We start from the raw sequence: 72089 nt of genomic DNA, 5'->3' as shown, positions 1-72089 counted from the left end.
ACACAGATTCATCTCCTATGGGATATTAAACTCTTGATTACCAGTGATATAAATTTGAAAATCAAAGCTGATACTTTCAACCGGCCTGCTCCGACGTTTGCCAATCTTCAATTCAGGACTTTTCATGGAAAGTAAAATTTGTTATTACTAAGAACCTAGGTTGGAAAAATATTTTACAAAACTGACTTTATTAAGAATCCTGGACTTGTGTTAGACTTAATCAATGACAGTTGTTACTTTCATTTTAAGTCTAGTGAGAAAATATATTTATTAATGAACACTACTATAATAAGTAATAACATAAACGAAATTATTAATATAGGCTGTAATAAAGCAACTCAGGGTGTAAATAAGTGCAATTAAATGTGAGTGACCCAGAACCAGTAAGACAAAGACCATATCCGCTGTCACCACTGAAGTTAGCGAAACCGAGACGGATTGTTGACCAGTTGTTAGAAAAGAACGTAATAAAAGCGAGCGAGTCCAATTATGCGAGCCCTTCTTTTTTAGTCCATAAACAGGAACCAACAAATCAAGAATGGTGGTAAATTATTATAAATTAAATAGTAAGTTAAAAAGAGTTTAATATCCCATAGGAGATGAATCTGTGTTGTTCTTTATAACCTCTTGCCCATTGTCTAAAACCATCCCAGCCATACGCAGGCTGCTTGAAAGTATCAGCTTTGATTCTTAAATTTATATCACTGGTAATCAAGACTGCAATCTCATTTCCCATGCAAATCTGTTTTGTCTGCAAATAACAATTTAAGACAAGATCATCATTGTTTTAGATTTCCAAGGACTCCACAATCTCCCAGGACCACTTAGCCTCTTGGAAATGTATGCTACTATTGTTTTTCATACAATCGAGAATCCTCTGTACTTCCCTTGCAGATTGACAATCGTCGGAGTTTGTCTTTAATTTATCTAACTCTTTAACGACTGCCCATGGTATGACCACAACAGTTGGTATTATCAGATAATGGCCTCTGGAAACGAGGTTGTAAAAAACTTGCAATCATCTAAAACAGGACAAGTATCACAAACTAGGTACATTCTTGAATACAGTAGAACTGACAGAGGTGAAGTACTCAATGGCGACTTATTCCTCTGACTGACCATACTGACAGCACCATCTGAGGATTGTTCTTTGGCCTGGTATTTTGTCTCTTTCCATTCCATCTCTGACGTGGAGCTTCCTGTGCAAGTTTAAGGTTGTACACTGCTTTTGTCTCTTTTTCATAAGTTTACTTCTCAGGTCAAACGTTTTATTAGGAACATATTTAGTTTTGGAACTAATATGCGAGGTAGTAGTTTCACTGGGTGTAATTTGTATTCTGGATGTAATTGGAATATCATTCGGAGAGATCAACTTCGTTTCCAAAGGACATTATCTAGGAATACCAACTGTTGTGGTCATACCATGGGCAGTCGTTAAAGAGTTAGATCAATTAAAGACAAACTCCGACGTTTGTCAATCTGCAAGGGAAGTACAGAGGATTCTCGATTGTATGAAAAACAAGAGTAGCATACTTTTCCAAGAGGCTAAGAGGTCATGGGAGATTGTGGAGTCTTTGGAAATCTGAAACAATGATGATCTTGTCTTAAATTGTTATTTGCAGACAAAACAGATTTGCATGGAAAATGAGATTGCAGTCTTGATTACCAGTGACATAAATTTGAAAATCAAAGCTGATACTTTCAAGCAGCCTGCGTATGGCTGGGATGGTTTTAGACAATGGGCAAGAGGTTATAAAAAACAACACAGATTCATCTCCTATGGGATATTAAACTCTTGATTACCAGTGATATAAATTTTAAAATTAAAGCTGATACTTTCAACAGGCCTGCTCCGACGTTTGCCAATCTTCAATTCAGGACTTTTCATGGAAAGTAAAATTTGTTATTACTAAGAACCTAGGTTGGAAAAATATTTTACAAAACTGACTTTATTAAGAATCCTGGACTTGTGTTAGACTTAATCAATAACAGTTGTTACTTTCATTTTAAGTCTAGTGAGAAAATATATTTATTAATGAACACTACTATAATAAGTAATAACATAAACGAAATTATTAATATAGGCTGTAATAAAGCAACTCAGGGTGTAAATAAGTGCAATTAAATGTGAGTGACCCAGAACCAGTAAGACAAAGACCATATCCGCTGTCACCACTGAAGTTAGCGAAACCGAGACGGATTGTTGACCAGTTGTTAGAAAAGAACGTAATAAAAGCGAGCGAGTCCAATTATGCGAGCCCTTCTTTTTTAGTCCATAAACAGGAACCAACAAATCAAGAATGGTGGTAAATTATTATAAATTAAATAGTAAGTTAAAAAGAGTTTAATATCCCATTGGAGATGAATCTGTGTTGTTCTTTATAACCTCTTGCCCATTGTCTAAAACCATCCCAGCCATACGCAGGCTGCTTGAAAGTATCAGCTTTGATTCTTAAATTTATATCACTGGTAATCAAGACTGCAATCTCATTTCCCATGCAAATCTGTTTTGTCTGCAAATAACAATTTAAGACAAGATCATCATTGTTTTAGATTTCCAAGGACTCCACAATCTCCCAGGACCACTTAGCCTCTTGGAAATGTATGCTACTATTGTTTTTCATACAATCGAGAATCATCTGTACTTCCCTTGCAGATTGACAATCGTCGGAGTTTGTCTTTAATTTATCTAACTCTTTAACGACTGCCCATGGTATGACCACAACAGTTGGTATTATCAGATAATGGCCTCTGGAAACGAGGTTGTAAAAAACTTGCAATCATCTAAAACAGGACAAGTATCACAAACTAGGTACATTCTTGAATACAGTAGAACTGACAGAGGTGAAGTACTCAATGGCGACTTATTCCTCTGACTGACCTTACTGACAGCACCATCTGAGGATTGTTCTTTGGCCTGGTATTTTGTCTCGTTCCATTCCATCTCTGACGTGGAGCTTCCTGTGCAAGTTTAAGGTTGTACATTGCTTTTGTCTCTTTTTCATAAGTTTACTTCTCAGGTCAAACGTTTTATTAGGAACATATTTAGTTTTGGAACTAATATGCGAGGTAGTAGTTTCACTGGGTGTAATTTGTATTCTGGATGTAATTGGAATATCATTCGGAGAGATCAACTTCGTTTCCAAAGGACATTATCTAGGAATACCAACTGTTGTGGTCATACCATGGGCAGTCGTTAAAGAGTTAGATCAATTAAAGACAAACTCCGACGTTTGTCAATCTGCAAGGGAAGTACAGAGGATTCTCGATTGTATGAAAAACAAGAGTAGCATACTTTTCCAAGAGGCTAAGAGGTCATGGGAGATTGTGGAGTCTTTGGAAATCTGAAACAATGATGATCTTGTCTTAAACTTTTATTTGCAGACAAAACAGATTTGCATGGAAAATGAGATTGCAGTCTTGATTACCAGTGACATAAATTTGAAAATCAAAGCTGATACTTTCAAGCAGCCTGCGTATGGCTGGGATGGTTTTAGACAATGGGCAAGAGGTTATAAAAAAACAACACAGATTCATCTCCTATGGGATATTAAACTCTTGATTACCAGTGATATAAATTTTAAAATTAAAGCTGATACTTTCAACAGGCCTGCTCCGACGTTTGCCAATCTTCAATTCAGCACTTTTCATGGAAAGTAAAATTTGTTATTACTAAGAACCTAGGTTGGAAAAATATTTTACAAAACTGACTTTATTAAGAATCCTGGACTTGTGTTAGACTTAATTAATAACAGTTGTTACTTTCATTTTAAGTCTAGTGAGAAAATATATTTATTAATGAACACTACTATAATAAGTAATAACATAAACGAAATTATTAATATAGGCTGTAATAAAGCAACTCAGGGTGTAAATAAGTGCAATTAAATGTGAGTGACCCAGAACCAGTAAGACAAAGACCATATCCGCTGTCACCACTGAAGTTAGCGAAACCGAGACGGATTGTTGACCAGTTGTTAGAAAAGAACGTAATAAAAGCGAGCGAGTCCAATTATGCGAGCCCTTCTTTTTTAGTCCATAAACAGGAACCAACAAATCAAGAATGGTGGTAAATTATTATAAATTAAATAGTAAGTTAAAAAGAGTTTAATATCCCATTGGAGATGAATCTGTGTTGTTCTTTATAACCTCTTGCCCATTGTCTAAAACCATCCCAGCCATACGCAGGCTGCTTGAAAGTATCAGCTTTGATTCTTAAATTTATATCACTGGTAATCAAGACTGCAATCTCATTTCCCATGCAAATCTGTTTTGTCTGCAAATAACAATTTAAGACAAGATCATCATTGTTTTAGATTTCCAAGGACTCCACAATCTCCCAGGACCACTTAGCCTCTTGGAAATGTATGCTACTATTGTTTTTCATACAATCGAGAATCCTCTGTACTTCCCTTGCAGATTGACAATCGTCGGAGTTTGTCTTTAATTTATCTAACTCTTTAACGACTGCCCATGGTATGACCACAACAGTTGGTATTATCAGATAATGGCCTCTGGAAACGAGGTTGTAAAAAACTTGCAATCATCTAAAACAGGACAAGTATCACAAACTAGGTACATTCTTGAATACAGTAGAACTGACAGAGGTGAAGTACTCAATGGCGACTTATTCCTCTGACTGACCATACTGACAGCACCATCTGAAGATTGTTCTTTGGCCTGGTATTTTGTCTCGTTCCATTCCATCTCTGACGTGGAGCTTCCTGTGCAAGTTTAAGGTTGTACATTGCTTTTGTCTCTTTTTCATAAGTTTACTTCTCAGGTCAAACGTTTTATTAGGAACATATTTAGTTTTGGAACTAATATGCGAGGTAGTAGTTTCACTGGGTGTAATTTGTATTCTGGATGTAATTGGAATATCATTCGGAGAGATCAACTTCGTTTCCAAAGGACATTATCTAGGAATACCAACTGTTGTGGTCATACCATGGGCAGTCGTTAAAGAGTTAGATCAATTAAAGACAAACTCCGACGTTTGTCAATCTGCAAGGGAAGTACAGAGGATTCTCGATTGTATGAAAAACAAGAGTAGCATACTTTTCCAAGAGGCTAAGAGGTCATGGGAGATTGTGGAGTCTTTGGAAATCTGAAACAATGATGATCTTGTCTTAAATTTTTATTTGCAGACAAAACAGATTTGCATGGAAAATGAGATTGCAGTCTTGATTACCAGTGACATAAATTTGAAAATCAAAGCTGATACTTTCAAGCAGCCTGCGTATGGCTGGGATGGTTTTAGACAATGGGCAAGAGGTTATAAAAAAACAACACAGATTCATCTCCTATGGGATATTAAACTCTTGATTACCAGTGATATAAATTTTAAAATCAAAGCTGATACTTTCAACCGGCCTGCTCCGACGTTTGCCAATCTTCAATTCAGCACTTTTCATGGAAAGTAAAATTTGTTATTACTAAGAACCTAGGTTGGAAAAATATTTTACAAAACTGACTTTATTAAGAATCCTGGACTTGTGTTAGACTTAATCAATGACAGTTGTTACTTTCATTTTAAGTCTAGTGAGAAAATATATTTATTAATGAACACTACTATAATAAGTAATAACATAAACGAAATTATTAATATAGGCTGTAATAAAGCAACTCAGGGTGTAAATAAGTGCAATTAAATGTGAGTGCTCCAGAACCAGTAAGACAAAGACCATATCCGCTGTCACCACTGAAGTTAGCGAAACCGAGACGGATTGTTGACCAGTTGTTAGAAAAGAACGTAATAAAAGCGAGCGAGTCCAATTATGCGAGCCCTTCTTTTTTAGTCCATAAACAGGAACCAACAAATCAAGAATGGTGGTAAATTATTATAAATTAAATAGTAAGTTAAAAAGAGTTTAATATCCCATTGGAGATGAATCTGTGTTGTTCTTTATAACCTCTTGCCCATTGTCTAAAACCATCCCAGCCATACGCAGGCTGCTTGAAAGTATCAGCTTTGATTCTTAAATTTATATCACTGGTAATCAAGACTGCAATCTCATTTCCCATGCAAATCTGTTTTGTCTGCAAATAACAATTTAAGACAAGATCATCATTGTTTTAGATTTCCAAGGACTCCACAATCTCCCAGGACCACTTAGCCTCTTGGAAATGTATGCTACTATTGTTTTTCATACAATCGAGAATCCTCTGTACTTCCCTTGCAGATTGACAATCGTCGGAGTTTGTCTTTAATTTATCTAACTCTTTAACGACTGCCCATGGTATGACCACAACAGTTGGTATTATCAGATAATGGCCTCTGGAAACGAGGTTGTAAAAAACTTGCAATCATCTAAAACAGGACAAGTATCACAAACTAGGTACATTCTTGAATACAGTAGAACTGACAGAGGTGAAGTACTCAATGGCGACTTATTCCTCTGACTGACCATACTGACAGCACCATCTGAAGATTGTTCTTTGGCCTGGTATTTTGTCTCGTTCCATTCCATCTCTGACGTGGAGCTTCCTGTGCAAGTTTAAGGTTGTACACTGCTTTTGTCTCTTTTTCATAAGTTTACTTCTCGGGTCAAACGTTTTATTAGGAACATATTTAGTTTTGGAACTAATATGCGAGGTAGTAGTTTCACTGGGTGTAATTTGTATTCTGGATGTAATTGGAATATCATTCGGAGAGATCAACTTCGTTTCCAAAGGACATTATCTAGGAATACCAACTGTTGTGGTCATACCATGGGCAGTCGTTAAAGAGTTAGATCAATTAAAGACAAACTCCGACGTTTGTCAATCTGCAAGGGAAGTACAGAGGATTCTCGATTGTATGAAAAACAAGAGTAGCATACTTTTCCAAGAGGCTAAGAGGTCATGGGAGATTGTGGAGTCTTTGGAAATCTGAAACAATGATGATCTTGTCTTAAATTGTTATTTGCAGACAAAACAGATTTGCATGGAAAATGAGATTGCAGTCTTGATTACCAGTGACATAAATTTGAAAATCAAAGCTGATACTTTCAAGCAGCCTGCGTATGGCTGGGATGGTTTTAGACAATGGGCAAGAGGTTATAAAAAAACAACACAGATTCATCTCCTATGGGATATTAAACTCTTGATTACCAGTGATATAAATTTTAAAATCAAAGCTGATACTTTCAACAGGCCTGCTCCGACGTTTGCCAATCTTCAATTCAGGACTTTTCATGGAAAGTAAAATTTGTTATTACTAAGAACCTAGGTTGGAAAAATATTTTACAAAACTGACTTTATTAAGAATCCTGGACTTGTGTTAGACTTAATCAATGACAGTTGTTACTTTCATTTTAAGTCTAGTGAGAAAATATATTTATTAATGAACACTACTATAATAAGTAATAACATAAACGAAATTATTAATATAGGCTGTAATAAAGCAACTCAGGGTGTAAATAAGTGCAATTAAATGTGAGTGACCCAGAACCAGTAAGACAAAGACCATATCCGCTGTCACCACTGAAGTTAGCGAAACCGAGACGGATTGTTGACCAGTTGTTAGAAAAGAACGTAATAAAAGCGAGCGAGTCCAATTATGCGAGCCCTTCTTTTTTAGTCCATAAACAGGAACCAACAAATCAAGAATGGTGGTAAATTATTATAAATTAAATAGTAAGTTAAAAAGAGTTTAATATCCCATAGGAGATGAATCTGTGTTGTTCTTTATAACCTCTTGCCCATTGTCTAAAACCATCCCAGCCATACGCAGGCTGCTTGAAAGTATCAGCTTTGATTCTTAAATTTATATCACTGGTAATCAAGACTGCAATCTCATTTCCCATGCAAATCTGTTTTGTCTGCAAATAACAATTTAAGACAAGATCATCATTGTTTTAGATTTCCAAGGACTCCACAATCTCCCAGGACCACTTAGCCTCTTGGAAATGTATGCTACTATTGTTTTTCATACAATCGAGAATCCTCTGTACTTCCCTTGCAGATTGACAATCGTCGGAGTTTGTCTTTAATTTATCTAACTCTTTAACGACTGCCCATGGTATGACCACAACAGTTGGTATTATCAGATAATGGCCTCTGGAAACGAGGTTGTAAAAAACTTGCAATCATCTAAAACAGGACAAGTATCACAAACTAGGTACATTCTTGAATACAGTAGAACTGACAGAGGTGAAGTACTCAATGGCGACTTATTCCTCTGACTGACCATACTGACAGCACCATCTGAGGATTGTTCTTTGGCCTGGTATTTTGTCTCGTTCCATTCCATCTCTGACGTGGAGCTTCCTGTGCAAGTTTAAGGTTGTACACTGCTTTTGTCTCTTTTTCATAAGTTTACTTCTCAGGTCAAACGTTTTATTAGGAACATATTTAGTTTTGGAACTAATATGCGAGGTAGTAGTTTCACTGGGTGTAATTTGTATTCTGGATGTAATTGGAATATCATTCGGAGAGATCAACTTCGTTTCCAAAGGACATTATCTAGGAATACCAACTGTTGTGGTCATACCATGGGCAGTCGTTAAAGAGTTAGATCAATTAAAGACAAACTCCGACGTTTGTCAATCTGCAAGGGAAGTACAGAGGATTCTCGATTGTATGAAAAACAAGAGTAGCATACTTTTCCAAGAGGCTAAGAGGTCATGGGAGATTGTGGAGTCTTTGGAAATCTGAAACAATGATGATCTTGTCTTAAATTGTTATTTGCAGACAAAACAGATTTGCATGGAAAATGAGATTGCAGTCTTGATTACCAGTGACATAAATTTGAAAATCAAAGCTGATACTTTCAAGCAGCCTGCGTATGGCTGGGATGGTTTTAGACAATGGGCAAGAGGTTATAAAAAAACAACACAGATTCATCTCCTATGGGATATTAAACTCTTGATTACCAGTGATATAAATTTTAAAATCAAAGCTGATACTTTCAACCGGCCTGCTCCGACGTTTGCCAATCTTCAATTCAGCACTTTTCATGGAAAGTAAAATTTGTTATTACTAAGAACCTAGGTTGGAAAAATATTTTACAAAACTGACTTTATTAAGAATCCTGGACTTGTGTTAGACTTAATCAATGACAGTTGTTACTTTCATTTTAAGTCTAGTGAGAAAATATATTTATTAATGAACACTACTATAATAAGTAATAACATAAACGAAATTATTAATATAGGCTGTAATAAAGCAACTCAGGGTGTAAATAAGTGCAATTAAATGTGAGTGACCCAGAACCAGTAAGACAAAGACCATATCCGCTGTCACCACTGAAGTTAGCGAAACCGAGACGGATTGTTGACCAGTTGTTAGAAAAGAACGTAATAAAAGCGAGCGAGTCCAATTATGCGAGCCCTTCTTTTTTAGTCCATAAACAGGAACCAACAAATCAAGAATGGTGGTAAATTATTATAAATTAAATAGTAAGTTAAAAAGAGTTTAATATCCCATTGGAGATGAATCTGTGTTGTTCTTTATAACCTCTTGCCCATTGTCTAAAACCATCCCAGCCATACGCAGGCTGCTTGAAAGTATCAGCTTTGATTCTTAAATTTATATCACTGGTAATCAAGACTGCAATCTCATTTCCCATGCAAATCTGTTTTGTCTGCAAATAACAATTTAAGACAAGATCATCATTGTTTTAGATTTCCAAGGACTCCACAATCTCCCAGGACCACTTAGCCTCTTGGAAATGTATGCTACTATTGTTTTTCATACAATCGAGAATCCTCTGTACTTCCCTTGCAGATTGACAATCGTCGGAGTTTGTCTTTAATTTATCTAACTCTTTAACGACTGCCCATGGTATGACCACAACAGTTGGTATTATCAGATAATGGCCTCTGGAAACGAGGTTGTAAAAAACTTGCAATCATCTAAAACAGGACAAGTATCACAAACTAGGTACATTCTTGAATACAGTAGAACTGACAGAGGTGAAGTACTCAATGGCGACTTATTCCTCTGACTGACCATACTGACAGCACCATCTGAAGATTGTTCTTTGGCCTGGTATTTTGTCTCTTTCCATTCCATCTCTGACGTGGAGCTTCCTGTGCAAGTTTAAGGTTGTACACTGCTTTTGTCTCTTTTTCATAAGTTTACTTCTCAGGTCAAACGTTTTATTAGGAACATATTTAGTTTTGGAACTAATATGCGAGGTAGTAGTTTCACTGGGTGTAATTTGTATTCTGGATGTAATTGGAATATCATTCGGAGAGATCAACTTCGTTTCCAAAGGACATTATCTAGGAATACCAACTGTTGTGGTCATACCATGGGCAGTCGTTAAAGAGTTAGATCAATTAAAGACAAACTCCGACGTTTGTCAATCTGCAAGGGAAGTACAGAGGATTCTCGATTGTATGAAAAACAAGAGTAGCATACTTTTCCAAGAGGCTAAGAGGTCATGGGAGATTGTGGAGTCTTTGGAAATCTGAAACAATGATGATCTTGTCTTAAATTTTTATTTGCAGACAAAACAGATTTGCATGGAAAATGAGATTGCAGTCTTGATTACCAGTGACATAAATTTGAAAATCAAAGCTGATACTTTCAAGCAGCCTGCGTATGGCTGGGATGGTTTTAGACAATGGGCAAGAGGTTATAAAAAACAACACAGATTCATCTCCTATGGGATATTAAACTCTTGATTACCAGTGATATAAATTTGAAAATCAAAGCTGATACTTTCAACCGGCCTGCTCCGACGTTTGCCAATCTTCAATTCAGCACTTTTCATGGAAAGTAAAATTTGTTATTACTAAGAACCTAGGTTGGAAAAATATTTTACAAAACTGACTTTATTAAGAATCCTGGACTTGTGTTAGACTTAATCAATGACAGTTGTTACTTTCATTTTAAGTCTAGTGAGAAAATATATTTATTAATGAACACTACTATAATAAGTAATAACATAAACGAAATTATTAATATAGGCTGTAATAAAGCAACTCAGGGTGTAAATAAGTGCAATTAAATGTGAGTGACCCAGAACCAGTAAGACAAAGACCATATCCGCTGTCACCACTGATGTTAGCGAAACCGAGACGGATTGTTGACCAGTTGTTAGAAAAGAACGTAATAAAAGCGAGCGAGTCCAATTATGCGAGCCCTTCTTTTTTAGTCCATAAACAGGAACCAACAAATCAAGAATGGTGGTAAATTATTATAAATTAAATAGTAAGTTAAAAAGAGTTTAATATCCCATTGGAGATGAATCTGTGTTGTTCTTTATAACCTCTTGCCCATTGTCTAAAACCATCCCAGCCATACGCAGGCTGCTTGAAAGTATCAGCTTTGATTCTTAAATTTATATCACTGGTAATCAAGACTGCAATCTCATTTCCCATGCAAATCTGTTTTGTCTGCAAATAACAATTTAAGACAAGATCATCATTGTTTTAGATTTCCAAGGACTCCACAATCTCCCAGGACCACTTAGCCTCTTGGAAATGTATGCTACTATTGTTTTTCATACAATCGAGAATCCTCTGTACTTCCCTTGCAGATTGACAATCGTCGGAGTTTGTCTTTAATTTATCTAACTCTTTAACGACTGCCCATGGTATGACCACAACAGTTGGTATTATCAGATAATGGCCTCTGGAAACGAGGTTGTAAAAAACTTGCAATCATCTAAAACAGGACAAGTATCACAAACTAGGTACATTCTTGAATACAGTAGAACTGACAGAGGTGAAGTACTCAATGGCGACTTATTCCTCTGACTGACCATACTGACAGCACCATCTGAGGATTGTTCTTTGGCCTGGTATTTTGTCTCTTTCCATTCCATCTCTGACGTGGAGCTTCCTGTGCAAGTTTAAGGTTGTACATTGCTTTTGTCTCTTTTTCATAAGTTTACTTCTCAGGTCAAACGTTTTATTAGGAACATATTTAGTTTTGGAACTAATATGCGAGGTAGTAGTTTCACTGGGTGTAATTTGTATTCTGGATGTAATTGGAATATCATTCGGAGAGATCAACTTCGTTTCCAAAGGACATTATCTAGGAATACCAACTGTTGTGGTCATACCATGGGCAGTCGTTAAAGAGTTAGATCAATTAAAGACAAACTCCGACGTTTGTCAATCTGCAAGGGAAGTACAGAGGATTCTCGATTGTATGAAAAACAAGAGTAGCATACTTTTCCAAGAGGCTAAGAGGTCATGGGAGATTGTGGAGTCTTTGGAAATCTGAAACAATGATGATCTTGTCTTAAATTGTTATTTGCAGACAAAACAGATTTGCATGGAAAATGAGATTGCAGTCTTGATTACCAGTGACATAAATTTGAAAATCAAAGCTGATACTTTCAAGCAGCCTGCGTATGGCTGGGATGGTTTTAGACAATGGGCAAGAGGTTTCAAAAAACAACACAGATTCATCTCCTATGGGATATTAAACTCTTGATTACCAGTGATATAAATTTTAAAATCAAAGCTGACACTTTCAACAGGCCTGCTCCGACGTTTGCCAATCTTCAATTCAGCACTTTTCATGGAAAGTAAAATTTGTTATTACTAAGAACCTAGGTTGGAAAAATATTTTACAAAACTGACTTTATTAAGAATCCTGGACTTGTGTTAGACTTAATCAATGACAGTTGTTACTTTCATTTTAAGTCTAGTGAGAAAATATATTTATTAATGAACACTACTATAATAAGTAATAACATAAACGAAATTATTAATATAGGCTGTAATAAAGCAACTCAGGGTGTAAATAAGTGCAATTAAATGTGAGTGACCCAGAACCAGTAAGACAAAGACCATATCCGCTGTCACCACTGAAGTTAGCGAAACCGAGACGGATTGTTGACCAGTTGTTAGAAAAGAACGTAATAAAAACGAGCGAGTCCAATTATGCGAGCCCTTCTTTTTTAGTCAATAAACCAGGAACCAACAAATCAAGAATGGTGGTAAATTATAATAAATTAAATAGTAAGTTAAAAAAAGTTTAATATTCCATTGGAGATGAATCTGTGTTGTTCTTTATAACTTCTTGCCCATTGTCTAAAACCATCCCAGCCATACGCAGGCTGCTTGAAAGTATCAGCTTTGATTCTTAAATTTATATCACTGGTAATCAAGACTGCAATCTCATTTCCCATGCAAATCTGTTTTGTCTGCAAATAACAATTTAAGACAAGATCATCATTGTTTTAGATTTCCAAGGACTCCACAATCTCCCAGGACCACTTAGCCTCTTGGAAATGTATGCTACTATTGTTTTTCATACAATCGAGAATCCTCTGTACTTCCCTTGCAGATTGACAATCGTCGGAGTTTGTCTTTAATTTATCTAACTCTTTAACGACTGCCCATGGTATGACCACAACAGTTGGTATTATCAGATAATGGCCTCTGGAAACGAGGTTGTAAAAAACTTGCAAACTTCTAAAACAGGACAAGTATCACAAACTAGGTACATTCTTGAATACAGTAGAACTGACAGAGGTGAAGTACTCAATGGCGACTTATTCCTCTGACTGACCTTACTGACAGCACCATCTGAAGATTGTTCTTTGGCCTGGTATTTTGTCTCGTTCCATTCCATCTCTGACGTGGAGCTTCCTGTGCAAGTTTAAGGTTGTACATTGCTTTTGTCTCTTTTTCATAAGTTTACTTCTCAGGTCAAACGTTTTATTAGGAACATATTTAGTTTTGGAACTAATATGCGAGGTAGTAGTTTCACTGGGTGTAATTTGTATTCTGGATGTAATTGGAATATCATTCGGAGAGATCAACTTCGTTTCCAAAGGACATTATCTAGGAATACCAACTGTTGTGGTCATACCATGGGCAGTCGTTAAAGAGTTAGATCAATTAAAGACAAACTCCGACGTTTGTCAATCTGCAAGGGAAGTACAGAGGATTCTCGATTGTATGAAAAACAAGAGTAGCATACTTTTCCAAGAGGCTAAGAGGTCATGGGAGATTGTGGAGTCTTTGGAAATCTGAAACAATGATGATCTTGTCTTAAATTGTTATTTGCAGACAAAACAGATTTGCATGGAAAATGAGATTGCAGTCTTGATTACCAGTGACATAAATTTGAAAATCAAAGCTGATACTTTCAAGCAGCCTGCGTATGGCTGGGATGGTTTTAGACAATGGGCAAGAAGGTTATAAAAAACAACACAGATTCATCTCCTATGGGATATTAAACTCTTGATTACCAGTGATATAAATTTTAAAATCAAAGCTGATACTTTCAACCGGCCTGCTCCGACGTTTGCCAATCTTCAATTCAGCACTTTTCATGGAAAGTAAAATTTGTTATTACTAAGAACCTAGGTTGGAAAAATATTTTACAAAACTGACTTTATTAAGAATCCTGGACTTGTGTTAGACTTAATGAATGACAGTTGTTACTTTCATTTTAAGTCTAGTGAGAAAATATATTTATTTATGAACACTACTATAATAAGTAATAACATAAACGAAAATTATTAATATAGGCTGTAATAAAGCAACTCAGGGTGTAAATAAGTGCAATTAAATGTGAGTGACCCAGAACCAGTAAGACAAAGACCATATCCGCTGTCACCACTGAAGTTAGCGAAACCGAGACGGATTGTTGACCAGTTGTTAGAAAAGAACGTAATAAAACGAGCGAGTCCAATTATGCGAGCCCTTCTTTTTTAGTTCAATAAACCAGGAACCAACAAATCAAGAATGGTGGTAAATTATTATAAATTAAATAGTAAGTTAAAAAGAGTTTAATATCCCATAGGAGATGAATCTGTGTTGTTCTTTATAACCTCTTGCCCATTGTCTAAAACCATCCCAGCCATACGCAGGCTGCTTGAAAGTATCAGCTTTGATTCTTAAATTTATATCACTGGTAATCAAGACTGCAATCTCATTTCCCATGCAAATCTGTTTTGTCTGCAAATAACAATTTAAGACAAGATCATCATTGTTTTAGATTTCCAAGGACTCCACAATCTCCCAGGACCACTTAGCCTCTTGGAAATGTATGCTACTATTGTTTTTCATACAATCGAGAATCCTCTGTACTTCCCTTGCAGATTGACAATCGTCGGAGTTTGTCTTTAATTTATCTAACTCTTTAACGACTGCCCATGGTATGACCACAACAGTTGGTATTATCAGATAATGGCCTCTGGAAACGAGGTTGTAAAAAACTTGCAATCATCTAAAACAGGACAAGTATCACAAACTAGGTACATTCTTGAATACAGTAGAACTGACAGAGGTGAAGTACTCAATGGCGACTTATTCCTCTGACTGACCATACTGACAGCACCATCTGAGGATTGTTCTTTGGCCTGGTATTTTGTCTCTTTCCATTCCATCTCTGACGTGGAGCTTCCTGTGCAAGTTTAAGGTTGTACACTGCTTTTGTCTCTTTTTCATAAGTTTACTTCTCAGGTCAAACGTTTTATTAGGAACATATTTAGTTTTGGAACTAATATGCGAGGTAGTAGTTTCACTGGGTGTAATTTGTATTCTGGATGTAATTGGAATATCATTCGGAGAGATCAACTTCGTTTCCAAAGGACATTATCTAGGAATACCAACTGTTGTGGTCATACCATGGGCAGTCGTTAAAGAGTTAGATCAATTAAAGACAAACTCCGACGTTTGTCAATCTGCAAGGGAAGTACAGAGGATTCTCGATTGTATGAAAAACAAGAGTAGCATACTTTTCCAAGAGGCTAAGAGGTCATGGGAGATTGTGGAGTCTTTGGAAATCTGAAACAATGATGATCTTGTCTTAAATTTTTATTTGCAGACAAAACAGATTTGCGTGGAAAATGAGATTGCAGTCTTGATTACCAGTGACATAAATTTGAAAATCAAAGCTGATAATTTTCAAGCAGCCTGCGTATGGCTGGGATGGTTTTAGACAATGGGCAAGAGGTTTTAAAAAACAACACAGATTCATCTCCTATGCGATATTAAACTCTTGATTACCAGTGATATAAATTTTAAAATCAAAGCTGATACTTTCAACCGGCCTGCTCCGACGTTTGCCAATCTTCAATTCAGGACTTTTCATGGAAAGTAAAATTTGTTATTACTAAGAACCTAGGTTGGAAAAATATTTTACAAAACTGACTTTATTAAGAATCCTGGACTTGTGTTAGACTTAATCAATGACAGTTGTTACTTTCATTTTAAGTCTAGTGAGAAAATATATTTATTAATGAACACTACTATAATAAGTAATAACATAAACAAAATTATTAATATAGGCTGTAATAAAGCAACTCAGGGTGTAAATAAGTGCAATTAAATGTGAGTGACCCAGAACCAGTAAGACAAAGACCATATCCGCTGTCACCACTGAAGTTAGCGAAACCGAGACGGATTGTTGACCAGTTGTTAGAAAAGAACGTAATAAAAGCGAGCGAGTCCAATTATGCGAGCCCTTCTTTTTTAGTCCATAAACAGGAACCAACAAATCAAGAATGGTGGTAAATTATTATAAATTAAATAGTAAGTTAAAAAAAGTTTAATATCCCATAGGAGATGAATCTGTGTTGTTCTTTATAACCTCTTGCCCATTGTCTAAAACCATCCCAGCCATACGCAGGCTGCTTGAAAGTATCAGCTTTGATTCTTAAATTTATATCACTGGTAATCAAGAGTTTAATATCCCATAGGAGATGAATCTGTGTTGTTCTTTATAACCTCTTGCCCATTGTCTAAAACCATCCCAGCCATACGCAGATTGCAATCTCATTTCCCATGCAAATCTGTTTTGTCTCCAAATAACAATTTAAGACAAGATCATCATTGTTTTAGATTTCCAAGGACTCCACAATCTCCCAGGACCACTTAGCCTCTTGGAAATGTATGCTACTATTGTTTTTCATACAATCGAGAATCCTCTGTACTTCCCTTGCAGATTGACAATCGTCGGAGTTTGTCTTTAATTTATCTAACTCTTTAACGACTGCCCATGGTATGACCACAACAGTTGGTATTATCAGATAATGGCCTCTGGAAACGAGGTTGTAAAAAACTTGCAATCATCTAAAACAGGACAAGTATCACAAACTAGGTACATTCTTGAATACAGAAGAACTGACAGAGGTGAAGTACTCAATGGCGACTTATTCCTCTGACTGACCATACTGACAGCACCATCTGAGGATTGTTCTTTGGCCTGCTATTTTGTCTCTTTCCATTCCATCTCTGGTGTGGAGCTTCCTGTGCAAGTTTAAGGTTGTACACTGCTTTTGTCTCTTTTTCATAAGTTTACTTCTCAGGTCAAACGTTTTATTAGGAACATATTTAGTTTTGGAACTAATATGCGAGGTAGTAGTTTCACTGGGTGTAATTTGTATTCTGGATGTAATTGGAATATCATTCGGAGAGATCAACTTCGTTTCCAGAAGACATTATCTAGGAATACCAACTGTTGTGGTCATACCATGGGCAGTCGTTAAAGAGTTAGATCAATTAAAGACAAACTCCGACGTTTGTCAATCTGCAAGGGAAGTACAGAGGATTCTCGATTGTATGAAAAACAAGAGTAGCATACTTTTCCAAGAGGCTAAGTGGTCATGGGAGATTGTGGAGTCTTTGGAAATCTGAAACAATGATGATCTTGTCTTAAATTTTTATTTGCAGACAAAACAGATTTGCATGGAAAATGAGATTGCAGTCTTGATTACCAGTTTTATAAATTTGAAAATCAAAGCTGATACTTTCAAGCAGCCTGCGTATGGCTGGGATGGTTTGAGACAATGGGCAAGAGGTTATAAAAAAACAACACAGGTTCATCTCCTCTGGGATATTAAACTCTTGATTACCAGTGATATAAATTTTAAAATCAAAGCTGATACTTTCAACCGGCCTGCTCCGACGTTTGCCAATCTTCAATTCAGGACTTTTCATGGAAAGTAAAATTTGTTATTACTAAGAACCTAGGTTGGAAAAATATTTTACAAAACTGACTTTATTAAGAATCCTGGACTTGTGTTACACTTAATGAATGACAGTTGTTACTTTCATTTTAAGTCTAGTGAGAAAATATATTTATTTATGAACACTACTATAATAAGTAATAACATAAACGAAAGTATTAATATAGGCTGTAATAAAGCGACTCAGGGTGTAAATAAGTGTACTTAAATGTGAGTGACCCAGAACCAGTAAGACAAAGACCATATCCGCTGTCACCACTGAAGTTAGCGAAACCGAGACGGATTGTTGACCAGTTGTTAGAAAAGAACGTAATAAAAACGAGCGAGTCCAATTATGCGAGCCCTTCTTTTTTAGTCCATAAACCAGGAACCAACAAATCAAGAATAGTGGTAAATTATTATAAATTAAATAGTAAGTTAAAAAAAGTTTAATATCCCATTGGAGATGAATCTGTGTTGTTCTTTATAACTTCTTGCCCATTGTCTAAAACCATCCCAGCCATACGCAGGCTGCTTGAAAGTATCAGCTTTGATTCTTAAATTTATATCACTGGTAATCAAGACTGCAATCTCATTTCCCATGCAAATCTGTTTTGTCTGCAAATAACAATTTAAGACAAGATCATCATTGTTTCAGATTTCCAAGGACTCCACAATCTCCCAGGACCACTTAGCCTCTTGGAAATGTATGCTACTATTCTTTTTCATACAATCGAGAATCCTCTGTACTTCCCTTGCAGATTGACAATCGTCGGAGTTTGTCTTTAATTTATCTAATTCTTTAACGACTGCCCATGGTATGACCACAACAGTTGGTATTATCAGATAATGGCCTCTGGAAACGAGGTTGTAAAAAACTTGCAATCATCTAAAACAGGACAAGTATCACAAACTAGGTACATTCTTGAATACAGAATAACTGACAGAGGTGAAGTACTCAATGGCGACTTATTCCTCTGACTGACCATACTGACAGCACCATCTGAGGATTGTTCTTTGGCCTGCTATTTTGTCTCTTTCCATTCCATCTCTGGTGTGGAGCTTCCTGTGCAAGTTTAAGGTTGTACACTGCTTTTGTCTCTTTTTCATAAGTTTACTTCTCAGGTTAAACGTTTTATTAGGAACATATTTAGTTTTGGAACTAATATGCGAGGTAGTAGTTTCACTGGGTGTAATTTGTATTCTGGATGTAATTGGAATATCATTCGGAGGGATCAACCTTGTTTCCAGAAGACATTATCTAGGAATACCTACTGTTTTGGTCATACCATGGGCAATCGTTAAAGAGTTAGATCAATTAAAGACAAACTCCGACGTTTGTCAATCTGCAAGGGAAGTACAGAGGATTCTCGATTGTATGAAAAACAAGAGTAGCATACATTTCCAAGAGGCTAAGTGGTCCTGAGAGATTGTGGAGTCTTTGGAAATCTGAAACAATGATGATCTTGTCTTAAATTTTTATTTGCAGACAAAACAGATTTGCATGGAAAATGAGATTGCAGTCTTGATTACCAGTTTTATAAATTTGAAAATCAAAGCTGATACTTTCAAGCAGCCTGCGTATGGCTGGGATGGTTTGAGACAATGGGCAAGAGGTTATAATAAAACAACACAGGTTCATCTCCTCTGGGATATTAAACTCTTGATTACCAGTGATATAAATTTTAAAATCAAAGCTGATACTTTCAACCGGCCTGCTCCGACTTTTGCCAATCTTCAATTCAGGACTTTTCATGGAAAGTAAAATTTGTTATTACTAAGAACCTAGATTGGAAAAATATTTTAGAAACTGACTTTATTAAGAATCCTGGACTTGTGTTACACTTAATGAATGACAGTTGTTACTTTCATTTTAAGTCTAGTGAGAAAATATATTTATTTATGAACACTACTATAATAAGTAATTACATAAACGAAAGTATTAATATAGGCTGTAATGAAGCGACGCAGGGTGTAAATAAGTGTACTTAAAAGTGAGTGACCCAAAACCAGTAAGACAAAGACCATATCCGTTGTCATAAGTGAAGTTTGCGAAACGAGAGGGATTGTTGACCAGTTGTTAGAAAATAACGTAATAAAAACGAGCGAGTCCAATTATGCGAGCCCTTCTTTTTTAGTCCATAAACCAGGAACCACCAATTCAAGAATAGTGGTACATTATTAAAAATTAAATAGTAAGTTAAAAAAAGTTTAATATTCCATTGGAGATGAATCTGTGTTGTTCTTTATAACTTCTTGCCCATTGTCTAACACTATCCCAGCCATACGCAGGCTGCTTGAAAGTATCAGCTTTGATTCTTAAATTTATATCACTGGTAATCAAGACTGCAATCTCATTTCCCATGCAAGTCTGTTTTGTCTGCAAGTAACAATTTAAGACAAGATCATCATTGTTTCAGATTTCCAAGGACTCCACAATCTCCCAGGACCTCTTAGACTCTTGGAAATGTATGCTACTATTCTTTTTCATACAATCGAGAATCCTCTGTACTTCCCTTGCAGATTGACAATCGTCGGAGTTGGTCTTTAATTTATCTAACTCTTTAACGACTGCCCATGGTATGACCACAACAGTTGGTATTATCAGATAATGGCCTCTGGAAACGAGGTTGTAAAAAACTTGCAATCATCTAAAACAGGACAAGTATCACAAACTAGGTACATTCTTGAATACAGAAGAACTGACAGAGGTGAAGTACTCAATGGCGACTTATTCCTCTGACTGACCATACTGACAGTACCATCTGAGAATTGTTCTTTGGCCTGAGATTGTGTCTCTTTCCATTCCATCTCTGACGTGGAGCTTCCTGTTCAAGTTTGAGTTGTACACTGCTTTTGTCTCTTTTTCATAAGTTTACTTCTCAGGTCAAACGTTTTTTTTAGGAACATATTTAGTTTTGGAACTAATATGCGAGGTAGTAGCTTCACTGGGTGTATTTTGTACTCTGGATGTAATTGGAATACCATTCGGAGAAATCAAATTTTGTTCTCGGTAATATTGTATGCATGATATTTTCATATATTCTTGTGGATTTTGATTACTATTCGGAGAAATCAAATTTTTCTTCATCATATTTTATGCATGATCTTTTCATGTAATCTTGTGGATCTGCGCTAGAAAATATTGTTCGGTTTCGATGAAAGTTCACTTTTTTCCTTCAAGATGATCTTGAGTTGGGTTATCTCTTCAGCTACAGGGTTCAACTTCATCAGTGACAGCTTTTTTATGAACTTTACAATTTTGTTTACTTTCTTCGTCTATCTGCTCCGTTGCTATTTTCTCGAGATTGGTTGTTACATATGATCCAGCCAGTACATTATTATTTGATGCCCGTGTCCTGTTTTCCTCTCCTTTGTTATTTTTCTTCTTTGCTTTTTCAAATTTCATTCTTTTCTCTTCATTTCTACCGTTTCCTCTAAAATTTTCCTTGCCATATCACTTTAATTTACTCTGTTTGTTATTGCCTCTGAATTTATAACTTACTTCACCAGATTACCATTATCGGAATCCTCTTCTGATGGTTGTACTATATCTTCTTATGTTTCCACATAAGAGATAATGTACCATTAACCGACGTTAAAGAGTCAGTAGGATTTTTGGGGCAGTAAGCTATTTTTTAAGTTTATTCCAAACTATGCGAACACTGCGCCATATTTAAACGACTTGCGAAAGAAAGGGCGTAAATTTGAATGGACGAAAAAGTGTCAAGAAAGTTTCTAAAAACTAAAAGCAAGTTTCTCATGCGCTCCAGTATTAACAATACCGGATTAAAACAATCCATTTGTACTATTTATCAGAGAAAGCCGCAGGAGCGTTCATAATGCAGGAAGTGGAGGGCAGAACAGACCAGTAGCTTACTTTTCAAAATATTTTAGTGGCAGTGAACGTCGCAACCTAACACTGTACCTAAAGGAGAGTCTAGCGGTCGTTTGGGCCATTAATAAATATTACATTGATAACGGACAATAACGCGTTTGCATGGGTCTTGTTAAATTACCGGCAGCTGGGTAAATTATCCAGATGTGTGGCGACTCTTCGTAGCCAACCGTTTACCATAAAACAGGTTCGATCCAAGGACAATGCAATTGCCGATTATCTATCACGAGTGTTGGACAGTAAAGTGTGTAACGATGAGTTGAGAGAATTTGATGAACTTCCATACTATGAATCAAATTATATTAATAAACTTAACAATACGTTAGATAATAAGGTGAGATATGTAAAAACTCACAAGGACTAAATAGTTAAGGTAAATAGCAAACTATAACAAGAGGAAAAACGTGTAAATAATGTTAAAAATGTTCAATGACTTTAAAGTGCAACAGAAAAAGGACACGGAAATAAGCCGAGTTTACAAGAGTATAAAATATAGTATAATATATGAAAATATACGATAATGATGATCTGGTGAAGTACGAGAAAAATCCAGAGGCAATAACAAACACAGTAAATTTAAGAGAAATGGCGAGGAAAATTTTAGAGGAAATGGTAGAAATGAAGAGAAAAGAATTAAATTTGAAAAAAGCAATGAACCAAAATAACAAAGGAGAGGAACACAGGACACGGGCATCAAATCATAATGTACTGGCTGCATTATAATTAACAATCAAGCTCGAAAAAATAGCAACGGAGCAGATAGACGAAAAAAGTAAACAAAATTCTTAAGTTCATAAAAAAGCTGTCACTGATGAAGTTGAACAATGTTGCTCAAGAGATAACCGAACACAAGAATACCTTGAAGAAAAAATTTAAACTTTCACTGAAAACGAAAGTTATCTTCTAGCGCAGATCCACAGGTTCGAATGAAAAGATCGTGCATAAAATATGATGAAGAAAAAAATTTGATTTCTCCGAATAGTAATCCAAATCCACAAGATTATATGAAAATATCATGCATATAATATTACCAAGAAGAAAATTTGATCTCTCCGAATGATATTCCAATTACATCCAGAATACAAAATACACCCAGTGAAACTACTACCTCGCATATTAGTTCCAAAACTAAATATGTTCCTAATTAAATGTTTGACCTGACAAGTAAACTTATGAAAAAGAGACAAAAGAAGTGTACAACTCAAACTTGCACAAGAAGCTCCACGTCAGAGATGGAATGGAACGAGACAATATACCAGGCCAAAGAACAATCCTCAGATGATACTGTCAGTATGGTCAGTCAGAGGAATAAGTCGCCATTGAGTACTTCACCTCTGTCAGTTCTACTACATTCAAGAATGTGCCTAGTTTGTGATACTTGTCCTGTTTTAGATGATTGCAAGTTTTTTACAACCTCGTTTTCAGAGGAAATTATCTAGGAATACCAACTGTTGTGGTCATACCATGGGCAGTCGTTAAAGAGTTTGATAAATTAAAGACAAACACCGACGTTTGACAATCTGCAAGGGAAGTACAGAGGATTCTCGATTGTATGAAAAACAAGAGTAGCATACATTTCCAAGAGGCTAAGAGGTCCTGGGAGATTGTGGAGTCCTTGGAAATCTGAAACAATTAAATTTGGTCTTAAATTGTGATTTGCAGACAAAACAGATTTGCATGGAAAATGAGATTGCAGTCTTGATTACCAGTGATATAAATTTGAAAATCAATGCTGCTACTTTCAACCAGCCTGCTCCGACGTTTGCCAATCTTCAATTCAGGAAATTCAAGGAAAGTAAAATTTGTTATTACTAAGAACCTAGGTTGGAAAAATATTTTAGAAACTGACTTTATTAAGAATCCTGGACTTGTGTTAGACTTAATGAATGACAGTTGTTACTTTCATTTTAAGTCTAGTGAGAAAATATATTTATTTATGAACACTACTATAATAAGTAATAACATAAACGAAAGTATTAATATAGGCTGTAATAAAGCGGCTCAGGGTGTAAATAAAATTTTAAAAGAATTCCCTGTGGTTTCTACTAGCATAATTGGAAGGGCTGTCGATTATGAAGTGCACTTAGAAGTGAGTGACCCAGAACTAGTTTGACAAAGACCATATCCGCTGTCACCACCGAAGTTAGCGGAACTGAGACGGATTGTTGACCAGTTGTTAGAAAAGGACGTAATAAACCCGAGCGAGTCCAATTATGCGAGCCCTTCCTTTTTAGTCAATAAACCAGGAACCAACAAATCAAGAAAGGTGGTAAATTATTAAAAATTAAATAATAACTTAAGAAGAGTTTAATATCCCATGAGAGATGAATCTGTGTTGATCCTAATACCCTCTTGCCCATTGTCTAAAACCATCCCAGCCATATGCAGCCTGATGAAGTTAAACCCTGTTGCTCAAGATATAACCGAACTCAAAATCACATTTAAGAAAAAAATGTAAACTTTTACCAAAAACGAAAGTTATCTACTAGCGCAGATCCACAAGATCATATGAAAACATAATGCATGAAATATGATCAAGAACAAAATTTGATTTCTCCAAATAGAAATCCAAATCCAAAAAATCATATGAAAGATCATGCGTACAATATGACCAAGAACAAAATTTGATTTCTCCGAATGGAAATCCAATTACATCCAGAATACAAAATACACCCAGTGAAACTACTACCTCGCATATTAGTTCCAAAACTAAATATGTTCCTAATAAAATGTTTGACCTGAGAATTTAACTTAAGAAAAAGTGACAAAAGCAGTGTACAACTCAAACTTGCACAGGAAGCTCCACGTCAGAGATGGAATGGAAAGAGACACAATACCAGGCCAAGGAACAATCCTCAGATGATACTGTCAGTATGGTCAGTCAGAGGAATAAGTCGCCATTGAGTACTTCACCTCTGTCAGTTATACTGCATTCAAGAATGTACCTAGTTTGTGAGACTTGTGCTCTTTTAGATGATTGCAAGTTTTTTTCCAAAAATTTCATGGAATTTCCTCCAAAGGGCCTCATCCACAAAAACAGCTGGCTGCTCTGCATCTGACTGTCGGAGAGAGAAATGAACAACATTGATTTCGACTGGTTGGTTTTCAAGTATATTTCCGCAAAGAACTGTATAACTGAATTTCATTTTGTGAATTATGTGATCTCCAAATCTTTAAGAGATTTATTTTTGAATCAGAGTCGTGTCGTCCGCATACTGAATTAATTTCCCATGGTGGATTACTGAATTCAACCTGCTGACATATATCAGAAGTAGAAGGGGCCGAGGATTGAACACAGAGGGACACCATGAGCCATTTTGATTTTTTCAGAAACAACATTTGAAATTTCTACGCACTGGTCTCGATCCTTGAGGTAGGTAAGAAGTGAGCCATAAGTGCGGGAGGCCCAGGACGCCACATTTATCTAACTGGTACAACAGTGTATCATGGTTTACGCAGTCAAAAACTTTTGAAACGTCTAGAAATGCGCTAAGCACGTACTCTCGTTTCTCAAAACCATCGACAACATTTTCTACAAGATTGTTTACTGCATCAATTGTGGATTTGTTTTTTCTAAATCCAAATTGTTCAGGGTTCAGAATTTCGTTGTCTTCTAGAAAGCTTACCATTCTTTCATAGAAAATCTTTTCAAAGATTTTGTTGAACACTGGAAGGATCGAAATAGGACGGTAGTTGCTTTTAAAGCAGGGGTCGTCTTTTTTGAAGATTGGAATGACTTTAGCGGTTTTAAAAAGAGATGGGAAATTTCCAGTGTCAAAAGAGATTTATCAGTTTTTTTAGTGGTCTCAAAATATGCCTAAAGCATCGTTTGATAAGCTACACCGATACTCCATTGACATCACATGATTCCTTTTGGTTCAGCTTCTGCACAACACGTGCCACCTCCTCCACACACACAGGGGCTAAGGCCATGGATGCAACTGGAATTCTAACATTTTCGTAAGGTTGATGTTCTCTGAGCGACGGATCAACCAAACCGACAGAAGAGAAGCTTTTATTAAATTCATTGGCAACTTGTGATTTATTTTGAACAATTTTGTCTCCAATCTGTATAGCAATTTATTTAGTATGTTTTTTCAAACTTTTATCTCGAGACGAATCGTTTATAATTTTCCAGGCAGTTTTTAAAAAGTTTTCACAGGTATCCAGGGCTCTATTAACATCATAGGCCTTGACAGCCCGTAAGACCTTTCTGTAAATTCTCCGGTATGTTCAGAAAAAGTTTTTGAAATTTTCATTTTGAGTTTGAGTGAATATTTTATGAAAGAATTTAATCTTTTCTCGAGATACAAGTATTCCTTTGGTCAACCAGGAGTTTCGTTTTTGTTTGAGGTTAATTTGGATTTTTTGGAAGGGACAAGAAATGTCCAAATAATAGTTAAAGCCATTGCTGAATGCCTGATACATGTCATCAACACTTTCGAACTCGTCTAAAAATTCTCAAGACTTGTTACTCAGGAATTTATTCAGCAAGCATATATTCTGATGTTTGATTGACCTCATGATTTTAAATTTCGGACTTATATCCAGTTTGCACCCACGAACCAAGGCCTCCAGCGCGAAATAGTCAGAGATAGCCGTGTCCACAACCGAAACTGTTGTGCCCGGAATGTTACTAATCATATTTTTGATGGAAGTGCTCGTCGTAGCGGTCACTCGTGTAGGTGAATACACGGACCAATTTAGATTAAAGGAAATAAGACCATCCCGAGGCTGCTGGGTAAGAGGGTCAGTGTGGTAAAATACATTGATGTTAAAATCACCAATAATTAAAAATTCTGTAGAATTTCTAAAAAACGAATTTAGAAGGTTTTCAAATTTTCAAAGAAAAAATTTCTATTGCCATTTGGCGATCTGTATAGCCCAATAAAAATTATTTTTTCAAGTGAGTTTGTAGTGATTTTGATGCCTACAGACTCAAAATCCAGGTCGATATTATTGTTGGTTTTGAATGTCTCAAATGTTGAGGACTGTTTAAAAAAATTGGCACCCCCCCCCTTGACAGAGTTTTGGCAGAAATGTGTTGCCAAATCTAAATTTGGAATTTTGAAAAGGTGTATTGATTCAGGCCTGAATCCGTGTTCCGAGACTACAAAGACGTCAGGATTCAATTCTTTACACAATAGCGCTAGTTCATCAGCCTTATTTGATGCAATCTGAGCGTTTTGGTGAATTCATTTAATTTTCGAATATTGGAATGTTGAATTTTGGTGTTTTGAAAGCTGAAACAATTTAGATCTAGTTTGGTGATATGTTGGAGCTGGATCTAAAGTCACTTCTAAGTCAGATTTGTGGAATTCGGTAGCAGCAAGTTTTTTATATCAGAACACAGTCTTTTGTCACTGCTTGGAGTCGGAGTAGGTCCCGTTACGGACTCAGCATAAGTGATATGTTGATACGTCGGAGATCGCCAGCACGAGATGGCTGATTTCTCGGGGACAGCAGTTGTAGTCTTGGAGACTGGCGTGTCGACTGATGTAGGACATTCGTGGCCTCTCAAGGATGTTAATTCCAGGGCAACGAGACTCTGTACTATTGCCCCTGCTAGCTGCCGTTTGCCCCGCATACACAAGTGCTGACCGTGCCTCGTGAAGTACCTTCGACTTATGCCATCAAAATTCAGCACCTGGATTCTGAAACGTGCAGCCAATTCCTCGATTAAGGCGTTCACGAGCGCGGTATCTCCGTGGATGGGGTGGTTCGGATCCAGGTCGTGGCGGTGCGACAGGGTAACAAGGAACAGTTTCCGGCTGGGCGGTTTGGATGCGATCTAAGTCTCCAAATGGCGATAAATGTTAAGCTGTTCACCGACAGCCATGTCCTTGGTGCCGGCAATCAATACCTCGCAGCTAGGTCCGGACTCCTCTAACTGAAGTTGCAGAGCTGATCCGTTCTCCCACTAGTCCCGCGATGTATCTAGTGTGGCTATCACCTCTGATGGTTACGTTTTTGAAGATAATGTGGAGTGGCTCAGGAGGTTTCCGGCAAGACTTAAGAGTATGAGTTGCTTGTGGTGCTTTAATTTTTGATTTAATATTTACATGTGGCTTAGGATAAGACGGTTTTTTTTATTTTCAGAAGTTAATATGTGAAATTAATTTTGTGTGGTAATGGGGTGTGTTTTTTTATTTCGCGCTTTAGTCCAAGTCTGTGAGCGTGTGGAATCCGCGCACTCACAGGTTCTCAGTTTCTAACACTTCAATTGAAATTTTTTGCCTGCTCAGAAGTTCGGCGTTTTCGGTGCATTCTTTGCCCGAGAATTCTGTAGACTGTCCCAAAAAAATATGTTGCAAATTCGAGTTGCTACAACTGGGTGCTGAAAACTCCTGTTGGTCAAGAAGCGGTTCACACTGCACACCACAGTCTACTGTCGTGGAAACGCACGCGGTCTGGTCGATACGTGACGAGGTTTTTACTGTGAAAATTTGATCCGTAAACTGAAGCAGCCGGGAATTTGAATCAATGGTATGGTCCAGGAGCATCTTGTACTCGTGTTTCAAACACTCGATCTCATTTTTAAGACGAGAGATCTCATCAGTTTCGTCTCTAGGCACTGTTGGAAAGCGTATGGCAGATGGAGTAGCAGCTAGTACAGAGTCGGTACAGGGAGTGGAGCACACAGGTGGTGTGGCGGGCGGAACAGCGGCCGGGGTAGCTGCAGCAGGTGAGGTGGCGGGTGCAGGCGACGCAGCGGGAGTAGGCAGCGCGATGGACCCAGGAGCCGCAGAAGACGAGTTCGCTGAACGGGAGTGGAGCACACAGGTGGTGTGGCGGGCGGAACAGCGGCCGGGGTAGCTGCAGCAGGTGAGGTGGCGGGTGCAGGCGACGCAGCGGGAGTAGGCAGCGCGATGGACCCAGGAGCCGCAGAAGACGAGTTCGCTGAACGGGAGTGGAGCACACAGGTGGTGTGGCGGGCGGAACAGCGGCCGGGGTAGCTGCAGCAGGTGAGGTGGCGGGTGCAGGCGACGCAGCGGGAGTAGGCAGCGCGGTGGACCCAGGAGCCGCAGATGACGAGTTCGCTGAACGGGAGTGGAGCACACAGGTGGTGTGGCGTGCGGAACAGCGGCCGGGGTAGCTGCAGCAGGTGAGGTGGCGGGTGCAGGCGACGCAGCGGGAGTAGGCAGCGCGGTGGACCCAGGAGCCGCAGAAGACGAGTTCGCTGAACGGGAGTGGAGCACACAGGTGGTGTGGCGGGCGGAACAGCGGCCGGGGTAGCTGCAGCAGGTGAGGTGGCGGGTGCAGGCGACGCAGCGGGAGTAGGCAGCGCGGTGGACCCAGGAGCCGCAGAAGACGAGTTCGCTGAACGGGAGTGGAGCACACAGGTGGTGTGGCGGGCGGAACAGCGGCCGGGGTAGCTGCAGCAGGTGAGGTGGCGGGTGCAGGCGACGCAGCGGGAGTAGGCAGCGCGGTGGACCCAGGAGCCGCAGAAGACGAGTTCGCTGAACGGGAATTCAATAGTGGCGATGAGAGAAGGCGCATGGTAACTGGATGTTGTCCGCTGTGTTTCTGGTTGAACATAGTCACTCTCGTCGTATTTGCATCAGTTCTTATCGATGCACTACAATTTTTACCTATACAGCGCTAGGATACCTCACTGGATTTTAGAGTTCTGCTTTGTGTATATTTATAATTATAGAAAACTATAGTACATGATTTACCAGTCTTCGTTTGTTCTATCGTAAAAGACATATTTGTCATAAATAAATAATTTAATAGTTAAAATATATTATAAAAATAAAGATACGCAATAAATAAACATTTGTAGGATATTTAAAAAGGGTAAATTTTATTTACAATAATATACAGTAACTTTGATAATAAATAAACTGTATGGAAAAAATATAGTGCCTGATGTGGGAATCGATCTCGTTATCTCCAGTCTAGGAATACAAGACGGATCCTTCTCTGCTATCAAAGTAGAAGTGAAGGGTGATAATTGTAGAAGACTGATAAGACGCTCCACAGTTGCGTCAACATGGTCTTGTGTTGTGTGCCAGTCTAACCTAGTTAACTGGTTGGTTAGTATTGAAGTTGGCAGTTACTCATAAGAGATTGAAATTTGTCAATTTCACTTTCGAACACAATTGTTTGCTGTATAGTATAATTGTTTAAGACTTGAAAATGTTTCTAAAATGTCACTGTCACATATAAATTAAATTTAACTACGGAGCGTCGTAGGAAGCGTGTGGAAGATGTAGAGTCAGTCCTACCAACTGGTACGGAGTAGGAAACAATATGTTGTCGCCTACTTTCATCTGGTTGCTCGTATGATCCATGACGTCTTCTTTCAATCGGCATCAATTCAATCAGACCTAGAAGGTAGTTCCTTGTCCATTTAAGTCTAAATCATGAAGAGTGGTGAATAGTTTCAACTTCTGTTCAGCAGGTATTAGTTTGCAGTCATATCGGCATTTACAAATTTCCTGAAACAAAAATATTTAAATAGTATAAAAAAGACATTTTAAAATCAGTATTCACAAAACACACACTCCCACACATGCACACGCACGTGCGCGCACACACACACACACACACACACACACACACGTGGGTCATTCCATGTCAAATCACCCAGTAAATAATTAATTTGACACCCACCTCTTTAGAATTTGATGAAACTTGGCACAATTGTTGCATTTGCTATCTTATTGATAAATACCAAATTTTATTTCTCTATCTCTTATAGTTTTTTTTCTACAAATTTTTTAATTTTCTTAATTTAACGCGATTTTAGGCCTCGGATGTCGCGTCTTGCAATGTAACTTGTAGCTTAAAAAATTAATATCTTGAAAACTATTTGAGATATCACCATGAAACTTTGCATAATATTTAATTAATATATTTAAAATAAAGAAAAAATACATTCACTAACCTATCTCAACTCCAAAAAATAATAAAAATATTATAATCAGAAATTTTTTTTATTTGAAAACCGTTGTTGGGATTTACTAAAATTGCAATATCTCAGGTCTCAGACCTGGTAGAGTGTTCATATTTTTTTTACATACTCCTAGATACATAGGCTAACAGATAAACAAAAAAGATATATGGCTTTTTCACATGTTTAGTTAATATTCCAAAAAGTAGAATATTATTAAGAAATTATAAATTTGCGGTTTACTTACATTTAATAAATGTGAAATAAAATAAAAACTGAAGTCTAAGAATCAATATGTTTTATAGAAATTATTAGTTCTGCTTGTTATATTTTTTCCACTTCATCCAACACTCTTCTGTTTTTCTGATACACTCTTTTTTGAAGTAGTACATTCTGCCAGTGCTATTTGATTGCGGTGCATCAACTGTACTGATAATGTGCTCCAAAGGTATTATGCACAAGTCTTCTCTTTGAGGCCAGTAAAAGCTGGCAGCAAGTCCTGGAGGGTGAAGAAAAAGAATTTCAGCATCTTCTTCTTCATGAAACACAGTTTTAACGAGTCCAAAGTTCCACTTTCCATCGTAGTTTGCAGCCACATAATCGTTTAAAGATGGTTGAATGCAGACCCAATCCGTAGCAGAATCAAAAGAAAACATCAGAGTAGGATTAGGACTATCAGTAGTCCTCCTTATTTCAATTTCATTTGTATTTAATGGTTTGAAATAATGGAAACTTCTAGTACCGGGAATAGTCTTGGTGGTTAAAAATCGTGACACTAACTCCAATCTGAAAGCTTCAGCATTTTTTGTGTCAATAAAGTGAAAGTTTATTTTTTCAATGTTGACTTTACAGAAGTCATAAACTGCAGTTGCTGTCTTGATTTGATTTTCATCTGAAAGTTGAAGGCTGGCTTTTCTCAAAATTCTCTTATTAGTTCCTCCCAAGCCATCACATATTGATTTCCCGTGGCTTGTTGCAAAGAATGAATGTTCGGCTTTCATTCCAAAGCCTTCATGAATGGTTTGTTAGGTTTTTAAAACTATTTATATTTTTGTATTGACCAGCACAGCCGTCAGTGAAATAATGAACTTGGTTTATTTCGGGATGATTTTCTTTCAGCCATTTCGAAATTTCTTTTTGTATGTAATTTACAAAACAAGTGTCATGTTGTAAATCATCACTTATGAAACAATGGTTGGAAATTAAAACTGTATCATCCTTTTTCAAGTAGAGACCAACTGGATGAATTGTGCATCCACCTCTGTTCCAGTGATAACTTTGGATTTCATTTTGAATGGTGTAAGAATAATTTTCACTGAAACCCATTACTACAATTGCTGTATTCAAAGGCGGATCTTCTTTCAGTTTTTTGAAAGTTTTAGACTGTGATTTTGTAATATATGAATGTGGGATTAGGTTTTCTACAGATTTGCTCAGTAAAGAAATAGTCTTCAACGCTGATTGATTGCTTAACCATTTCTGTCCTGTCAGTATTAACCCATTGGCTTATAATTATTTCTTCTTCTAAATCATAATCTCCGCTCAATTTTGCAGTTAAGTATTCAATCAGGGCATCATCAGACGGACAGTTGTCACAATGGTGTAGCATACACTCACTGTTTTCTAAACTAAAGATCTAAACTGAGGCAGTGTTCAGTGGTTAGCTGTAGAGCTAGGAGCATGAACCAACATGAAAGGATCCTGTTGAGACGAGATAGATGAGTCATACAGGCTGTGTAAATATTAGTGCTTATAATGTCTCTTTTATAAATCTTTGTCATGTCTTAGTTCTGACCCCTTGCTCTATCAATAATTAATTGATTTTAGAAATAATTATAAAAAAAGTGGATATATAAAATTTTAAACACTTCATAGTTGATACAAACATGATCAGTAGTAAATAATTTACAATTTATCTTCATAAAGGTTTTGTAAATACTTTTAAATTGAAAGTGACTTGAGTACTAAGTTTAATTGAGTATTTTTATTTTGATAACAACTTAATACAAGAAAAGTTAAAATTAAACTTTAATTTACTTTCAAACCAAATGTTTCAAATTGCGTATTCTTTTAGTTGGTCTGTAATTTTGTTACTCATAAATAATGTTGAATATCAGTCAAACATGTGAAAAAGCCATATATCTTTTTTGTTTATCTGTTAGCCTATGTATCTAGGAGTATGTAAAAAAAATATGAACACTCTACCAGGTCTGAGACCTGAGATATTGCAATTTTAGTAAATCCCAACAACGGTTTTCAAATAAAAAAAATTTCTGATTATAATATTTTTATTATTTTTTGGAGTTGAGATAGGTTAGTGAATGTATTTTTTCTTTATTTTAAATATATTAATTAAATATTATGCAAAGTTTCATGGTGATATCTCAAATAGTTTTCAAGATATTAATTTTTTAAGCTACAAGTTACATTGCAAGACGCGACATCCGAGGCCTAAAATCACGTTAAATTAAGAAAATTAAAAAATTTGCAGAAAAAAAACTATAAGAGATAGAGAAATAAAATTTAGTATTTATCAATAGGATAGCAAATGCAACAATTGTGCCAAGTTTCATCAAATTCTAAAGAGGTGGGTGTCATGACCTGGTTGACTTGACATGGAATGACCCACACACAAACACAAAACACTAATTAGAAATAACGGAAGTCTTAAAAACTAACAACTTAATTTATGATCAGTTATACGTTTGACATTGATAAACAGTAATAACTGGAAATGTTTATCAAAGCAGTTCGTCGCACTTATTATATATCACTCCGTATCAGTTATTGTGGAAGTTGTCAGGGGATTAGAATATGTCCCGGTGTTAATCAATCATTTTAGAACTGTTAATTATGCTATTACAAAAGATATGTTTATAGCGCACCTGTTATTCAATAGAAAATCGCATGCTATACTGCGATAACTGGTATTTATAGAATAATGTGTTAAAAAAGTACCATATTATTACTGTTACTCATTCGCTCCAAAATATTGGATTTAAAAATATTTATACGATTTAAAACTTTAATTTTAAAGTTAATTTGAAGAATTTAGCTTAAATTGGCATATACAATCCATTAAATGAATAATGCACAGTAGTATTTTTGGGACAAGGAAATTCTAAAACCAGAACCCATTGTCAATACAACTCAATGGCAGAGAACAATAGATCTTTATAACAAAACAACTGGGTCGCTGTCTACAACTATTTAATCGTTCCCCCAAGTATGTTGTCACTATAATGCACACATATCACTGATTCCAGAGCCGATCTGGGTGCAATATTCTACAATAGCCGAATATCCGAGTACCATTCTTGAACAACTCGTGGTCTCACAGTATTCAAAAACCGTCCATGTGCTGGGCAGATGATAAAACCCGACACGGCATCCATTTGTAAAGATATATTACAGTAAAATAAATCAACAAAGTAGTGTAAATCATCTTGAAGTTCTTGTGATTTAGAGTTGGTGATCGAGTTCTTATAAAATCTTTTTTAATAGATTAATTTGGGTTCCGAACATAAGTATGTTTTGCTGAATGATCACATGATGCACATTTAACTGGCCATGTTGTTGATACACAGATTCCACATTGTCAGCGTAGATGAAAGGAGTAGAGAATAGGCTTAGATTAGGTAAAGTGACAGGAATGCCAAATATACAAGCTGAATGACGTTGTCAGAAATCACAGCTGCTAACAACAATCTCTTCTTGGATACGCTGCGTCTGGATTGAGATTTGACATTCTATTGTAGTGAGATGTATGAATGAAAGTTACTGCTAGAGCAGCGCCTGTTTATCTAATCCGCATTCAAAATTGTATTCAACTAATATTAGAATAGGAATATAGTAAAACTTACCAAAAAGTCAAAAAATATATTTTTGTATTATATTGATTGAAATCTCTACTTATCTTTCTGATTAAAATTATGTATAATATGTACAATTTCAGTTGGTGCAAACATTAAAGAAAATTTCTGCTATAGTAGCACCTATTCTAATACCCATTCAAAAATGTATAAAATTAATGTTAATATATGAATAAAATGATGCTTAAGGATGTTCCTTACCAAAAGGTCAAAACGTGGATATTTGTTTTAATATTGATTGATGAATCTACCTATCTTTCTCATTAGAATTATATATAATATGTACAAACTCAGTTCAAACATTTTTTTTTCAGAAATCCACTGTAATGGTGAATAAATGACTTAAACAAACTTCGTTTTCAGAAATTTTCCTTTTTTAATACATAATTAAGTTTTTAGAACGTTCTTGCAATATTAAAAAAAAATAACTGGGCTGCTGTGTTTTTTGAAACTATGCCAAGGGTTTGGCATTTTATAACAAATAAAACTTAAATAAAAATAAACTATTTCCAATAATAAACGAATGAAGGGCATTCGACCCCTTTTGACCATTATTTAATAATGCCTTTGGTTTCTTATTACTTTTGTTATATATACTTTAAATATGTACTTTTATTTCATTATATAACTCTTAATATTTTTTTGACATTTTATATGAGACGTAACAAAACTTCCTGATTCAAAAAAATACTGTTTCTATTGAAGTTTATTTGTGCACTACTTTAATAAGGTTTTATCCCCACCGCAATAATTTTTTACATTAGAATGAGCCACGATTAAAGTACACAATAATTATATAAATTAGCAAATTTCAAACGATAATACTATATAAATATATATGTGTGTGTGTGTTCCTCGTAAATAAATATAGAATCTTTCCATACAGAAATATCTGTAAACCGAATCCGGTATCTACCATAATAGGGTCGGTTGGGTAATAATCCACTTTAGTGCACTAAAACCTTTGATGAACTGAATCTATGCCACAATTTACCTCTTGGGTAAAATATAAATGGTCTCTTGTAGAAGAGGACAATCACTACTAAAATACTCTCTATCAAAATTATGTGTTTTCATCTAAGTTCGCGTTCGTACTAACAGTGTGAATTTATTAATATAATGCATGGTACGCGCATAGAAGTATAGGTTCAATGGTTGAGCATTAGCTCGTCAGTTTATTTTCTGATTGAGTTGTTACCTCGAGGGATTTTTTTTCCTGTTTCCATAAATCTGTTATTTATGATTTATGTCTTCATAGAAAAGGCTACGCTACAACTCAGAGCCTTTCAGGTTTACTAAACCTTTCCTTCCCTCTAACCAACTTTGCAAATCATGAAATCGTGCTTGGTATTGTTTGTGAAACAATTTGTAATTACTCAATTTAAAGTGTCCTTCAAGACATTGTCCTTCAAAATGTAAGTGAATTGACCTCTGTGTCGCGCTCGTTAGTTCGTGGAAGAAACGTGGGCATTCTTCTTTGAATGATGTCATGTCTGTAACATCAGTTGACATTAGAAAGTTGTGAAATTCGTTTAAAGCGTCAGAATTGTTTATTTCTCTGAAAAAGTAAATATTAGAGACAATTATGTTGCAAATTACTTAGGGAGAGGAATGTAGGTAGATTGAACCGTTTATTAATTGTCTGATGAGGATTCCTCCGCCTTAAAAACTGTATTTGAATTTGAGCCCCACAGTGATTTCTCAATAATTAAAGAAGAATGCATTGGTTGTATGTATTGCATTGTATGCGCTTGGCGTATGGGCAAAAGACTGAAACCAAAACGGAGGGAACATTCAGGATGGAACATCTTTATCAGGCAATAATCCCCTCACTGCTTTAGCCATACAGAAAATACAAACTTGCTATGGTATTCCTATCTGGCTTCAACGTAATCTACATAGTTTCAAAGCTAAACAACAAACAGTTTGGACTTACATTCATATCATATCATTCAACGATAAACTAATGAACAAGTTATGTACTAAAGGAGAGCACACATGGAGCAAGTACAACAAATTGTTGGTTTTATAGGAAATCTGTAGCCATACATATAATTTCTATCTTCCAGAATCTAAAATGGACATTGTGAAACGTAAATTTCAAATACTACCTGTTCATAAAATTTTAAAAGTGTCAGAAAGTCACATAATATTTAATGAGTCCTAACAACTTGATCTGGTGCCGCCTCCCTGAGAGAACATTTGTCACACTAAGAACAATAAATAAATTTTGGTAGATCAGAGGACATTATTTAACTTTCTGTAATGAATAATAAGTATAAAGGAGAATGCTAAGTTGTTACTTTGTAATTATACTGAAGGGGAAGTGTTAGAAATAATAAAAGTAGGTATTTCACCAATTGTTATGGCTAAACTGGTATTTTGTGAAAATCCAAAAACATTCGATGACCTGGACAAAATTTGCATTCAGGAACAGAATGTGTTTTATCAGGAGAGAGAAGCATTTATGGTATAAATGACAAAGGTATAAATAAAAAGTTTAGCACAGCCCAGGAAACAATATACAGCAGCACAGGGGACTAGAGAGGCTAGAAAATGCTACGTGTGCGGTAAGTTAGGCTACCTAGCTAAATATTGTTATAAAAATGAGAGAGAAATAGCACCAAAGTTCCAGGATGCAGCCACCGATCCAAAAAACTTGTAAGTTGGTGAAAATGTTTAGACTCACGCAAATTTTCCCCGTTCTTAACTAAATAGATTAAATAATATTAAACGTAGATGTTACATTAAGGTTAATAACACGTTAAGTACCGCATTAAAACATTATGTTGGTTCTAAGGTAGTAAACAATTATAGTGCATTGCCTATAATGAAAGTTGAGTATGGGAAGACATATAATGAAGAGGTATTGATAGACTCTGGCAGTAGCTTGACTTTAATGAGTGAAATGTTTTAAGATAAACTGTAAGAAAATAATTTAGTTACTGATAGTATAGTGACCCAAACCAAGTATTTAAGAGCTGATAACTCGAACATTGAATTAGTGGGTGAATGTAAGATAAACATTAAAATTCAGGACTTTTCATGGAAAGAAAAATTTGTTATTGCTAAGAAACTAGCTTGGAAAGTTATTTTAGGAACTGACTTTATTAAGAATACTGGACTAGTGTTAGACTTAATGAATGACTGTTGTTCCTTTCATTGTAAGCCTAGTGAGGAAATATATTTATTTATAAACACTACTATAATAAGTAATGACATGAACGAAAGTATGAAAATAGGCTGTAATAAAGCGGCTCAGGGTGTAAATAAAATTTTAAAATAATTTCCTGAGGTGTTTTACTAGCAAAATTGGAAGGGCTGTCGATTATGAAGTGCACTTAGAAGTGAGTGATCCAGAACCAGTAAGACAAAGACCATATCCGCTGTCACCACCACCGAAGTTAGCGGGACTGAGAAGGATTATTGACCAGTTGTTAGAAGAGGGCGTAATAAAACCGAGCGAGTCCAATTATGCGAGCCCTACCTTTTTAGTCAATAAACCAGAAACCAACAAGTCAAGAATGGTGGTAAATTATTCAAAATTAAATAGTAAGTTAAAAATAGTTGAATATCCCATGGGAGATGAATCTGTGTTGTTCCTTATAACCTCTTGCCCATTGTCTAAAACCCTCCCAGTCATATGCAGGCTGGTTGAAAGTATCAGCTTTGATTCTCAAATTTACATCACTGGTAATCAAGACTGCAATCTCATTTTTCATGGCAGTGTAAGCAGCCTCTGATTGTCGATGGTGAAATTCTAAACTTTTCTTGCTATTTCAGCCAACATTATATTTGGGGAATTCCTGTCATTATTGAGATGATCACATCTTTACAGATGTCAGTTCGAGGTTTCCTAAAGTTGCAAGTTTTGGGAAATCACTTAGAAAAACCTTTCTATAGAAAGGAAACGACACTTTATTTTGGGGATATTTTTTTTTATTGCACAAAATAAACTATTTGTATTTAGATCCTGACTACGGTACTGTTTGTCTGATTGCTTCCGGCTGTAGTGGCTTGGTTCTTTAGGAAATGATCTAATATGTAATCTTACTTCATTTCTGTCCGCCCAAGTAAATTTGAAGGTTTTGATTCCCCCTCTTTTATCTTTATAGATGGTATATCCCATCTACTTCTTCTTAACTAATATTTCTACTCTCTTTGAAGACCTTATTCCAAAAATATCCATAAAAACTTTCTTACATACCCGTTTATTTTGTCCTTGGACATCTGATACGGAGTGAGAAAGAGTATGTTCTCGAATACTTTCATCTGGTTGCTTCTTTTAATCGACATCAATTCAATCAGACCGAGAAGGTAGTTCCTTGTCCATTTAAGTCTAAATCATGAAGAGTGGTGAATAGTTTCAACTTCTGTTCAACAGGTATTAGTTTGCAGTCATATCGGCATTTAGAAATTTCCTGAAACAAAAATATTTAAATAGTATAAAACAGACATTTCAAAATCAGTATTCACAAAACACACACTCCCACACACAAAACACTAATTACAAATAATGTAAGTCTTAGAAACTAACAACTTAATTTATGATCAGTTATACGTTTGACATTGATAAACAGTAATAACTGGAAATGTTTATCAAAGCAGTTCGTAGCACTTATTAAATATCACTCCGTATCACCATAAAACTTAGGTAAAGAAAATACCAGTTTATTTTGAATTTTAGCATATATTAAGTTTGTATAACTAATTGTATTATACAGAGTTCAGGAATAGATACTTAGTACTAAAATTAGAGGATTTAGTACTAGACTAGATCATTTTAATGTATATCAACCACCCATTGGTGTTTAAATTAGGTCGCAAACCCCATTAAAATGTGTTTACAACTTTCCAATTTCCTCGACAAGACTGAACTGTAGCGTGTGTGTAATATAACTGATACGCACCAGAAGTAGTGGAGTTTGTTTTTAACCTTTTGAATCTCTTATCAATACATTCTTAAATAGTACGTACCACAAACATCTTCCGATTAAAAGAATTCGTTTGGATACTAAAGTGTTTGATAGAAACTGGAATTTTAGTTATTGTGGAAGTTGTCAGGGGATTAGAATATGTCCCGGTGTTAATCAATCATTTTAGGCACGGCACCCATTTGTAAAGATATATTACAGTAAAATAAATCAACAAAGTAGTGTAAATCATCTTGAAGTTCTTGTGATTTAGAGTTGGTGATCGAGTTCTTATAAAATCTTTTTTAATAGATTAATTTGGGTTCCGAACATAAGTATGTTTTGCTGAATGATCACATGATGCACATTTAACTGGCCATGTTGTTGATACACAGATTCCACATTGTCAGCGTAGATGAAAGGAGTAGAGAATAGGCTTAGATTAGGTAAAGTGACAGGAATGCCAAATATACAAGCTGAATGACGTTGTCAGAAATCACAGCTGCTAACAACAATCTCTTCTTGGATACGCTGCGTCTGGATTGAGATTTGACATTCTATTGTAGTGAGATGTTTGAATGAAAGTTACTGCTAGAGCAGCGCCTGTTTATCTAATCCGCATTCAAAATTGTATTCAACTAATATTAGAATAGGAATATAGTAAAACTAACCAAAAAGTCAAAAAATATATTTTTGTATTATATTGATTGAAATCTCTACTTATCTTTCTGATTAAAATTATGTATAATATGTACAATTTCAGTTGGTGCAAACATTAAAGAAAATTTCTGCTATAGTAGCACCTATTCTAATACCCATTCAAAAATGTATAAAATTAATGTTAATATATGAATAAAATGATGCTTAAGGATGTTCCTTACCAAAAGGTCAAAACGTGGATATTTGTTTTATATTGATTGATGAATCTACCTATCTTTCTCATTAGAATTATATATAATATGTACAAACTCAGTTCAAACATTTTTTTTTTTCAGAAATCCACTGTAATGGTGAATAAATGACTTAAACGAACTTCGTTTTCAGAAATTTTCCTTTTTTAATACATAATTAAGTTTTTAGAACGTTCTTGCAATATTAAAAAAAAATAACTGGGCTGCTGTGTTTTTTGAAACTATGCCAAGGGTTTGGCATTTTATAACAAATAAAACTTAAATAAAAATAAACTATTTCCAATAATAAACGAATGAAGGGCATTCGACCCCTTTTGACCATTATTTAATAATGCCTTTGGTTTCTTATTACTTTTGTTATATATACTTTAAATATGTACTTTTATTTCATTATATAACTCTTAATATTTTTTTGACATTTTATATGAGACGTAACAAAACTTCCTGATTCAAAAAAATACTGTTTCTATTGAAGTTTATTTGTGCACTACTTTAATAAGGTTTTATCCCCACCGCAATAATTTTTTACATTAGAATGAGCCACGATTAAAGTACACAATAATTATATAAATTAGCAAATTTCAAACGATAATACTATATAAATATATATGTGTGTGTGTGTGTGTGTGTGTGTGTGTGTGTTCCTCGTAAATAAATATAGAATCTTTCCATACAGAAATATCTGTAAACCGAATCCGGTATCTACCATAATAGGGTCGGTTGGGTACTAATCCACTTTAGTGCACTAAAACCTTTGATGAACTGAATCTATGCCACAATTTACCTCTTGGGTAAAATATAAATGGTCTCTTGTAGAAGAGGACAATCACTACTAAAATACTCTCTATCAAAATTATGTGTTTTCATCTAAGTTCGCGTTCGTACTAACAGTGTGAATTTATTAATATAATGCATGGTACGCGCATAGAAGTATAGGTTCAATGGTTGAGCATTAGCTCGTCAGTTTATTTTCTGATTGAGTTGTTACCTCGAGGGATTTTTTTTTCCTGTTTCCATAAATCGTGTTATTTATGATTTATGTCTTCATAGAAAAGGCTACGCTACAACTCAGAGCCTTTCAGGTTTACTAAACCTTTCCTTCCCTCTAACCAACTTTGCAATTCATGAAATCGTGCTTGGTATTGTTTGTGAAACAATTTGTAATTACTCAATTTAAAGTGTCCTTCAAGACATTGTCCTTCAAAATGTAAGTGAATTGACCTCTGTGTCGCGCTCGTTAGTTCGTGGAAGAAACGTGGGCATTCTTCTTTGAATGATGTCATGTCTGTAACATCAGTTGACATTAGAAAGTTGTGAAATTTGTTTAAAGCGTCAGAATTGTTTATTTCTCTGAAAAAGTAAATATTAGAGACAATTATGTTGCAAATTACTTAGGGAGAGGAATGTAGGTAGATTGAACCGTTTATTAATTGTCTGATGAGGATTCCTCCGCCTTAAAAACTGTATTTGAATTTGAGCCCCACAGTGATTTCTCAATAATTAAAGAAGAATGCATTGGTTGTATGTATTGCATTGTATGCGCTTGGCGTATGGGCAAAAGACTGAAACCAAAACGGAGGGAACATTCAGGATGGAACATCTTTATCAGGCAATAATCCCCTCACTGCTTTAGCCATACAGAAAATACAAACTTGCTATGGTATTCCTATCTGGCTTCAACGTAATCTACATAGTTTCAAAGCTAAACAACAAACAGTTTGGACTTACATTCATATCATATCATTCAACGATAAACTAATGAACAAGTTATGTACTAAAGGAGAGCACACATGGAGCAAGTACAACAAATTGTTGGTTTTATAGGAAATCTGTAGCCATACATATAATTTCTATCTTCCAGAATCTAAAATGGACATTGTGAAACGTAAATTTCAAATACTACCTGTTCATAAAATTTTAAAAGTGTCAGAAAGTCACATAATATTTAATGAGTCCTAACAACTTGATCTGGTGCCGCCTCCCTGAGAGAACATTTGTCACACTAAGAACAATAAATAAATTTTGGTAGATCAGAGGACATTATTTAACTTTCTGTAATGAATAATAAGTATAAAGGAGAATGCTAAGTTGTTACTTTGTAATTATACTGAAGGGGAAGTGTTAGAAATAATAAAAGTAGGTATTTCACCAATTGTTATGGCTAAACTGGTATTTTGTGAAAATCCAAAAACATTCGATGACCTGGACAAAATTTGCATTCAGGAACAGAATGTGTTTTATCAGGAGAGAGAAGCATTTATGGTATAAATGACAAAGGTATAAATAAAAAGTTTAGCACAGCCCAGGAAACAATATACAGCAGCACAGGGGACTAGAGAGGCTAGAAAATGCTACGTGTGCGGTAAGTTAGGCTACCTAGCTAAATATTGTTATAAAAATGAGAGAGAAATAGCACCAAAGTTCCAGGATGCAGCCACCGATCCAAAAAACTTGTAAGTTGGTGAAAATGTTTAGACTCACGCAAATTTTCCCCGTTCTTAACTAAATAGATTAAATAATATTAAACGTAGACGTTACATTAAGGTTAATAACACGTTAAGTACCGCATTAAAACATTATGTTGGTTCTAAGGTAGTAAACAATTATAGTGCATTGCCTATAATGAAAGTTGAGTATGGGAAGACATATAATGAAGAGGTATTGATAGACTCTGGCAGTAGCTTGACTTTAATGAGTGAAATGTTTTAAGATAAACTGTAAGAAAATAATTTAGTTACTGATAGTATAGTGACCCAAACCAAGTATTTAAGAGCTGATAACTCGAACATTGAATTAGTGGGTGAATGTAAGATAAACATTAAAATTCAGGACTTTTCATGGAAAGAAAAATTTGTTATTGCTAAGAAACTAGCTTGGAAAGCTATTTTAGGAACTGACTTTATTAAGAATAGTGGACTAGTGTTAGACTTAATGAATGACTGTTGTTCCTTTCATTGTAAGCCTAGTGAGGAAATATATTTATTTATAAACACTACTATAATAAGTAATGACATGAACGAAAGTATGAAAATAGGCTGTAATAAAGCGGCTCAGGGTGTAAATAAAATTTTAAAATAATTTCCTGAGGTGTTTACTAGCAAAATTGGAAGGGCTGTCGATTATGAAGTGCACTTAGAAGTGAGTGATCCAGAACCAGTAAGACAAAGACCATATCCGCTGTCACCACCGAAGTTAGCGGAACTGAGAAGGATTATTGACCAGTTGTTAGAAGAGGACGTAATAAAACCGAGCGAGTCCAATTATGCGAGCCCTACCTTTTTAGTCAATAAACCAGAAACCAACAAGTCAAGAATGGTGGTAAATTATTCAAAATTAAATAGTAAGTTAAAAATAGTTGAATATCCCATGGGAGATGAATCTGTGTTGTTCCTTATAACCTCTTGCCCATTGTCTAAAACCCTCCCAGTCATATGCAGGCTGGTTGAAAGTATCAGCTTTGATTCTCAAATTTACATCACTGGTAATCAAGACTGCAATCTCATTTTTCATGGCAGTGTAAGCAGCCTCTGATTGTCGATGGTGAAATTCTAAACTTTTCTTGCTATTTCAGCCAACATTATATTTGGGGATTACCTGTCATTATTGAGATGATCACATCTTTACAGATGTCAGTTCGAGGTTTCCTAAAGTTGCAAGTTTTGGGAAATCACTTAGAAAAACCTTTCTATAGAAAGGAAACGACACTTTATTTTGGGGATATTTTTTTTTATTGCAAAAAATAAACTATTTGTATTTAGATCCTGACTACGGTACTGTTTGTCTGATTGCTTCCGGCTGTAGTGGCTTGGTTCTTTAGGAAATGATCTAATATGTAATCTTACTTCATTTCTGTCCGCCCAAGTAAATTTGAAGGTTTTGATTCCCCCTCTTTTATCTTTATAGATGGTATATCCCATCTACTTCTTCTTAACTAATATTTCTACTCTCTTTGAAGACCTTATTCCAAAAATATCCATAAAAACTTTCTTACATACCCGTTTATTTTGTCCTTGGACATCTGATACGGAGTGAGAAAGAGTATGTTCTCGAATACTTTCATCTGGTTGCTTCTTTTAATCGACATCAATTCAATCAGACCGAGAAGGTAGTTCCTTGTCCATTTAAGTCTAAATCATGAAGAGTGGTGAATAGTTTCAACTTCTGTTCAACAGGTATTAGTTTGCAGTCATATCGGCATTTAGAAATTTCCTGAAACAAAAATATTTAAATAGTATAAAACAGACATTTCAAAATCAGTATTCACAAAACACACACTCCCACACACAAAACACTAATTACAAATAATGTAAGTCTTAGAAACTAACAACTTAATTTATGATCAGTTATACGTTTGACATTGATAAACAGTAATAACTGGAAATGTTTATCAAAGCAGTTCGTAGCACTTATTAAATATCACTCCGTATCACCATAAAACTTAGGTAAAGAATATACCAGTTTATTTTAAATTTTAGCATATATTAAGTTTATATAACTAATTGTATTATACAGAGTTCAGGAATAGATACTTAGTACTAAAATTAGAGGATTTAGTAACTAGACTAGATCATTTTAATGTATATCAACCACCCATTGGTGTTTAAATTAGGTCGCAAACCCCATTAAAATGTGTTTACAACTTTCCAATTTCCTCGACAAGACTGAACTGTAGCGTGTGTGTAATATAACTGATACGCACCAGAAGTAGTGGAGTTTGTTTTTAACCTTTTGAATCTCTTATCAATACATTCTTAAATAGTACGTACCACAAACATCTTCCGATTAAAAGAATTCGTTTGGATACTAAAGTGTTTGATAGAAACTGGAATTTTAGTTATTGTGGAAGTTGTCAGGGGATTAGAATATGTCCCGGTGTTAATCAATCATTTTAGGCACGGCACCCATTTGTAAAGATATATTACAGTAAAATAAATCAACAAAGTAGTGTAAATCATCTTGAAGTTCTTGTGATTTAGAGTTGGTGATCGAGTTCTTATAAAATCTTTTTTAATAGATTAATTTGGGTTCCGAACATAAGTATGTTTTGCTGAATGATCACATGATGCACATTTAACTGGCCATGTTGTTGATACACAGATTCCACATTGTCAGCGTAGATGAAAGGAGTAGAGAATAGGCTTAGATTAGGTAAAGTGACAGGAATGCCAAATATACAAGCTGAATGACGTTGTCAGAAATCACAGCTGCTAACAACAATCTCTTCTTGGATACGCTGCGTCTGGATTGAGATTTGACATTCTATTGTAGTGAGATGTTTGAATGAAAGTTACTGCTAGAGCAGCGCCTGTTTATCTAATCCGCATTCAAAATTGTATTCAACTAATATTAGAATAGGAATATAGTAAAACTAACCAAAAAGTCAAAAAATATATTTTTGTATTATATTGATTGAAATCTCTACTTATCTTTCTGATTAAAATTATGTATAATATGTACAATTTCAGTTGGTGCAAACATTAAAGAAAATTTCTGCTATAGTAGCACCTATTCTAATACCCATTCAAAAATGTATAAAATTAATGTTAATATATGAATAAAATGATGCTTAAGGATGTTCCTTACCAAAAGGTCAAAACGTGGATATTTGTTTTATATTGATTGATGAATCTACCTATCTTTCTCATTAGAATTATATATAATATGTACAAACTCAGTTCAAACATTTTTTTTTTTTCAGAAATCCACTGTAATGGTGAATAAATGACTTAAACGAACTTCGTTTTCAGAAATTTTCCTTTTTTAATACATAATTAAGTTTTTAGAACGTTCTTGCAATATTAAAAAAAAATAACTGGGCTGCTGTGTTTTTTGAAACTATGCCAAGGGTTTGGCATTTTATAACAAATAAAACTTAAATAAAAATAAACTATTTCCAATAATAAACGAATGAAGGGCATTCGACCCCTTTTGACCATTATTTAATAATGCCTTTGGTTTCTTATTACTTTTGTTATATATACTTTAAATATGTACTTTTATTTCATTATATAACTCTTAATATTTTTTTGACATTTTATATGAGACGTAACAAAACTTCCTGATTCAAAAAAATACTGTTTCTATTGAAGTTTATTTGTGCACTACTTTAATAAGGTTTTATCCCCACCGCAATAATTTTTTACATTAGAATGAGCCACGATTAAAGTACACAATAATTATATAAATTAGCAAATTTCAAACGATAATACTATATAAATATATATGTGTGTGTGTGTGTGTGTGTGTGTGTGTGTGTGTGTTCCTCGTAAATAAATATAGAATCTTTCCATACAGAAATATCTGTAAACCGAATCCGGTATCTACCATAATAGGGTCGGTTGGGTACTAATCCACTTTAGTGCACTAAAACCTTTGATGAACTGAATCTATGCCACAATTTACCTCTTGGGTAAAATATAAATGGTCTCTTGTAGAAGAGGACAATCACTACTAAAATACTCTCTATCAAAATTATGTGTTTTCATCTAAGTTCGCGTTCGTACTAACAGTGTGAATTTATTAATATAATGCATGGTACGCGCATAGAAGTATAGGTTCAATGGTTGAGCATTAGCTCGTCAGTTTATTTTCTGATTGAGTTGTTACCTCGAGGGATTTTTTTTCCTGTTTCCATAAATCGTGTTATTTATGATTTATGTCTTCATAGAAAAGGCTACGCTACAACTCAGAGCCTTTCAGGTTTACTAAACCTTTCCTTCCCTCTAACCAACTTTGCAATTCATGAAATCGTGCTTGGTATTGTTTGTGAAACAATTTGTAATTACTCAATTTAAAGTGTCCTTCAAGACATTGTCCTTCAAAATGTAAGTGAATTGACCTCTGTGTCGCGCTCGTTAGTTCGTGGAAGAAACGTGGGCATTCTTCTTTGAATGATGTCATGTCTGTAACATCAGTTGACATTAGAAAGTTGTGAAATTTGTTTAAAGCGTCAGAATTGTTTATTTCTCTGAAAAAGTAAATATTAGAGACAATTATGTTGCAAATTACTTAGGGAGAGGAATGTAGGTAGATTGAACCGTTTATTAATTGTCTGATGAGGATTCCTCCGCCTTAAAAACTGTATTTGAATTTGAGCCCCACAGTGATTTCTCAATAATTAAAGAAGAATGCATTGGTTGTATGTATTGCATTGTATGCGCTTGGCGTATGGGCAAAAGACTGAAACCAAAACGGAGGGAACATTCAGGATGGAACATCTTTATCAGGCAATAATCCCCTCACTGCTTTAGCCATACAGAAAATACAAACTTGCTATGGTATTCCTATCTGGCTTCAACGTAATCTACATAGTTTCAAAGCTAAACAACAAACAGTTTGGACTTACATTCATATCATATCATTCAACGATAAACTAATGAACAAGTTATGTACTAAAGGAGAGCACACATGGAGCAAGTACAACAAATTGTTGGTTTTATAGGAAATCTGTAGCCATACATATAATTTCTATCTTCCAGAATCTAAAATGGACATTGTGAAACGTAAATTTCAAATACTACCTGTTCATAAAATTTTAAAAGTGTCAGAAAGTCACATAATATTTAATGAGTCCTAACAACTTGATCTGGTGCCGCCTCCCTGAGAGAACATTTGTCACACTAAGAACAATAAATAAATTTTGGTAGATCAGAGGACATTATTTAACTTTCTGTAATGAATAATAAGTATAAAGGAGAATGCTAAGTTGTTACTTTGTAATTATACTGAAGGGGAAGTGTTAGAAATAATAAAAGTAGGTATTTCACCAATTGTTATGGCTAAACTGGTATTTTGTGAAAATCCAAAAACATTCGATGACCTGGACAAAATTTGCATTCAGGAACAGAATGTGTTTTATCAGGAGAGAGAAGCATTTATGGTATAAATGACAAAGGTATAAATAAAAAGTTTAGCACAGCCCAGGAAACAATATACAGCAGCACAGGGGACTAGAGAGGCTAGAAAATGCTACGTGTGCGGTAAGTTAGGCTACCTAGCTAAATATTGTTATAAAAATGAGAGAGAAATAGCACCAAAGTTCCAGGATGCAGCCACCGATCCAAAAACTTGTAAGTTGGTGAAAATGTTTAGACTCACGCAAATTTTCCCCGTTCTTAACTAAATAGATTAAATAATATTAAACGTAGACGTTACATTAAGGTTAATAACACGTTAAGTACCGCATTAAAACATTATGTTGGTTCTAAGGTAGTAAACAATTATAGTGCATTGCCTATAATGAAAGTTGAGTATGGGAAGACATATAATGAAGAGGTATTGATAGACTCTGGCAGTAGCTTGACTTTAATGAGTGAAATGTTTTAAGATAAACTGTAAGAAAATAATTTAGTTACTGATAGTATAGTGACCCAAACCAAGTATTTAAGAGCTGATAACTCGAACATTGAATTAGTGGGTGAATGTAAGATAAACATTAAAATTCAGGACTTTTCATGGAAAGAAAAATTTGTTATTGCTAAGAAACTAGCTTGGAAAGCTATTTTAGGAACTGACTTTATTAAGAATAGTGGACTAGTGTTAGACTTAATGAATGACTGTTGTTCCTTTCATTGTAAGCCTAGTGAGGAAATATATTTATTTATAAACACTACTATAATAAGTAATGACATGAACGAAAGTATGAAAATAGGCTGTAATAAAGCGGCTCAGGGTGTAAATAAAATTTTAAAATAATTTCCTGAGGTGTTTACTAGCAAAATTGGAAGGGCTGTCGATTATGAAGTGCACTTAGAAGTGAGTGATCCAGAACCAGTAAGACAAAGACCATATCCGCTGTCACCACCGAAGTTAGCGGAACTGAGAAGGATTATTGACCAGTTGTTAGAAGAGGACGTAATAAAACCGAGCGAGTCCAATTATGCGAGCCCTACCTTTTTAGTCAATAAACCAGAAACCAACAAGTCAAGAATGGTGGTAAATTATTCAAAATTAAATAGTAAGTTAAAAATAGTTGAATATCCCATGGGAGATGAATCTGTGTTGTTCCTTATAACCTCTTGCCCATTGTCTAAAACCCTCCCAGTCATATGCAGGCTGGTTGAAAGTATCAGCTTTGATTCTCAAATTTACATCACTGGTAATCAAGACTGCAATCTCATTTTTCATGGCAGTGTAAGCAGCCTCTGATTGTCGATGGTGAAATTCTAAACTTTTCTTGCTATTTCAGCCAACATTATATTTGGGGATTACCTGTCATTATTGAGATGATCACATCTTTACAGATGTCAGTTCGAGGTTTCCTAAAGTTGCAAGTTTTGGGAAATCACTTAGAAAAACCTTTCTATAGAAAGGAAACGACACTTTATTTTGGGGATATTTTTTTTTATTGCAAAAAATAAACTATTTGTATTTAGATCCTGACTACGGTACTGTTTGTCTGATTGCTTCCGGCTGTAGTGGCTTGGTTCTTTAGGAAATGATCTAATATGTAATCTTACTTCATTTCTGTCCGCCCAAGTAAATTTGAAGGTTTTGATTCCCCCTCTTTTATCTTTATAGATGGTATATCCCATCTACTTCTTCTTAACTAATATTTCTACTCTCTTTGAAGACCTTATTCCAAAAATATCCATAAAAACTTTCTTACATACCCGTTTATTTTGTCCTTGGACATCTGATACGGAGTGAGAAAGAGTATGTTCTCGAATACTTTCATCTGGTTGCTTCTTTTAATCGACATCAATTCAATCAGACCGAGAAGGTAGTTCCTTGTCCATTTAAGTCTAAATCATGAAGAGTGGTGAATAGTTTCAACTTCTGTTCAACAGGTATTAGTTTGCAGTCATATCGGCATTTAGAAATTTCCTGAAACAAAAATATTTAAATAGTATAAAACAGACATTTCAAAATCAGTATTCACAAAACACACACTCCCACACACAAAACACTAATTACAAATAATGTAAGTCTTAGAAACTAACAACTTAATTTATGATCAGTTATACGTTTGACATTGATAAACAGTAATAACTGGAAATGTTTATCAAAGCAGTTCGTAGCACTTATTAAATATCACTCCGTATCACCATAAAACTTAGGTAAAGAATATACCAGTTTATTTTAAATTTTAGCATATATTAAGTTTATATAACTAATTGTATTATACAGAGTTCAGGAATAGATACTTAGTACTAAAATTAGAGGATTTAGTACTAGACTAGATCATTTTAATGTATATCAACCACCCATTGGTGTTTAAATTAGGTCGCAAACCCCATTAAAATGTGTTTACAACTTTCCAATTTCCTCGACAAGACTGAACTGTAGCGTGTGTGTAATATAACTGATACGCACCAGAAGTAGTGGAGTTTGTTTTTAACCTTTTGAATCTCTTATCAATACATTCTTAAATAGTACGTACCACAAACATCTTCCGATTAAAAGAATTCGTTTGGATACTAAAGTGTTTGATAGAAACTGGAATTTTAGTTATTGTGGAAGTTGTCAGGGGATTAGAATATGTCCCGGTGTTAATCAATCATTTTAGGCACGGCACCCATTTGTAAAGATATATTACAGTAAAATAAATCAACAAAGTAGTGTAAATCATCTTGAAGTTCTTGTGATTTAGAGTTGGTGATCGAGTTCTTATAAAATCTTTTTTAATAGATTAATTTGGGTTCCGAACATAAGTATGTTTTGCTGAATGATCACATGATGCACATTTAACTGGCCATGTTGTTGATACACAGATTCCACATTGTCAGCGTAGATGAAAGGAGTAGAGAATAGGCTTAGATTAGGTAAAGTGACAGGAATGCCAAATATACAAGCTGAATGACGTTGTCAGAAATCACAGCTGCTAACAACAATCTCTTCTTGGATACGCTGCGTCTGGATTGAGATTTGACATTCTATTGTAGTGAGATGTATGAATGAAAGTTACTGCTAGAGCAGCGCCTGTTTATCTAATCCGCATTCAAAATTGTATTCAACTAATATTAGAATAGGAATATAGTAAAACTTACCAAAAAGTCAAAAAATATATTTTTTGTATTATATTGATTGAAATCTCTACTTATCTTTCTGAATAAAATTATGTATAATATGTACAATTTCAGTTGGTGCAAACATTAAAGAAAATTTCTGCTATAGTAGCACCTATTCTAATACCCATTCAAAAATGTATAAAATTAATGTTAATATATGAATAAAATTATGCTTAAGGATGTTCCTTACCAAAAGGTCAAAACGTGGATATTTGTTTTATATTGATTGATGAATCTACCTATCTTTCTCATTAGAATTATATATAATATGTACAAACTCAGTTCAAACATTTTTTTTTTTCAGAAATCCACTGTAATGGTGAATAAATGACTTAAACGAACTTCGTTTTCAGAAATTTTCCTTTTTTAATACATAATTAAGTTTTTAGAACGTTCTTGCAATATTAAAAAAAAATAACTGGGCTGCTGTGTTTTTTGAAACTATGCCAAGGGTTTGGCATTTTATAACAAATAAAACTTAAATAAAAATAAACTATTTCCAATAATAAACGAATGAAGGGCGTTCGACCCCTTTTGACCATTATTTAATAATGCCTTTGGTTTCTTATTACTTTTGTTATATATACTTTAAATATGTACTTTTATTTCATTATATAACTCTTAATATTTTTTTGACATTTTATATGAGACGTAACAAAACTTCCTGATTCAAAAAAATACTGTTTCTATTGAAGTTTATTTGTGCACTACTTTAATAAGGTTTTATCTCCACCGCAATAATTTTTTACATTAGAATGAGCCACGATTAAAGTACACAATAATTATATAAATTAGCAAATTTCAAACGATAATACTATATAAATATATATATATGTGTGTGTGTGTGTGTGTGTGTGTTCCTCGTAAATAAATATAGAATCTTTCCATACAGAAATATCTGTAAACCGAATCCGGTATCTACCATAATAGGGTCGGTTGGGTACTAATCCACTTTAGTGCACTAAACCTTTGATGAACTGAATCTATGCCACAATTTACCTCTTGGGTAAAATATAAATGGTCTCTTGTAGAAGAGGACAATCACTACTAAAATACTCTCTATCAAAATTATGTGTTTTTCATCTAAGTTCGCGTTCGTACTAACAGTGTGAATTTATTAATATAATGCATGGTACGCGCATAGAAGTATAGGTTCAATGGTTGAGCATTAGCTCGTCAGTTTATTTTCTGATTGAGTTGTTACCTCGAGGGATTTTTTTTCCTGTTTCCATAAATCGTGTTATTTATGATTTATGTCTTCATAGAAAAGGCTACGCTACAACTCAGAGCCTTTCAGGTTTACTAAACCTTTCCTTCCCTCTAACCAACTTTGCAAATCATGAAATCGTGCTTGGTATTGTTTGTGAAACAATTTGTAATTACTCAATTTAAAGTGTCCTTCAAGACATTGTCCTTCAAAATGTAAGTGAATTGACCTCTGTGTCGCGCTCGTTAGTTCGTGGAAGAAACGTGGGCATTCTTCTTTGAATGATGTCATGTCTGTAACATCAGTTGACATTAGAAAGTTGTGAAATTTGTTTAAAGCGTCAGAATTGTTTATTTCTCTGAAAAAGTAAATATTAGAGACAATTATGTTGCAAATTACTTAGGGAGAGGAATGTAGGTAGATTGAACCGTTTATTAATTGTCTGATGAGGATTCCTCCGCCTTAAAAACTGTATTTGAATTTGAGCCCCACAGTGATTTCTCAATAATTAAAGAAGAATGCATTGGTTGTATGTATTGCATTGTATGCGCTTGGCGTATGGGCAAAAGACTGAAACCAAAACGGAGGGAACATTCAGGATGGAACATCTTTATCAGGCAATAATCCCCTCACTGCTTTAGCCATACAGAAAATACAAACTTGCTATGGTATTCCTATCTGGCTTCAACGTAATCTACATAGTTTCAAAGCTAAACAACAAACAGTTTGGACTTACATTCATATCATATCATTCAACGATAAACTAATGAACAAGTTATGTACTAAAGGAGAGCACACATGGAGCAAGTACAACAAATTGTTGGTTTTATAGGAAATCTGTAGCCATACATATAATTTCTATCTTCCAGAATCTAAAATGGACATTGTGAAACGTAAATTTCAAATACTACCTGTTCATAAAATTTTAAAAGTGTCAGAAAGTCACATAATATTTAATGAGTCCTAACAACTTGATCTGGTGCCGCCTCCCTGAGAGAACATTTGTCACACTAAGAACAATAAATAAATTTTGGTAGATCAGAGGACATTATTTAACTTTCTGTAATGAATAATAAGTATAAAGGAGAATGCTAAGTTGTTACTTTGTAATTATACTGAAGGGGAAGTGTTAGAAATAATAAAAGTAGGTATTTCACCAATTGTTATGGCTAAACTGGTATTTTGTGAAAATCCAAAAACATTCGATGACCTGGACAAAATTTGCATTCAGGAACAGAATGTGTTTTATCAGGAGAGAGAAGCATTTATGGTATAAATGACAAAGGTATAAATAAAAAGTTTAGCACAGCCCAGGAAACAATATACAGCAGCACAGGGGACTAGAGAGGCTAGAAAATGCTACGTGTGCGGTAAGTTAGGCTACCTAGCTAAATATTGTTATAAAAATGAGAGAGAAATAGCACCAAAGTTCCAGGATGCAGCCACCGATCCAAAAAACTTGTAAGTTGGTGAAAATGTTTAGACTCACGCAAATTTTCCCCGTTCTTAACTAAATAGATTAAATAATATTAAACGTAGACGTTACATTAAGGTTAATAACACGTTAAGTACCGCATTAAAACATTATGTTGGTTCTAAGGTAGTAAACAATTATAGTGCATTGCCTATAATGAAAGTTGAGTATGGGAAGACATATAATGAAGAGGTATTGATAGACTCTGGCAGTAGCTTGACTTTAATGAGTGAAATGTTTTAAGATAAACTGTAAGAAAATAATTTAGTTACTGATAGTATAGTGACCCAAACCAAGTATTTAAGAGCTGATAACTCGAACATTGAATTAGTGGGTGAATGTAAGATAAACATTAAAATTCAGGACTTTTCATGGAAAGAAAAATTTGTTATTGCTAAGAAACTAGCTTGGAAAGTTATTTTAGGAACTGACTTTATTAAGAATACTGGACTAGTGTTAGACTTAATGAATGACTGTTGTTCCTTTCATTGTAAGCCTAGTGAGGAAATATATTTATTTATAAACACTACTATAATAAGTAATGACATGAACGAAAGTATGAAAATAGGCTGTAATAAAGCGGCTCAGGGTGTAAATAAAATTTTAAAATAATTTCCTGAGGTGTTTACTAGCAAAATTGGAAGGGCTGTCGATTATGAAGTGCACTTAGAAGTGAGTGATCCAGAACCAGTAAGACAAAGACCATATCCGCTGTCACCACCGAAGTTAGCGGAACTGAGAAGGATTATTGACCAGTTGTTAGAAGAGGACGTAATAAAACCGAGCGAGTCCAATTATGCGAGCCCTACCTTTTTAGTCAATAAACCAGAAACCAACAAGTCAAGAATGGTGGTAAATTATTCAAAATTAAATAGTAAGTTAAAAATAGTTGAATATCCCATGGGAGATGAATCTGTGTTGTTCCTTATAACCTCTTGCCCATTGTCTAAAACCCTCCCAGTCATATGCAGGCTGGTTGAAAGTATCAGCTTTGATTCTCAAATTTACATCACTGGTAATCAAGACTGCAATCTCATTTTTCATGGCAGTGTAAGCAGCCTCTGATTGTCGATGGTGAAATTCTAAACTTTTCTTGCTATTTCAGCCAACATTGTATTTGGGGAATTCCTGTCATTATTGAGATGATCACATCTTTACAGATGTCAGTTCGAGGTTTCCTAAAGTTGCAAGTTTTGGGAAATCACTTAGAAAAACCTTTCTATAGAAAGGAAACGACACTTTATTTTGGGGATATTTTTTTTTATTGCAAAAAATAAACTATTTGTATTTAGATCCTGACTACGGTACTGTTTGTCTGATTGCTTCCGGCTGTAGTGGCTTGGTTCTTTAGGAAATGATCTAATATGTAATCTTACTTCATTTCTGTCCGCCCAAGTAAATTTGAAGGTTTTGATTCCCCCTCTTTTATCTTTATAGATGGTATATCCCATCTACTTCTTCTTAACTAATATTTCTACTCTCTTTGAAGACCTTATTCCAAAAATATCCATAAAAACTTTCTTACATACCCGTTTATTTTGTCCTTGGACATCTGATACGGAGTGAGAAAGAGTATGTTCTCGAATACTTTCATCTGGTTGCTTCTTTTAATCGACATCAATTCAATCAGACCGAGAAGGTAGTTCCTTGTCCATTTAAGTCTAAATCATGAAGAGTGGTGAATAGTTTCAACTTCTGTTCAACAGGTATTAGTTTGCAGTCATATCGGCATTTAGAAATTTCCTGAAACAAAAATATTTAAATAGTATAAAACAGACATTTCAAAATCAGTATTCACAAAACACACACTCCCACACACAAAACACTAATTACAAATAATGTAAGTCTTAGAAACTAACAACTTAATTTATGATCAGTTATACGTTTGACATTGATAAACAGTAATAACTGGAAATGTTTATCAAAGCAGTTCGTAGCACTTATTAAATATCACTCCGTATCACCATAAAACTTAGGTAAAGAAAATACCAGTTTATTTTGAATTTTAGCATATATTAAGTTTATATAACTAATTGTATTATACAGAGTTCAGGAATAGATACTTAGTACTAAAATTAGAGGATTTAGTACTAGACTAGATCATTTTAATGTATATCAACCACCCATTGGTGTTTAAATTAGGTCGCAAACCCCATTAAAATGTGTTTACAACTTTCCAATTTCCTCGACAAGACTGAACTGTAGCGTGTGTGTAATATAACTGATACGCACCAGAAGTAGTGGAGTTTGTTTTTAACCTTTTGAATCTCTTATCAATACATTCTTAAATAGTACGTACCACAAACATCTTCCGATTAAAAGAATTCGTTTGGATACTAAAGTGTTTGATAGAAACTGGAATTTTAGTTATTGTGGAAGTTGTCAGGGGATTAGAATATGTCCCGGTGTTAATCAATCATTTTAGGCACGGCACCCATTTGTAAAGATATATTACAGTAAAATAAATCAACAAAGTAGTGTAAATCATCTTGAAGTTCTTGTGATTTAGAGTTGGTGATCGAGTTCTTATAAAATCTTTTTTAATAGATTAATTTGGGTTCCGAACATAAGTATGTTTTGCTGAATGATCACATGATGCACATTTAACTGGCCATGTTGTTGATACACAGATTCCACATTGTCAGCGTAGATGAAAGGAGTAGAGAATAGGCTTAGATTAGGTAAAGTGACAGGAATGCCAAATATACAAGCTGAATGACGTTGTCAGAAATCACAGCTGCTAACAACAATCTCTTCTTGGATACGCTGCGTCTGGATTGAGATTTGACATTCTATTGTAGTGAGATGTATGAATGAAAGTTACTGCTAGAGCAGCGCCTGTTTATCTAATCCGCATTCAAGATTGTATTCAACTAATATTAGAATAGGAATATAGTAAAATTTACCAAAAAGTCAAAAAATATATTTTTGTATTATATTGATTGAAATCTCTACTTATCTTTCTGAATAAAATTATGTATAATATGTACAATTTCAGTTGGTGCAAACATTAAAGAAAATTTCTGCTATAGTAGCACCTATTCTAATACCCATTCAAAAATGTATAAAATTAATGTTAATATATGAATAAAATGATGCTTAAGGATGTTCCTTACCAAAAGGTCAAAACGTGGATATTTGTTTTATATTGATTGATGAATCTACCTATCTTTCTCATTAGAATTATATATAATATGTACAAACTCAGTTCAAACATTTTTTTTTCAGAAATCCACTGTAATGGTGAATAAATGACTTAAACGAACTTCGTTTTCAGAAATTTTCCTTTTTTAATACATAATTAAGTTTTTAGAACGTTCTTGCAATATTAAAAAAAAATAACTGGGCTGCTGTGTTTTTTGAAACTATGCCAAGGGTTTGGCATTTTATAACAAATAAAACTTAAATAAAAATAAACTATTTCCAATAATAAACGAATGAAGGGCGTTCGACCCCTTTTGACCATTATTTAATAATGCCTTTGGTTTCTTATTACTTTTGTTATATATACTTTAAATATGTACTTTTATTTCATTATATAACTCTTAATATTTCTTTGACATTTTATATGAGACGTAACAAAACTTCCTGATTCAAAAAAATACTGTTTCTATTGAAGTTTATTTGTGCACTACTTTAATAAGGTTTTATCTCCACCGCAATAATTTTTTACATTAGAATGAGCCACGATTAAAGTACACAATAATTATATAAATTAGAAAATTTCAAACGATAATACTATATAAATAAATAAATAAATATATATATATATATATATGTATATATAACAAATATATATAATATATTTATTAATATATATTATAATATAATAATATTATATATATATATATGTATATTAATATGTATATATATATATACATATATATAGTATTTTTATTCCTCGTAAACTAATATAGAATCTTTCCATACAGATTTATCTGTATACCATTTTGAGACGTAACAAAACTTCCTGATTTAAAAAAATACTGTTTCTATTGAAGTTTATTTGTGCACTACTTTAACACCTCATGACGTTTTGCGATAATTTTGTCACCTAATGCGCCTATTGGTATACGTCCCGCCTTTAAATAGTTATGCCACATCCTGGCTTGAAGTCGCTGACCTTCAGTGTCTGTATAGTACCCCTCATATTCATTCGCGGAGGCAGTCAATGACATATTTATCTTCACAGGCCTAAAGTTCCTCATCTACATTTAAGGAAGCCAATACAGCCTGACCAATAGTCGTACCTGCCTTAACACACTTTGTCAGCCGTACCGGAAGTAGGCTGTCTGCGGATTTTCAATTCGTATTGATTCTCTTCCTTTTTCAAGAGATACGCGTTCATAGTGTATGCCAATACTAAATTCTAAAGGGGAAATGAAAATTCCATACACTAATTCAATTCTCAAATAATAATTGTAAAATTGTCACGTTCTGACAATCAATTAATTTTCTAATTACACGTCGTTATATTATACCCTCACACAATATCTCCTCTATGTCTAACTACTCATCCCAGTTATACGCCTAAGTCCACGTAACGTTTAATATTTTAAATTAAGAATTCAATAAATTTAGGGTCATTCCATGTCAATTCAACCAGGTCATTTCACCAAACACCTCAGATTTTTATGAAACTTGGTACATTTGTTCTATATATAGAGATTAATAACACCACCAAATTTTAAATTTTTATCTCACATACTTTTTTAGTTATGGCACTCTTAAAGTTTGGGTCGTTTCTCTCAGTTTCCGAGCATTGGATAGTGCCCAGTAAAACGTGTATTAGGATAGAAAAAAAAATTCTCATTCACTTATTTGGCACCCAATCTTGGTGAAATTTTTAAGGTAGGTTTATATAAGTAATAAGGAAGTTAAAAAAATATATAACATAACCCTAAGCTAAGCATAAAATATTATAAAAAAAATATTTTTTTGAACTTTTTACAATTTAAAAAAACGGGAACATGGCTCAGCGTTAAAATTAAATATCTCAAAAAGGGAATGAGATAATCAAGAATTTTTTCCCCCCTAAATTATCTATATGAAATGGGCTTTAATTTAATAAAATAAAAAGTTTTGTGTATTTTCTTCCTTCTATTTATTGATACCATTGAAAGTGACATTATATTACTTACGAGCAATGTGAAGTTCGCCTGGTTTCAATAAATGGGTATAGCTTGTTAAACAAGGATAAATTACATTTTTATGTTTGGAAATCATAATTCACCCTTTCACTGTACTTATTTTAAGGCTTTGAAAGTTAATGAACCATTAGCTTTTCAATTAATTTTATGCACTCTGGTGAGAATTGATATATTCTTCCAGTCGAGGTGTGTGGAGGCTCAACCACTGCAAGGATGTGTGGAATCGGCACATCACATATATCATCTCGTTTTTGGCCAGTAAAATGAGGGGATGGTCCTGCTGGATGAAGAAATTTTACTGTAGCGTCTCCATCTTCCTTGGCAACATTTGTTATTATCCCAAAGATTGTCGTATTTACAAGCAATGTAGCGTGAGGGGTACAAATCTTCTTCTCTTACATTTAAGGCCAACCCTCTCCTTAAATTGTACGTTAGGCTAGGATGTTTCATCAGTACTAATTCGCCTTGCTTCTAATGTTCCTGAAGAGTCCAAGGGTCTAAAGTTGTGAAAAACTTCTGGTACCTGGAAGAGTATTAAGGTTTTCAAAACGTGTTTCCAAGCTGTCGGCGAACATCATCTGCTGATTCCTTTTGAAATGAAATGGAAATTTATTTTGGATATGTTTGATTTACAAAAACTTGTAAAAGGTAGCTGCTGTTTTAGTAATTTGATCTTGAAGAGGCCTTTGAAGACTTGCTTTTCTCGCCAACCTTTTAACAGTTCCCCCAATACCGTCACATTCAGTTTTGCCGTGGCTTGTAGCAAAGAAAAGACCATTGGCCTTTAATTTTGAAGTCTTTTTCATGAAGTGAAAGGTTCATGAAGTTGTATTTGTTCTTGTACTGTCCGGCGCAAACCGTCACTGTAATAGTGAACATCCGTGACATTTGGGATAATTTTCCTTGACATACTCAAACAGGGTTTCTTGTATTTTATAAACCACACAAACATCATGATTTAAGTCATCGGAGATTACACAATGTGATGAGACTATTTTTTTCCTCGTCAACACACATGGTTAATAATTACTGGATGAACATACAGGAGTCTGAGGTCCAATGATAACCCTGCACCTCATCTTGAATCACAAATGAGAAATTCTCACTAAAGTCCATTGATATAATGGCTTCGTTTGGCGCACAGTTATCCTTTAAGCTTTTAAAATAGCTGGACTGGCTTTTTGCAATATAAGAATGAGGGATCAGTTTTTTCTATTTTTTTTGTTGCCAACTCGTCAACAAATTCATCAATAGTTGAAGTTTGTGTTATCATCTGTGTCCTGTCTGTAGCTACCCACTGTTTGAATTCTATTCTATCATCTTCTTCATAGTTTTCAAACTTTGCTTGTAAGAATGTTGTCAGATTGTCTTTTGAGGGACATGTTTCACATCGCCTTAAACATGCAGTTTTGAGTTGGATTTTTCACATAAAAGAAGATTTTGTAGATCTCTTCCAGTTGTGCTGCATGTATTAAGAAGCAACACATTTTGATGATAGTACACACACAAACAGAGTGTGTTTCCACTAGCACCAGCCAGAACACACCATTTGGGACGAAGGAGTACAAAACTTGGAGAACCCTACTTTTATGTCAGGATGTTCCCTTTTGAAGTTTGCAAATATTTCATTGAGGTTACTTAAAATTAATCTTTTTCCTTCTCATATTTTTTTCTTTCCCAGGCTTACTACATCTTTCATACCTGGCAAAACTCTTGATTGCTCGTCGCTTTGATAAAAATTTGTGACCAACTCCACAACTTCAGGACTGAGTTTTCTTTCCTCTTCTTGGTTCAGGTTCAGCCAAAAGTCCTTTTTCTTTGTACAATTTTTGTGCCTGTCTAGCAGAATAATCAACACTTCAAAGGCATCTTTGATTTTTGTTCTCGACCAATTCAGTGGATGCTGGAATCGTTAATAGTTGTATTTTCTTTTTTGATGAAAGTTTATTTACTTCACTTTTTATATTCTCAACAAGCAGGTCCATTTCATCTGCTTTTTGTTCAGCTGTTTTTTTTGCAATTTAGGTATTTTTGGTGGCAACTGAACATCTAAAACTGTTTCAATTTTCTTTTTTACATTTTGATGCAGTTTTTTCTAATTTATTTTGTGCATGACCAATTTTTTGGAGTTTTCATTCAACGCATGTAATTTAAGAGGTGAACAACCAATATCCGTTAAAGAGGAATTTAGAGAATCAATAGCCTCTTCTTTTTGTAACTGAGTTTTCAGTTTCAGTCGGCAGTGTAAAAAAAGATCATCATCATGTGATTCTTCTTCACAGTCATTTGGAGTAGAGAATATATTTTTAGAGCAATTGGTGCACAACTTTTCCCCTGGTTTTACCTTTAAACCTTTTGTGATACAGGCCTGACTTTGCTGAATAATTACAACTCTTAAGCCATTTTTAATGGTTTCTTATGTTTTTTTAAAAGGATCACAACAGACTTTTTGGAGGAATTCGTACTTGGTCAAAAATAAACTCTTATGATGCAAACAAATGTTAATTATTTCCTTATCATCTAATTCACTTCTTATTTTAATCAAGTTGAGATTTTCTTCAGACAAATCACTAACATTTTCTAGCCCTTTTTTTGTAACATAAGTTAATTTGTGGCATTCTGTCAGTTTTTAATAGCCCTATACTACACTTATTGTCCATTTCTAATTGATTTTAAAAGCAGGTTAAATTTCTCTTCTTTACAAATGCATCATAAAACAACGAAAATTTCAAAAATTAAGTTCAAAAATTTGATCTATACAAGTATATGGAATATCATTAATCTTTGTATTAATATTAGGTTTTTTTAAAGATTGGCACCTTAGTTAAAAACTCAATTCAACACTCAGACACACACACTAACACAATATCATAAATCCAAAGAAAGGTAAACACCACTTTATAAACCACCACACAGCTTATAACACTGTTACCTCTTGGGACACTAGTAACAGACTGGCTCATAACTGTCAGATACACTGCCTAGAAAAGCAGCCTGTCATGACATGAAAACCTCGTGTTGCAACTGCCCAGATTAGGAGGTAGAATATCTGCCTGTTTTATTTCTGTAGTCTAATCTATTTAAACATGAATGTTGACATTGAACTTAGGTACAGTACTGTGTTAAACTAAGCTTCTATATAAATATTATAATAATTATAATGTTTATATAGAACATTATAATTATTAAAATGTTAAATTAAAATTATTAAAAATTTTATTTAATTTTTCATTAACAATCTGTAGCCCATTGAGACTGGTACAACCTCGCTTTGATTGTAATTAATATATTGTAACTTGCAATGGCCTTAGTTATATAAACAAATATATAAAAAAAGTTCAAAAAATATTTTTTTTTATAATATTTTATGCTTAGCTTAGGGTTATGTTATATATTTGTTTAACTTCCTTATACTTATATAAACCTACCTTGAAAATTTCACCAAGATTGGGTGCCAAATAAGTGAATGAGAATTTTTTTTTCTATCCTAATACACGTTTTTACTGGGCACTATCCAATGCTCGGAAACTGAGAAACGACCAAACTTTAAAGTGCCATAACTAAAAAAGTATGTGAGATAAAAATTTAAAATTTGGTGGTGTTATTAATCTCTATATATAGAACAAAATGTACCAAGTTTCATAAAAATCTGAGGTGTTTGGTGAAAAAATTATTTTTTTTCTGGTTGAATTGATGTGGAATGACCCTTTATTTCCTGATTTATGAATAAACTTTTAAGTCAATAACAAGTTCTAATATTGAATTAGAGTCACTAAGTTATTCCTCACACACCGCCATAGGCACCCTACAGTAATCAGTAAAGTCCGAAAATTTCCTTAGGTCAAAATATTGAATTAAATTCCGAGTTTATCGTAAAATAGCTAGTTATCACTTATTAAATCGGTGGGAAATGAAAATTCCATACACTAATTCAATTCTCAAATAATAATTGTAAAATTGTCACGTTCTGACAATCAATTAATTTTCTAATTACACGTCGTTATATTATACCCTCACACAATATCTCCTTTATGTCTAACTACTCATCCCAGTTATACGCCTAAGTCCACGTAACGTTTAATATTTTAAATTAAGAATTCAATAAATTTAGTTCCTGATTTATGAATAAACTTTTAAGTCAATAACAAGTTCTAATATTGAATTAGAGTCACTAAGTTATTCCTCACACCGCCATAGGCACCCCTACAGTAATCAGTAAAGTCCGAAAATTTCCTTAGGTCAAAATATCGAATTAAATTCCGAGTTTATCGTAAAACAGCTAGTTATCACTTATTAAATCGGTAACCGTTTAATCCTAATTTTCCTTGTGATTCTATTACTTACGTTGTAAGTTCATACTATCGCAATCAATAATAAATATCAACACAAACAATAGTTCTTAATTTCTGTAGTATGTCAAATGCGCTGGCATCTTTTGACCTGACATAGATAATTGGCCACAATGCGACTCTATAATTTTCAGAGTCGATGTCTCAAGTTATTATTATTCTATTGTTTTTTATTAATTTGACATTAAATTCAATCAATCAATTATAATTATCAGCCATTTTCAATGACGCCCAGACAGCTTCCAACGCACTTTAACACATTAAGTATTGTTATTCTAATATGAGTTCATACTAATACTAGGTTAGTTTAAAAAGATTCTATTATATACTAAACAAGTTAGGGTTATAATGAAAGTACTGTTAACTAATAATAAGTAGCAGTCAACGTGGACTGTCAGGCTTCCCTGCATTTATGATAGTCTGAACTGATGCCTAGATCAATGCATCACTATCAAATTTAAATACATTTTCAAAATATGCTTTAATTCAAATTGATAATGTATTACCAGATTATGTTCAAATTTAAACTCATTGATTAATATCTGTGCCCTTCCTCTACAAATATAGAAAATAAATTAGAGTAGAAAAACTATTAATTATCTGCTAGCTTAGGTTAAGCGTAATATTAACCACCTGGAATCGCTGATGACCCGTAGTCCCATCTCCACAGCGTTTCTCAGCTCGTAGGACTCGCAGAAACGTGGAAACAATTTAATCACAGACTTTTGAACAGTACCACACAGCTGACACCACTTGTAACGGACGAGACGCGACTTTGGAAATAAGAATCAGAAGACTAGTTGGCCGCAACAAATCTGATTTAATTTAATCTTTGACCATTATTAAAATACTATTTACATTCTTTTAACAGTAATTTTAAATTATATTAAAAACTCATCACCGAAACAGTAGGTTAAGAATTTAAGATTTTAGAGGGAAGGGCAAACACGGACCGACGCATTACGTTCGAGTACCGGCGATAAACTCCCCCCACGCACATACCTTCGCTACAGACGTTGTTAAAATGGCGGACGAGACTCCGTACGGTGCTGCTCCCAAACGATTTACTTGGGCGTAACAGAGTCTAGAAACGATACAGCTTGGCCAGACACAGGCTGGAGTCAGCTGAATCAGCGAATTTCTCAGCCAGCTGCAGCCAGAGCTGCCACGGGTATAGGGCCACTTCCGCTTAACAACTCAGTTGAGATCAACTAGAACATTGCGAGCAACTATTACTTGGACTTATATCTCTGTAAATAAATATATAATGATCACTATTCCTTATTTCCTTTTAATAATTTAGGTGACGGTAGATGTTAGGAACAATAGTTGGTAATACTGCAATATAAATACTGTAGTACTTCACTGGACAATAATAATACTGACCTCGCAGTGTCAATTGGTTAAGGGCTTTCCTAATAGGGCGTCACACACACACACACACACATATTGAATTGAATTTGAATTGAATTGAATTGCATTTATTCAAGAAATTATACATTTCTGAGGCCCCGCTAAGTACAATACTTGTCAGCGGGAACCTATATAACTATATTTTACTACAGTTGAGATACATAATTACATTCAATTATCTTTCAGGTCCTTAACGTAGTATTTATAATTTAATTACTGTATGGTATATAATATACATACAACAGTGAAATTATTAAATTGGAGTGATTAAAAAATATTGTCTGATTATTACTATAAGTTAATACAATACATCATTCCCATAACACTATTAAATATTTAGAAAATTCTGTTGATTAAGTTCTAGATAAACTGAAAAGTTGAAGAAAAGTAAATAAATTGGGTGAATAGGTCAATGGTATTGACCTTGGCGAATAGTCAAAAGACTCGGTCAAGTAATTAACTCATTAGTCTTATCAGTATGTTATCAGTTATTACCCATTCCTATCCATTTGTGTAATAACCATAAAAGATGTTGGGTTATCGGAAGAGGTAGACAAATATTACGTACAGTTCAAACAAGTTCTCAAAAACGGTTAATTCCCGTGCATTGGGCAACAGCCAACAGTCATGTCGTGTACATACAGACGGATCGAAGTGTATTGATATGATATAAATGTGGTTATTACAATTGTTACAGCTATTCTAATTTTTTTTTTCTAGAAATTATGTACATCAAATTTAGTCATTCTTACTTAATAACTTTTCTTCGCATACGCGTATTTGAACATATGCTGGAGTACTGTGTGTCGGTTATGTCTTTGTTAAATGTTGTGTAAAGTGTGATTGAAATTAATCAACTGTGTAAGTGGAAATTTGGATATTCAATTTTCCAGGTAAATAGCATTATCTTGATAACTATGGTATTACCCCTAATAACTTGCATTTAATACTAGATATAATATAAATTATGTTGTTATATTTTAAAGTTACACTCTTAGTTCTATTTACATTCAGTGCATAGAATAAATAAAAATTCAAGCAACTCTCAATCTGGCAGTTCTTAGCAAACTTTCTATATTAGTCGTTTATAACAACAGATAGTAACCGAGTACATAAATTCATTTCTAATATAAGCTCAAATAATTAAACACAACCAGTTCTTGTTATATCCTTTAGTAGACATAGTGTACCAGAGACACTACATACAGCACAATGGAGATTACTTCTAGAACCAGTAAAATATGCATTCCTTATTAAACTGGTAAGCACCGGTTGAGTACTTATGCTTTACTTGATGTATTATCAATGGGTTATACTGTACAGTATCAATGGAACACCAGTAGCAAATTGCAATCATCGGTTTTACGTTAAGTTCAGATTACCTTATACCTAGTCAATTACTCAATACGTGCATTAAAGTGTGAAATGAACAAAAGTATATTATTTAAGTTTTAAACAGAAAAAAACAATAATAAAAATCCATCCCTGAGAATAACAGAAGTCTAAGAGATATACTTGATTAAATTAGTAAATAAATAAAGATATCTTAGTAAGCTGTACAAATAACAATCAAAGAACGCAAAATATTTCTCTGACAGATATATAATCAATCACTTGTAGATAGGTCTCGTCTTTTGTAGATATTATATGTAATGAGTAAAATTATATATAAGTAATACTTAGTAAACATGACAATAATAAATAACAACAATGATCTAAACTAATGAACATAGAAAAACATCAATACAACTACAGGATTACATCTTTGGCATTAACAGTTCTTACAATAATAAATAACACAATATTATAGTGAAACAAAACAACAACAAGGTCCATAAATTATCAGGAAATGTTTAGCTTTGCCATTAATATGTGTGAACTAACCAATTATATAGAGATTTTTTAAATTTTGTAAAATTATTTTCATTGTAAATGTGGTTAGGCAAGTTATTGTAAAGAGTAGGCACAACAAATTCCACCAGCCTCTTCCCAAAATCCGTTCTTATGTAAGGAACAATTAGTTTTTTTATGTTTTTTAAATCTGCAGATGCAGTGTTGGAGTTTTTCATCATGTACTCGTCATTACCAAAGTATCTAACGTATATCGTATATTTATAAAAATCTTGTGGGGTTAATGTATTCGCCCTACGTAGGTTGCTAATATTTATATCATCTGGGCTGCGTGTAAACATCAGCTGTAGACTCCTGTTTTGAAGTTGGCAAATCTTATTCAAATGGCAATTCGCTGCTGACCCATACAGTTGTATTCCATATCTAATAATAGACTCAATTAATGCTTTATATATGGATATTTTACATTCTAAATTAATGGTATTTTTCAATCTATAAAACGCAGCCATACATGACAACATTTTCTTTTGAATTTTTTCAATATGTTTTTTCCAAGTAAGACCACTGTCAATTATTATTCCTAAATAACTGCAATGTTCTACCAGTTCTATTTCTTTGCAACTGCATACTATTACTATTCCATTTGTTGAATTTCTAAAATTTGGACAGGAGCACTTGTGATATTTTATTACTGGATTTCTTGCTACTTTTTTATTCCTCAAGTGAATGTGCATCACAACCGTCTTCACGATCAGTTCCATGTCATGAAACCATTCACAAACCCGGCCAAAGTCGGCCTGCAACATAGTTTGAGCTGTCAGCAAGCAATGATGACTGGCTACTAGTAGCAAATCATCAGCATATGCCCATAATTTTACATGTTTTACAGTTTCAAACACTTTATTAAGGTAAATATTAAAAATTACTGGCCCAAGATTGCTACCTTGAGGCACCCCACAAGTATTTGTTTTGTAAGTGCTAAATATGTTGAAAATTTTAACTGTAAACATCCGATTTTTCAAATAGGACTGGAACTATTGCAGCTGCAGACCAACCACCCCAATGCTTTTCAGTGTCTCAGCCATTTTGCAATAATCAATAGCCTTTGACAAGTCAACAAATAGGCACAGTACGTGACATCCTTTATATAATTGTTTATTAATATGTGTACCAAATACATGTAAGAGATCTTGCGCTCCTTTGGCTTTTTGAAATGAAAATTGGTTTTCATTAATTAAACTACATTCATTAAGATATTTATTTAATTTTCCGACAATAAACATCTCAGTTATTTTTTCTATGCTTGAAAGCAAGGCAATCGGACGGTAATTAGTATAGGCCTCTCTGGGCCCCTTTTTGTATATTGGTCTAACTATGGAAGTTTTTAAATCTTCTGGAAATACCCCCGTAGAAATCGATATATTTATAGCTTTAGCCAGAACAGGAGCCAAGGATGCAGATATACTTTTCAGATCTTTATACCTAATCCCGTCTATTCCTGGAGCTTTGTGCTCATTACAGTTATCAATAATACGTTTAATCTCTGTTGCGGTTGCCTTAGGTATATAGAAAATATGTTTTGCATTGTTACACGTACCAGTGAATTCTTTATTAGCACAGTGATGTTTAATTTCCATCACCCCTGTATCAAACTGGTTGGCAAATCCATTAGTTATATTTTGTATAGAGTCTGATATGGAACCTATTATTTGGTTATCGGAATTTTTATCTTTCAATCTGCCCAATAGTTTATTTACTCCATTCCATAGTTTCCTAGGGCACTTTTAGTGTTCTGAAAATAATGTTTATAGTACTAATTCTTTCTTTTTGAAATTTCACTATTTACTCTGTTTCGAAAGCAAGTGTAGTTCCTCCTATAAACTAGATTTGTAGGATTCGCCTTCGATTTTCTAAATAGCCTATCTCTTTCCTTTGTCAGGTCTCTCAGGTCATTAGTCATCTACTCTTTACTTTTTCATGTCCTATTTTTAATTTTGTTGTTACTTTGGGGTTTATTTATAACCTTACATTTATCGTATAATGCTTTCATATTGTTGAGTATATAGTTATAGGCCATATCTGAGTTCTCTATAGGCATATTTAATAAATCAATGTTACCTAATTCTAATTTCAACCTAGTTTCATTTATGTTATCTATTTTGGGCAGAGATGCACTACAGTTTGTGATGGATTGAACAAATTTGAGTTTTACTCCAACAGGATAATGATCCGAAATTTTAGACCTAATAACGCCTCTAACAATTTTCTCGAAAGTAGAAGTTTCTCTAATAAATATATGGTCAATGCAAGAGGAACATAATATTTCACCTTTAAATTCTTCCCTAGTATTATATAGAATTCTTCAGGTCACCATTAATATTAATGTTTGTGTCCCCAATCATTATTATATTCCCATTATGATAAATGTTATCCAACTTAATTGATAATTCATTCACAAAATAACCTACGCTAAAACCTGTGCTCTGAGTTGGAGGCCTATAAAGAGCTAGAATCTGTAAATTGCAACTAAAATTATTTCCGTAAGTATGTAATGACCCAGCAATGTTTTCAAATGATTCTGTATGAATGTTAAATTCGGTAAATTTAAGTTTTAAGGTACTATAAAATAAGGCTTAACCTCCTCCTCTTTTACCCACCCTACATGCACTAATTCTGCAGAAGTTATCAATGTTAAATTTCTCTATCTCAATTTCGTCACAAAATATCTCTGAAAGAATCAGCACATCGAATGTATCAGAAAAGATGTTAAATTATAACATGAGTAAATCCCAGTTTTTCTTTATGGACCTTATGTTAATGTGTACAATGGAAATACCCATAAAATCACTATTGCTACTATTGCAATATATATATACTCGCCTTCGGCTCGCTGGGGGCTACGCCCCCAGGCCCCCATGATGTACGCTTGCAGATTCGGGGATAAGAGAGATTTGGTGATTAGTAAAATTCGGATATGAGGTCATGCCAAGAAAGTCCCTGGGGGTGACTTTAATGTTACAAGGGGTTAAGACATCAGGGGGTTATCTGGTCATACCAGGAACTTCCCAAGGGGGAGGTTAAGAGATTTGGTGATTGGTAAAATTCGGACATGAGGTCATGCCAGGAAATTCCCTGGGGGGGTTTAATGTTACCAGGGGTTAAGACATCAGGGGGTTATTTGGTCATACCAGGAATTTCCCAAGGGGGGGTTAAGAGATTTAGTGATTGGTAAAATTTGGACATGAGGTCATGCCAGAAAATTCCCTGGGGGGGGGTTTAATGTTACCGGGGGTTAATTCAGACATAGGTTTTCAAATTTCATGTATCCGTTTTTGAGAATCGTACGGCTCGTAATGCTTCGCTAACGCTCAGCCAATTGATGTGTAGTGTATAATATTAATCAATGGATATCGTAGAACAGTTAAGTTATGTGTTCGCGAAATTAGAAGACAAGAAGAATTTGATGGTAACTAAAGTCAGAGATTATGTTTGTATATCATACTTTAATTTTCTGGATTTACCCAAACTTTTGACTTTGAGAGCGTTTTACGGCTTAACCGTTAGAGATACGACAAAATGTGACGACCTTTCTTGTATAAAATTTAAAATTGAAGGAGGATACTGCTGTCGGATTTTATCTACGACCTCTGGTTTAGGCAGTAAAGAGGTTGGTAGAAAAGACTGCACTGGCCAGCTATGGTGAATTAATTAGTGTAAACAAAATTAGAACTACCACTGTAGATCGCGCCGTTTCCTAAATCCCATTGAAAATTTGTTTTGAGCTGCGACCAACGGTTCGGCCGCTATCGAGCCTGGAAGGTAAATGATTAAGTGAAAATTGCGAAAATTTTACACATAATTGCGTTTTGCGGCCAAACCAATAGAGATAGAGCAAAAATCCACTTGACCTTTTTTGTAGATCACTCCATTCCCGACTAACGATTTTTTCTCAGATCCGAGCTAGCTCTAACGGTTCGCCCACTATCGGGCTTCAAAGAAAAGCCTGCAAGAGTGCCAATTTTTTTGAGGGGTTTAAAAGTAAAAATATCCGGTTTTCAGACTTTTCCCGGTGGTTTGAAGGTAAAAGCTACGTGCAATTTGGTGTTTCCAGCACGTATAGAAGTGGGTTAGAATTTCGTATACCCTATCAGTCAGTGAGTTACATATGGGGCTGTATATATATAGGGATATATATATATATATATATATATATATATATATATGTATATATATATATATATATATGTATGTATATACACAGGGTGACTAGCTCTTGGTGTCAAAAATAAATCTGGTAATAATATAGACTTAGGGCAGTGAGAAAGTATTATTTTAAAATTTGTATCTAAAAAATCATGTTTGATTTATGTCATTATGTAAAAACCAGTATTTTTCTCCAATTTTTACTTTGTAAATAATTTTGTTATTGGTGCTTTCTGAAAGTTCATAAAATTTCTATTCTAACATTATTCTAACAAAAGACCATAATGAGCAATTCACATAGGTTTATGTGATACTTATTACTGCACTTATTACAGTGATGAGTCGGCGCTCAGAGGTAAAGGTCGTGACTGATAAGAGCTCGCTCAGGAGAAAGTTCGCTTTCATGTGTCTATGAGTATTACTAACCTGTGCGTTTATCTGATCATCATATAATCTTAAATTGTGTTTTTCAAGAAAAAGTGATCTAGAGGTTTATCTGTGTTTATAAAATTATATTATTGTGTATATTTTTGTTTACTGCTTTACAATGTCCAACTGTGGCCAGTGTGTCAGAGCTGTTACTACGAAACAACTGAGGTTAACGTGTAATGACTGTAATAAGGATTTTCACGCAAGTTGCCTGAAGATGAGTAAAGCAGATGTGGAGTGTGTAACAGCCGACAGCCTCGTGTGGCGGTGCCAACCCTGTGGGTCCGAGCGACGCAAGAGCATGAGGTTCGAGTCTCAATCATTGGAGGGGAAACTCACCCTTGAAGATATCATGAAAAAAATTCTCGAAATGGAACAAGGTCAGAAACATATGGAGTCCAACTTCAATTCGTCCATTGAGACTTTGTACTTAAAAATCGACGATAGCACTGATGCAGTTAAGAAACAAACAGAAGAGCTAGAAAAGTGTCGGAAAAAAATTGAAGAACTTGTACAAGAAAATAATGTTTTGAAGACAAGGGTAGAACTCCTGGAAGGTCGAATAGAAGAACAGGAGCAGTACTCCAGAAGAAATACTGTTGAGATCTATGGCGTCCCGCAGGAGAAGAATGAAGACGTCGTCTCTGTGGTGAAGGAAGTGGG

The 72089-nt window shown here is 34.5% G+C and overlaps 1 long non-coding RNA gene across 1 annotated transcript; it reads right to left on the bottom strand.

The window, feature by feature from the left end:
* Nucleotides 1-29529: 29529 nt before the first annotated feature.
* LOC124369865 lies at nucleotides 29530-64464 on the bottom strand. The gene is made up of 6 exons (XR_006923120.1): nucleotides 64164-64464; nucleotides 55561-55774; nucleotides 49953-50166; nucleotides 44337-44550; nucleotides 38725-38938; nucleotides 29530-30190 (listed from the first exon to the last, which is right to left on the bottom strand). It is a non-coding gene; the product is annotated as an uncharacterized LOC124369865 (long non-coding RNA).
* Nucleotides 64465-72089: the final 7625 nt, after the last annotated feature.

Source organism: Homalodisca vitripennis, chromosome X (assembly GCF_021130785.1).
Source record: "Homalodisca vitripennis isolate AUS2020 chromosome X, UT_GWSS_2.1, whole genome shotgun sequence".
In the NCBI taxonomy this organism is placed as follows: domain Eukaryota; kingdom Metazoa; phylum Arthropoda; class Insecta; order Hemiptera; family Cicadellidae; genus Homalodisca; species Homalodisca vitripennis.
This window is presented reverse-complemented; position numbering and strand designations above follow the sequence as displayed.